This window comes from Sebastes umbrosus, chromosome 5 (assembly GCF_015220745.1).
Source record: "Sebastes umbrosus isolate fSebUmb1 chromosome 5, fSebUmb1.pri, whole genome shotgun sequence".
Taxonomy (NCBI): domain Eukaryota; kingdom Metazoa; phylum Chordata; class Actinopteri; order Perciformes; family Sebastidae; genus Sebastes; species Sebastes umbrosus.
In genome coordinates this window covers 20,015,914-20,088,002 of record NC_051273.1, presented here as the reverse complement: position 1 = coordinate 20,088,002, position 72,089 = coordinate 20,015,914, and the positions used below count along the sequence as shown (strand labels likewise).

Sequence of the window (72,089 nt, the reverse complement as noted above, 5' to 3'; positions counted from 1 at the left end):
ATATCGAGTGGCCGATATTGGAAGTTATGTGGTATACTAACAAGTATAACAAGCAAGAAAGTCCACTAAGGGCGGTTTGTTATTTACTTACGCTAGTTACGTTGTTACGTTTCGTTGTTACACAAACCATGATGTCTTTTCTAACCTTAACCAAGTCGTTTTGTTGCCTCAACCTAACAAATCGTTTCACGATGTTAACCATGTGGCATTGTGCGTTTCTGCAAGCGTGATACGAGGCCAATATAAGACATATTATGGGTTCAAAAACATCAACTTTCAATGTATCTGTGGTTTGCAGAAGCATACAATGCCAACATTTTTTCTGGCCGCTGGGTCGGACCACAATACATACTAAAAACCTGCTTAGAATTAGTATGCAGTTACAGTATAGAACTGGGACACAACAACAGAAGATATCTCTGCTAGCTGGATGGATGGATGGTTAACTAGTGGAAAAATAAATGACTGAGTTCTACTACAGTAAAAGCCAGAAATTCAGATTTTGACAGAATGCAACAAAGAGACCTCCCATCTCTCTCTCTCCCTCTCTCTGTCTTTTGTTAACTTTGTTATCCCCCTTCTGCAGCACCCAGAATGATACTGGTGTGTGCTCACGTACATCTTTATGTGGGTGTAGCTGTGCGTACATGTGTGTGTGTGTGTGTGTGTGTGTGTGTGTGTGTGTGTGTGTGTGTGTGTATGTGTGTGTGTGGTGGCTGTGCTGCCTGCTCAGGGAGGCACGGGGCCCAGACACTTGGAATCATTTAGTGAGAATTTCGAGTGTGGGAGGAGAGGAATGTGCGCCCAGATAAAAGAAAGAAAAGTGAAAGAAAAATATAGCAAAGAGAGGGGGTGGAGAGTGCGAGAGATAGACACAGATATAGACAGAGAGAGGGCAGGCAGGGAGAGTGTGGCAGGTGAGGAAGAGGTGGTGGGAAGATGGAGGGGGGATGCGCCACCTGAGAGAGAAACATTTGGAGAGGAGGAAGACAAGCTCAAGTCGAAGACGGGGGTGAAAAGGAGGGCACGGAGAGGGAAACAAAACGGAGAAAAAGGGAGGCAGAGCGCGAAAAAGACAGAGATCTGGAGCAAATGACAGACAGTGGGAGCAGCAGGGAAAGAATAGAAGAAAAAGGCTCGGGAAAAAAAAAAAGTACAAGCTGCCCACTCCTTACCTACTGTTCTCCATTAAGCTGATTTTTTCAAATGGCTCTTGCAGGTCTCGCTTAGGGGGAACATCTATTCCTATCACAATGCTGCCTACACACACCGCGCAGTGACAGGCAGAGCGGGAGAGAGAGAGAAAAGAGGGGGCCACAAGTATTAAATGAACGAAGATTTTTTTTAAAAAGAATAGTAGAAAAGGAAATGAGTATGTGCGACTGAAGGAACAAGAAAAAAAAAACATGTTATATAGCTTTTATTATTAATAAAAGAAAAGAAAATATCTGCTGGAAGCTCTTACTGCAGAGCTGTCTTCAGTGACTCAGTGGTGAAAACAAATCATAAACACTTTCCCCTTTTGGTTTCTAATCTCTCTCCAAATCGGCGGCGCACCACTTTTCTATCCAGTGTGTTCATTTTGAATATCCATGTATACAAACTGTTGTAACCTCTTTTCTGTATATCTGTCTTTATTTTTTCGCTGTTCACAAATACACCCTCCCACATTCCCTCCTCGGGCTTCCGGTCTCTCTTCCCTTCCCTGGTCGGTGCCAAAGCTAACAGCCTTGTGTGAGCATCCCTAACTGTTGCGTGTGTGTGTGTGAGAGTCTGTGTATCTGTAGGTGTGTGTTTGGGTGTCTGTACACATGTGTGTCTGCAGGACAGCCAGATAACTCCCATTGAATATGAATGACTTCCCAACTTTTCCAATGGATCTAAATCACCTCCGATCAGAGTTTAGATGAAATTATAGAAACTCTAAAGCCGAAGTTATACCTTCCACATCCGTGAGTACGCGAGGGTCCGCTGGGGTTTGCTTGATGTTTATTTGCCAACTAGGGCTGACCCGAATGCTTCAAAGCTTTGACCATTGTCATGGTAATCGACCTCCAAATCAGTATTCGAATGCTTTGCTTTTTTGATTTTTTTTATATTTATATATATAAGTATATAAGTACGGCGAAGCTTCAAATACCTTTGAATATTTCTCACCAAAGCTGAAGCCCAAAAAACTATTGCCAACCCTCACTTTTCACTCACAACACTACGGCATGGTTTGAGCTGCACTCGCCACACAGCACAGCATCACAGCAAAGCTGGAGTGGCGCAAGCCATTGGAAACAAAGGGTTTCAAAGCACAGTGGTGCTGTTCTTGCATTGAAAGGAGGGAAAGAAATACTCAAGCAGGGGTAAAACTTATTCAAAATTCATTCTTTGAATGAAAGAATGAAAACTGATGAATATTAGCCTAGTTTATACCAGAGACTCACACAAGTTCACACCAGAGGGGCGAATCATTCAGTTTTCTTTCCAGAGAATTAAAAGTAAAATTAAAAGTAGGCCTATTTAACAAAACATGCTGTTGCAGTGAACTTATTATTTTGTTATTTTCATTCGATAAAAGTCACCAGAATGCAGGAAACAAAGTCTGTGAAACCCCCCGCTTTGGTTTTGAAATCCTCCCTATTTCGGAGGTCTCAAGGTTGGCAAGTATGGCGATATAAACAGTACCGATCGGACAGTATAAACAGAACTACTATGTATCCGTGGTGTCCAAAGCTGTCCGTGTACGCGTCCGTTCGGGAGTATAAATGAGGCTTAATCCCCCAACTAAAACTAAAATCAGACTTTCTAATATAATTTCTTTTACGATAACAGAAAAAAATCCTGGTCGTGAAAGAAGCATCTCATAAGCTCTACTTTGATGCAGGTTCAAAAGGCAAAGGATTTGATGAAAAGTGTCTATCCATGCAAATCTGCCATTGGCCTCCTGACCCAGCTGATGAGCTACGTAGTTTAATTGGAAGTAGTATACACTGAAAACAACAAAAAATCAGCAACCATTGTTCACTATTGACAAGGACCAATCCCTTGCTAGGCCCCTGCCAGCAGGTCAAGATGATTGCCATCCAAAATCAATCTCAGGGACTAACGTGTGCATCTGTACGGCCATTCCTCTATCTTCAAGGGAATAATATGCGCAGGCTACGAATTAAAAAATGTAATGACGAATCAGAGTTGCATTGATGGACGTGAGGCACTATTGACCAGCCGAGGTCACAGGATGAACTGGGCCGAGCTGACCTTCATGGCTCCTGGCAACAAGGCGGGCACATTCAATCTCACTTGACCCACTCAGCTTTGACCTCTGACCCCTGACAATGCTGCCCTGGTGTGAACTCTCACCTCCGGGGATCAATAGCTCTTGACCATCGCCTCAGGCCTCTGGCCAGAGCGCTGAGGGCGATGGAGGGACTGCACAGCACGGTGGAAGTGGGGCGCAAGCTGGTAAAAGCAGCTGACCTCAGAGGGCAGGGCCACTGACCAATGATGATGTAGGAGATTTATACTGAAATTGGATCCGATGAGGGGAGAGGCACATTGGGACGTATATAGGTATGTAAATTCTAGGGCTGTCAATCGATTCAAATATTGAATCCCTTATTAAGCATATGATTGTCCATAGTTAATCGCGATTAATCACAAATTAGTTTTTTATCTGTTCAAAATGTACCTTAAAGGGAGATTTGTCAAGTATTTAATACTCTTATCAACATGGGAGTGGACAAATATGCTGCTTTATGCAAATGTATGTATATATTTATTATTGGAAATTAATTAACAACACAAAACAATGACAAATATTGTCCAGAAACCCTCACAGGTACTGTGTTTAGCATAACAAAAATGCTCAAATCATAACATGGCAAATTGAAGCCCAACAGAAAACAACAGCTGTCAGTGTGTCAGTGTGCTGACTTGACTATGACTTGCCCCAAACTGTATGTGATGATCATAAAGTGCGCATGTCTGTAAAGGGGAGACTCGTGGGTACCCATAGAACCCATTTTCATTCACATATCTTGAGGTCAGAAGTCAAGGGACCTCTTTGAAAATGGCCATGCCAGTTTTTCCTCACCAAAATGTAGAATAAGTTTGGACTGTTATTTAGCATCCTCCGCAACAAGCTAGTATGACATGGTTGGTACCAATGGATTCCTTTGTTTTTTTTAGTTTCATATGATGACAGTATCTTCACTCTAGCTTTAAAACTGAGCTACAACCTCCGAAAGATCGATATCACAACTTGCGTTAATGCGTTAAAGAAATGAATGGCGTTAAAACAAATTTGCGTTAATGGGTTATTATCGTTATAACTTTGACAGCCCCAGTAAATTCAGAATACATCAAAGCACAGCAATTTAATCCTTTTCTAAAATGTAACGTTGAAATTTAGACTTCAAAACCCCCTCCCAACTAAAAACTCAAGAGAAAGAGAGAAATCTTTTCAAGCTCCCCCAATCTATTTATGTCATACATGGATGCCTCTCTCCACACTTCAAACTAGGTCTCCACATTTTGATCCTTAGTTATTGTGGGTTTGTTGTGTAGTTTAACAAGTCAGATCACTAATCCTCTTATGCTAGAATGGTGTAGCATCTGAAAGTTGAGCTGCCCTGCGTTTTAATCAGCAAGGTAAAGTTCTTTGATCTCCAGTTGGAAAAGCTTCCTCAGTTTCTGCTTTGGAGATGATAGTGTGCACGGCGGCGGCGGCGGCTTTGTGGTCTAAAACCCTTCTAGCGTTTGCTTTGCTGTTGCCACAGACGTTGGTATTAGGCTACTTACAAAAACAGCCATTTCAATCCTTATTCCCGTGTGACAATTTCCAGCCTCATTCTAACGTTGGGCTTGAACCTTCCACACACATAGGATCACACTGGCAAACCGCACACACTAATAAATACATAGTGGGTCTCAGTGGGTGTCAAAGAGTTATGCTGAGGGTGTTATAACAGCAGTGAGTCATCAGCAACAGAACACAACAGAACACTGAATGCAGTCTCTGAATACATTGTGCCCGTAAAAGTGCTAGACAAGATGAAAAAAAAAATGCAGATGAACTCATCAAATGTGCTGCAGGTGACACGCTGCACACTTAAAGTGAGATTACGTGTAAAGGCTCAGTAAAAACAAGTTTGAACCCAAAAGCACGACTCTGAGACGAGGCCTGTAAAAATAAAAAGTTCAAGCTTACTCAACGTTGAAAACAGGCAGTGGAGATGAGGCAAACTCATCTAATAAGGTATCAGGGGGTTATAACAGGTACAACTTAGGCAGGAGGAGAAAATGTCTGGGACGCCAAGGCAGAAGCACAATAGATAATCTGGGCAGCGAATGAATGGAAGTGGACCAGTATATAATATGCTACAGGGCTGATGGGGAAGTGTACAGAATCCACTACACATAGCCTACAGAGTAGGGCGGGTCATGCCTTCGCCATAGCATGATTCGTAATTTAGCGTCACGGATGGTGTTTCATTTTCCGTTTGTTATATGCATGCAGTCTCTTTTCAAAATAACCTTCCAACATATGTTTACTTAGTTTTTAGTAGGGCTGTCAATCGATTAAAATATTTAATCTCAATTAATCGCGTGATTGTACATAGTTAATAGCAATTAATCACAAATTAATCACATTTTTTATCCGTTCAAAATGTACCTTAAAGGGAGATTTGTCAAGTATTTGATACTCTTATCAACATGGGAGTGGAATAATATGCTTGCTTTATGCAAATGTATGTATATATTTATTATTGAAAATCAATTAACACCACAAAACAATGACAAATACTGTCCAGAAACCCTCACAGGTACTGCATTTAGCATAAAAAATATGCTCAAATCATAACATGGCAAACTCAAGCCCAACAGGCAACAACAGCTGTCAGTGTGTCAGTGTGCTGACTTGACTATGACTTGCAACTTCCTCCCTAAGCAGACTTTCTAGCTCTTTATACTGTGTCACTTGCTCCGAGCGTCTGATAATGATGCGGATGGGTTTACATTGGAGTTAGTGGACAGCCCAGTGAGCCGGGGATTAATAAAGGTTCATCTTATCTTATCTTAAAGGGTGCCTCGTGAGTCGGTATCAGACGCCAAGGGGCACTGACTGGTATTTGACGAGTTGGGAGTGAGAACGGGTTAGATAAACATGGTAGTAATTAGTAAAAGGCTAACGTTATGTGTAGCCAATCTCCAACAATATATGGTTTATTCTAAAGCAATCAGAAAACAAGGTTAATTTTATCTGTTTCTTTAGTATCTCCCAGAAATGTATGTTGTATTGTGCAAGACTTGAAGTGTTTTTGTATTAGCATGTGGTTTTGCAATCTTTTATTTTACTGCTATCTATGTGTGAAAGTGGTAGATATTTTCTTTGTTTGCTTGTGCTTTGTCTACTTGCATGTGTTTTTCTCAAGTTGTGAGCGTGCATTGAGCTCTCATGGCAGCTGTACTCTTCTCTACCAGTGCTAATGGGGTACATACACTATTTTTTTATTCATCATCATCCCGTAAGTGTCACTTGTGGCTACGGTGGCTGCTGTCCAGGAAACAAACATTAGATGATGTTTTTCTTTCAGCTCGTCAACAGATTCTAATAGTTTCCAGAGCATTTTTAAAAAGCCATCTAAACACGGTCGCAATTCATCATTAGTCGTGGAAAAGTAAAGTTAACTTCACAAAAGCCTCTTCAAACTCGTGTCCCACAAAGCCTCAGACACTTCACCACCACCAGCTAACATTCATTGTGAGAGACAGGTGCTCCAGTCTGGCTCTAAGCTTATTCATCCCAGAATGTTCCTGGTACAAGAATATAACCCTCTCTGTTTGTGTGTGTGTGTGTGTGTGTGTATATGTGGGTGTGTGTGTGTGTTAGTGTTTGTGCAAGTGAGCGTGTGTGTCTGTTTGTTCTCTCATTTCCCATTTCTCATATCTCATGTCTGTGGTTTCACAGACAGCAGGGCCCATCTCACGAGAGCTGAGGCATGACTCAGACCTACGCAGACTTGTGGCTGGCGGCTGTGACTCAGAAAGGAAGGGAGAGGGAGGGGGGGCTGAGGAGAGGGAAAGGGAGTTAAGGAGAGGAGGAGTGGTGGTGGTGGTGGGGGGGGGAGTAAAAAGAGAGTAGTGGAGGGTGTCATAGATGGGATGTCTTCTCCCGGCTCACCCAGGGTAGCATAGATGAGCAGCTGGCCATGAATACATGCGTGGCAGCATCACTCAACACACACACAGACGCTGATACACACATGCAGACACACAGGAGCAGCTGAAAATAGCAAAACAGAGGCCTTCCACAACATCTGCCAATTATCTGGCAGAAAGCAGGCCTGGGCCCAGGATCAGAGTAGTCCCAGCTGTGGGCCTGGACTGGAGGATGGCACTGATAGAAATAGAGAGTGAGAGGAGAGCGAGAGAGAGAGAGAGAGGGAGAGAGAGCTCGGTGAGGAATATTGTCAATAACAGACAAAGGGCTTTACAACAAGCAAACTGGCTCCCATTGCGACAGCCGCATAGATCAGTCTGTCATAAACACATAGATTTATTTTATCCATATGTGCCGCGGAGAAACAACCGGGGCCCCAGCCGTCCAACGGCATTGGCAGGAATCACAATATCCTTGACAGTCAAGTCGGTTTGCCCACCTTCCCCTCCGTCTCCATCCCTCTCGCTCTCCCTTTGGTCTCCTCTGCGCTCAGAAAAAGAAAGACAAACTCATTTCCATACAAATGGAGTGAGAGCCTGCAGCCCAGGGACCCAGTGGAATTGCAAATATTTCATCTTTGCCTGGGAGCCTTGCGCTATTACTTCTTGGCCATTATCCCCCTCTCTTTCTTTCTTTCTTTCTTTCTTTCTCTTCTCTGCTCTCATAGCTACTCACCTCCGCTATCCACCCATGCTTACGTTGACCCTCCGTACCTCCATCTATCATTTGGTCTTCCAAATCACACATCTAACATAAAAACATCCTCCCACAACATTACAGACATCCACTACTCTCTGTACAGTCAAAAATAACTTTACTACAAAAGCAAGATTCAGAGATGGAGTCTCTCATTGAAGTCACACACACAGTGACTTGGACTTGGCAAAAAATGACCTGTGAGCATCTCTGGGTTTGAGAGGGATGTGTTAAATTACAGTAGATTATACGATACGATATGCTGAGGATTGCAATAAGATATATTGTGATAAATTATATTTTTTCAACTGCAAATTATGCAGTTTGTCAACATCTGTTAAATCCAATAAGATACAGTTTAATTCTGTTCAATTCAAAGTTGAGGTCAGAGGTCAAGGGACCCCTTTGAAAATGGCCAAGCCTTTTTTTTCCTCGCCAAAATTTGGATTGTTATTTAGCATTTTTCCCGACAAAGTAACATGACATGGTTGGTACCAATCAATTCGAAGCGTTTTTTAGTTTCATATGATACCAGTACCTTCACTCTAGCTTTAAAAATGACCACGCTACAACCTCTGAAAGACAGAATAGTATATAAGGAGTGGACGTAGTCACCGTGACGTCACCCGTTGGTTTGTGGACTGCCGTTTTGAAGCCTCGAGTTCAGCATTTTGGCCGTCGCCATCTTGGTTATTTGCAACCAGAAGTGACACGAGAGGGTGGAGCTAAGTACAACCGAATCCTGAATAAGACATTTTTATGCAACCAACATGTTACGATTAACTTTCATGAACTGAAAACAAACTGTGAAAGGGCTAAAGTTCAGAGACAAAAACACAGACAACTCCCAGACCGGACAACGCCGTGGTAGCGACCTGTCAATCACAAGGTAGGCACGCCCTAAAGCATACCCTGCTTTGTGGTCTATTTAGATAGAAAGTAACTTTATTGATCCCGAGGGAAATTCAAGACAATTTGACTCTAAATGGGACCATCATTTACTAAATGAACATAATGCTGTATTGACGAAGACTTGAAACTAGAGGTTGGCACTTTTCAGAACCAGAGGATGCCGCCTGTACAATACATGCTTCGAATTCCTTAGAGATAGCTCTGCCGTGCTCTAAGCAGACTGGATGGCATGCAGCAGATGATAAGACATTCATTACAACCAAAAGAGACTTGTGACTTGACTTGGACTTGCAAAAAATGACTTGGGAGCATCTCTGGCAAGACTGAATTGAAGCTTCCAGTCCAGTGTCTGCATTGAACTTAGTAGTTTGTGAGCAACTTTTGGGGTGAACACTGTCATGACTTTCAAGCGTCGCAGCTCAGCTAGAAAGCAACTACTGCCCTTCTCTTTCAACTTCTTCCTTTCTTTTCCTGCAACATCCCTTCATCCTCGCCTACTTTGTAGCATCTGCCCAGTGCCCACATTCTTGGACACACATGGTGTCCGGCAGCTGCCAGGTCAGCATAGGTGCTGGAGCACAGATTGCCTGGCGCTGGCCTCCTACCCGGGCGAGCTGCCAGTTGTGGACACAGAGACAGCAGGGAGGCGCTGCAGAGGGTAGAGGATTTGACAGACTTCATGCAGCACAGGCTGCGTTCTGTGATTCTTCTATTACTAATCAAAGGTAAGGAAAAGCCTGCGGAGATGAATCGCCAGATATTAATCTATACATGGATGGTAATTGCCGAATGAGTATCGGATTGCCGGATTGGAATTAACATTAAAATTTAAATCTGACATTTCAGCTACCGTGGAGATATTGATGGGGGCGCTGAACCGGCAAATCTCTAAAGCTATTCCTTTTCTATCCGGGCTTGCCAAATTTCCATCCAGCAGCACACAAAACTTCTCCTCGCCGTCTAGTATTTTGTGCTTGCTCTACATTTTATTCTCAAGAGGAAGGCCCTGCATTGCCAGGAGAAAGGGAGTCCTGTACATGGCTGGTTTTACTTGTATACAAAGAGGAGCAGAGGGAGGACAGGCTAGGCCCCAGATGGACAGTGTGTAATGTTGTTAGCTATAGTTAGCCAATTTAGTCACACTGCCAGCAGCTCTCATTACATGATCTAATTCTCTCTCTCTATCTCTCTCTCCCCCCCTCCTATTTCTCCAGCACACACACTCCCACACAAGCCGGAGAGGATGGAGGGAGTGCCAGGAGGTGAAAGACAGACAGACGTGTGTGTGTGTGTGTGTGGATGCGGGCGGAGGTGGTGGAGCTGCAGCAGAGCCAGTATGTGTTCTCGGGATGGGACGATACACCTCTCTCCCGATTCGATGCTATCACGATACTCGATTTAATATGAATTGCGATTTTTAAGTATTGCAATACGATATTGCGATTTATTGCGATTTTTATTAACTTTTTTTAACACTAGACCATGGGGGAAAAGTTGAATCCTACTCTTCTAAGGACTTTTACTTTGGAAAATATCTAAATTAATACCGTAAGAATGTTTGATTTTCAGCATGTATGTAGTCAGAGATGTCCTGAAGTCAAATATATCAGTCATTGTCAGGCATTATTTATTACATTTTTTCCAGCAACCCACAAATCAAAGAATAAAGACATTTCTCTCACAAATTAGTGTTATTTTCTTTTTAATTTATAAGGGACATGTAATGTTTTATACTTCTGGTTAATATAATCCAATCAATCTTATTTCCATATATGTATTTTGTATAAACAGTTCCCTTCGTTAACACCTTATTTTGAAAACAAGACGCAGTCACACGTGTATACTTCCTCTAACTTCGCCAAGTCCGTCACCAGCTCTCCCGTCAGCTCTTTTTGAATGCATTTAACATAAATGTCAGTATATGGGTGCTCTACAGTTGTAGCGTCGGCTGATTTGACCACGGAGATGAGAGTGACGGCTGGTTTGACAGCACGTTACCACAAAACGATAATGTTTCCTGTCCATGACAGAGTTAGCATGAAGCTTTTCCTGGTGATATGTGAAACCCAAAGTGTTTCCCTACTTAACTGTACGTGTAGTGTTTATCACGTTGGATTTAACATGTGAGGGTGCAGGTCGTATCCACACAGACCCTCCGCCGTTTTCTGTTTTGTCATTTCGGCTCGCGGCAGCCGCTTGCCGTTTGTCTTGGTTGACGGATACGGGACGGATATGACGTCATGTCACTCAGACTACAACGATAAAAGCGGTAACTACCTTTTACCTCCGCATAGACTCAAGTGACGCAAATATATCGATTCTGGTATTAAAAAATCTATTTCAAAATCGTAAAAAAAACAGAGATATAGGAATCGATTTTTTTTGCCACCCCTAATGTGTTCAGGAGGCTATATGCAGGACCTCCTCACTCAGGAACCTCTAGTTTTCCGCCAAGAGAAAGGCATCAAAATTGAATGAAGGTATTAATAATTCAGCGTCAGATTTCTCCAAGAAAACAGGTTTTCTGAAACGATAAAGCAAAAATCAATGCCTGCCTCTCCTCTCTCCTGTCTCCCCCATCTCTTCATGCATGCGTGGAGGAGAAAGGAAGAGGGGGTGGAGAGGATCAGCGTATGTGGCTGTATGCCTCTTTGTTTGCGCTCCATGTGTGGGAGCTTCTGTTGGTGTGCTTCTAGCAGGGTGGACATCAGCTTCGTGCCCGGCAGCCTGTGCTGTTACTCAGTGAATCCCCCTGGAGGCAGGAGCGCCGCTTCAGCCTCGCCACCTCCAGACTGGGTCAGAGGAGAGGAGACGCCACGCGGAGGGAGGTGCAAATCTCAGCGGGGGTTCGGGGGGGAAAAAAAAAAACAGGCCCACGTGCACGAGCGCATGTAAGCATACACCCCATCTGAGCACACACACTTAACAAAAGCCCTCGCTGTGAGACAAACAGGCTGCTCATGCTTTTGGACATTGATGTGTTGGGTCAAGCAGCATACAGCATGAGCTAATTATCACCTCTGTATGAGGCTGTCTGCAGAGGAGCAGGTACACACCCAGTGCATGTGTGTGTCAGAATGTCAGACGCACCACTGTGTCTCTGCTTGGTGTTGTCTTTTTATTTATATATATATATATATATATCTCCAGAACACCAATCTTTCTTACTACGTCGCCTCTCCCTTCACCCACAGAGACCCAAATGTAAAAATACTCAAATCTGTCGTCTCTCTCTTCGTCTTCGCTCAGTGGTCGCATGGATGGCTTGTCCGATTTTCCTCCACAGTAATTTGAAGTTGGAGGGGAGTTAGAAGGCAAGACTGTGTGGGGGCGGGGGAGTTTACTAATGTTTTTAGAAACACTTGACTCGCAAGGTTAGTTGTTTGGGACATTTTTGGCCCTGACGTGATGAGGAGGAGGAAATGTAAATCAGTGACACAGATTGGAGGAGGATGGTTTGTTAAAAAGCTTCCTAAATAAAAAAAAATAAATAAATCTTTTTTCTTTGAGAAATGAAGAGATTGGACACAAATGCATGAAGACTTGTAAAATATAATGCATTCATCTGTTTTAATGGGCATGCAATGACTACAGAGAGGTGTTGATTCAGCTCCATTTAGTGGCTTTACCTAAACTAGTGCCTGGCTCCCACTTGTAAGAAGTAGTGTGTTTAGCAGGCTGTTTAAAGGTGCTCTATATGATATCCAGAGCATTAATATAGCCGCAAACGGCTATTGTCTATGTACAGATATAGATGAGTAATGTCTACCTATTCACCTCATTCTTTTGAGTCTTCTAAATATGTACATGCATATAAAACAATAAATATTTCCTTATGTAAAGTACTGCTATATAAAGGTGATTCTGGACATTTACACATATTGTATTAGATATTATTTCTTATTACAAACAGCCTACACACCTGCTCCCTACTCCGTTTTCTTTATGTTTGTTTTTTAGTTGGGAAGTGGGAGGAGCTATTTCAGGCGTAAAAAGTAAAAGTCCCATTCATTTCCATTCTACAAGCAATGCTAGGTGACTCACAGTTTGAGCACTTCTACATCTTAGACGGACACGGAACTCCTCCTGGTTGAATCATCAGTACACAACATCAACAACTGTGTTAGAAAATATCTGGTTCTTTGATAAAAGGCACAAGCTTGTGTACATAAAAACTTGACAACGAAAAAAGTTTACGCCCAACGCCCCGTGCATTTGCAATAAACATCCAATCACAGAACTTAAAGCGAGACACTACAGTACAGATGAAAAAAAGTCCTAAAAATGTCCTGCACTGGTAAATTTTGAGGTGTTTATTTTACTGCACTTTGTCCATTTGCATCTGTAGATTTATTTTATATTCAACAAAAGTTAGCTTTATATAATGCATACAATTTCAGAAAACTTGTCATACAAAAAAATCATTGTCTTAATGTAAGTAACCGCTGTAAGTAATCAACTGGTGAAGTTTCATGGTGATATCTATTAGTTAAAAATTGTACTCTATTTACCTGTATTGTACTCTCCTTAATATTCGGTGACGTGTGCCGCTAACTGTAGGCGGAAGCTGAAGATTAAGGTGTTTTGGCGCTGTGTTTTGTTCACAAATTCAACGTCGGACAATTTTAAATTCGCTACCGCTCTGATTCGCGCCCCTGACTGGTTTCTTCTCCATAGCAACGCTGGCTGAAGCTCATGGGTACTGTTTAATAGAGCCGTCCGCCATGCCAAGCTGACGGCAAAATCAGATTTCTCAAAAAACAGAGGGCCAAAGGAAAAAAAGAAACAAAGGTGAAATAATTCAAACTGGTGGTCATAACATGAACCTATATGATTGTTACAGAGTTTCGTGTTTCTCTGTTAAGTAACATTGAGACGCAATAACGTTATGATTCCCTGTTAGCATTGGGTTTAAATCCAAAATATTGCCAAATAGGTGCTTTTGCTTTACGATTTGAAACCAAATCCTCCGTCATCGTCTTGTCTGTCAACCATGGCAAGCCTAATGGGAATACAGAATGTGGGGAAAAGACCTCCAGAACCATTTGGCTCCCCTCACTTCACAACTCCACAGTTCTTCAGATGCCATGAAGAAGAAAGACGTTTGACGCTACAAAACAGCTACAGCGATGGTTGTTGTTTCTTTATTTACATGCTCAATATGGTGGTGAGTGTTCCTATTTGGTGGAACACATCCTCCATGGGGAGATCAGAAGCAGCACGGACTAACTTCCTGTGATTGTTGAGGACAAACGACGAGGCCTTGTGTGTTTGTGTGTGGGTGGCACATCTGGCACTGGAAGCTAATAATCTGTGTGTGCGTGCGCGTGTGTGTTTCTGCCTTTTTCCGTGTGCCCTTAGGGACACGTATCTACTTCTGTGCATCTAAGTGTGTGTTTGTGTCTATGTGCTCTCTGATGTATGTGTGAATGTTCCTACGCATGCACAACCCTGAAAGTTTGTGCATGTATTTGTGTGTGTATACATTCGTTCCAAGTGTGTGTCTGCCGTGTTGTGAGAGATGGAGGAGGTTCTGCTCCTCTGACACAGCCACTGTGTCATGCAGACATATCCAGAGTAGAAGAAATCATTACACGATGTTCTCCGTAATAAATTAGTGGGTTGAGGTAACCCAAGGCAAGGTAATACAAGGTTAATAATGCACTGTTATTCCCCACTGGCACAAATAAACAATCTCCTCTGTTTGTTTGCCTTTGCTACACTCCCACGAGAAGCCAGAAACAGCAGGACAGAGGCGTGGAAAGAGGGAAATGGAGGAAAAAAAAAAGAGAGATAGCAGGGATGAGAGTGAGAGAGATAGATGACAAATAGATGATGCTCCATTCCCACTCTGACACCCACCTACCCCCTCCTGCCGTGTCCTTCGTTTCACTGCTGAGAAAAATTAAAACGGGTCGACCCACGTTTTTTCCTTTTTCTCTCGTCCCTTTTTTTTCTTCCTCCACATCGGGTCATCTCTCTGTCTCTGTTTATCTTCCTTTCTCTCTGTTCCTCCCACTCTCCTGGTCACTGCACGGGTCAGGATGGGAGTCACGACAGGCTCTGGGATGAACCCCCCACTATCCGTCATTCATCACATCCCACAAATGACAGCTGCCTCAGCCCACTCACACTTTCACCTCTGCATTTCTCATGGAAGACAATGTGTTGCATGTAGCGGTGATACATCAGTGCGCCTATTCGTTAAAGACCGATCGCTATGGTCACCATTGTGTTTGTGCATAAACAGTATTCTACCCTATACAGGATGGCCAGTGATACTACGCAGCAAGTGATTCATCGTCGAAACAGTATGTAAATTAAAATGCATTTCAACTATTAGGTGTGAGGAGCTGATTAAGTGAAATAAATAAATTACAGTAAGATGTATTTATGTTTACACCTTTCATTTATCGTATGTGTTTGCATTAAAAGTGCTAAATTTGAAATTCAGAGCATTAATGGAGCAGCTATTTGCTATGTGAAGATATAGTGGAAAAGATAGAGCGCAGAGAAGAGATGGATAACAAACTTGTCACGTTTCATTGCAAGAGATGGTGCTCCTTCTCTGTGACAGTTCGCCCTGCAGTGACATTCAGGCCCCCACAACCGTCATCCGATGATCTCATTGGTGACACACGCGCAAACACACACACTCACCTGCTCAGTCATGACCTCAATGCTCTTCCTGAATAGACGGTTCTTAGAAGTACGCTCACCTTAAGCAGAAATCTGGTATGCAAGAGGAGCCCACACAAATGCAAAAAAAAAAAAAAACACATGTACACACATGCAAAGCCTGCAGCTGAAAGGTGAACCAGACTGATCATTGCATATGCGAACCCCTGTCACCTGCACAGTGAAACAGGACAGATAATGCAGGAGTAGGAGGTAGAGAGGCCAGAGATGCAGAGTGGAGTGAGCAGCAGAGTCAGATAGGAAGTGAAAGTAGCTAAAAACAGAGCGCACATGCGAGGCGAGCCTGTCAGAGGAACTACTAAAACCCACCACAGGGTCTTACTAACTAGGTCAACCAGGACCTTTGGGTGTCTGGGTGAGCGCTGCACTTTTCAGAGAGGCCAACTTCTCTCCATTAAGGTAGAATAGAGGAGTGTGGGATCTATCATGTCCACCTTAATCTCCACCAGGGGAATGCTCATTATGCCCCATCTACCAACCATGATCATTTTTTTTAACGTTTCCATTTCCCTAGGTAAACACTTATTTTCACCTCAGGCCGGTCTTTGTGCTGCGTGTGCATCACTAAAAATGAGGTCGACGTTTCCCTATTGATTCCTTTCAAAGGAGAGCTTCTCTGTAAAATGCATGAGATTGTTTCTCCTAAGATGTGTTTTGAAGATGAAGTAACCTTTATCAGTGAAAATGTACAGGACCAAGATGGCGCCGCGCTAGTGGCAGCCTGTTGGAGTTGTTCCAGTCAACGTCTCGTGTTTATGTGTTTTTTCTCGTCTTTATTGCGCTTCTTTTTCTCTGAAACACTGTAATACGCATACATGGATAGAGGGCAGCTAAGTACATTTCTGCTGCTACTCCTTGCACTTTCAACTTTTGTTGTGTCGGGTAACCATGTCAACGGGAGCGAGGGTATTGTTTACCTCCTCAACCAGCTGATTGCGCTTTCCAAGCCCACACTACTGCCCGGAGCAAGACCCCGAATCCTGGACGAGTTGAAGAGGAGACGCCTTGGATACGGGGATTTTTTTTTAACTTACCTCGTGTCATTTGTGTGAGTGATGCACGTTTTTGTGATGTATGTAAATTGCTGCTGTAACACCTCAATTTCCCTTCGGGGATCCATCCATCCATCCATCTATTAAAGGTGCAGTGTGTAAGATCTGACAGCATCTAGTAGTGAGGTTGCAGATTGCAATCAACTGCAACTTTCCCGTGTGCCAAGCGTATCGGACAACTACGGTGGTTGGCGCGAAAACGTGAAAACGCAAATGGTCCTATCCAGAGCCAGTGTTTGTTTTGTCCATTCTGGGCTACTGTAGAAAAATGAACTAAATGGTGGGGGCGGTGGGCAAGTAGTGTAATCTGTGTATGCCTGAACACCGTGTAACACCGTGTAACACCGTGTAACACCGTGTAACATCGACTACCGCTGCAAGCCTAGCTCGCACGTATTGTAGGGAGACGCCACCGCAGGGATGCCGACTTATTTACTTCCGGTACTTCCCCGGATTCATGTATAGTTTCTAGAGGGGCCAGCTGTATGCAAATTGACACTGTGGCTTGAAAGTAGACGCTATAACAGCATCAATGTTATCAGTGTTCTGAAATAGACGTGTTTGAACATGTTTGTAGTTACCTGTTGTACCTGTGAGAATGTAATCTCTGTCACAGCTGGGGAGGAAATAAAATGTGTGTTGTCTGTGTGTTTGTGTGTTCATTATTAGTTATAGTTTTCACAAGTTTGTGTACACATCTGTTGTGCTTTGGCTCACGGTTGTGACAGACAGAAGTGCTTAAAGTTCCTGGCTCAAAGACACTATAATCAAACCAACACCCAAAGCCCACACAGAGCAGAGGGGCCAGCAGCCCACACACACGCACACATGATTACACGCTTTTTCTTCACACAGAAACTCATATAAACACTTTCTCTCTTGCTCACACAGGCACACCTACGATAGCTCCAAGCACTTACCTGCAGCTTTTAATTGTACTTCCTGTGTTCTTATTCCACAAAACTTCAGACACCCACAGCCTCTTTGCTGCCTACCTTGTTGATAATCCTTTTTTTGCTCTTCTAAGACACCATGCAGCCGCTTTTCCCATGACTACGCCTGTGAGTCAACTCATTACATCCCCTTTTGTATTGCTTTTTATTATCTCAACACAGTGTGCTTAATCTCCAGCCTGTTTACATACACACAGTATGGTCAGTTTCATATGGGCGGTCAGGCGAGGATGTGAATGAGTTCCAAGCGGTATGATTAGTACAGGATGACTCATTTGCCATGGTTTCCCGTCACACACACACACACACACACACACACTCACACATAGGTGTACTGTACGCGCACACAACACGCACATCATTAAATGCATAAAAGGAATATATGTATTCATTCTACGCGCCCACACACGTTTCAGTACTCATAGAGTTCTTGCCAGATGTCAAATGCTTTTTGTGCATTTAATATGTAGGCTGTGGCTGTTGATGTTCTTATTCAACGTGACTACACTCTGCAGTTGACATTCAGTCCATTCAAAGGCTAGCAGCGGCGGTTGCCGAAGCTTTGTCACAAGAGTGTCTCCTTTCACAGAGCCTGCCCATATTTTACGCTTTTCTGTCATTTCGGGTGGTTCGGAGCCAGCGCAGTAATTCCATATGTGTCAGCAAAGAAGGAATTCAGTGTGGGTGATTGTAAAACATAATTGCTTGAGCATAAAAACCTCAACTTTTCCTGAATGTGAATAGTGTGTTACTGGATGAGCTGAAACGTGACGTGCCCCTCCCTCGTCCCCCTCACGTCAATTAGACCCAGTCAGGATGGAGAGGCATCTGTTTTGATCGTTTCGGTCTCTGTTCAGAAGCCAAGCTACGGTGTCGGACACACCCAGACACTTCTTTTCTTGGAGGCGCACATGTAATGCAGTGGAAACCGCACGGTTACAGCGATTAACCGCTTTTATGGATCAAAAAGTTTCAGACAGAATCATTCCTATACAAATGCTGTTTAAATAATTTGCTCATAGCAATCAAGTAGTCCGCTTGTTCATTTTGTGTCTTTTCATACATTACGACATGTGGAAAAACTAGAAAAAAAGCCTCGCGGTTGTGTGTCTCCGCCGCCCAGTCAAGTTGCAGTTTACATCCATGTCTGTCCAAAATGTCATCACTTCATCATTTTATCCTGTTAGACATTTGTGTGAAATTTTCATAATTAGCATATGAATTCTTGAGTTATGGCCAAAAATGGGTTTTGTGAGGTCACAGAGACATTGACCATTTTTTTTTTTTTTGTATTTTGAGCATTAAGTCGAAATGTCAAGAACAATGTCGATCTTTCAGTATTAGTGCCAGGTATACAATTTTTATTTTTTGCATTTTGAGAATAAAGTCAAAATGTTGGGAGTAAAGTCGAAATACCATTTTGAGACAACAACACAAAACCGAGTAGAAAAGATGTACAGTAGCAGCGAAACTTGGTGTTCCTCGGGCGACCTCGTATAGTCTACCCAAACAACGAGAAACCGTCATGGCTGCTAATGATGGAAAACTAATGCACACGGGGAAAGCACCTGTGGTTGAAGCTGCCCTTGAAACAGCTGGAGCCATGTTTGAAATGGCTGTGCAGTAGTTTTTGAAAGTTGAAAAAGTCAATAAATTCCAGTAAAATGCAAAGCTGTCAGTTTCATAACTTTACGTAAATGTCAGTAGATGGTAATCTGCATGAAAAGTAAAGAAAAACGAATTCCGCTTACAGTGATCAATTTGACCCGGACAGACGTGATCACTATAAGAGGTTTCCACTTACATAACATACACACTGCATTAACAACAGAACCCCAGTTTCCTTGAGATATATAAATGTTAATCCTGTACATTTTCAACTGTTAACAAAACCATGTAGCATTTGTATATGACAAACCTGTGAATGCATGTACTGTAGGCCAGTGAGGGCCACTTAAAATACTCTACCCTGCACTCTGTCACTCACAGCTCCTCCGGTTACGACCCGGCCCCTCGCGGGGGCCTCTGGGGCCCGCTGGCTAAATTAGTTTCAGCAGCACCAGGAACCCAAGTTGGAGGCCTCTAACCTCTCTTAGGATTACAGGACTGTAACCCTCCTCTCTGTCAAGGCCTCCCAGGGCCTTTGAAGTTGCTCATGGCTTTTCCTTCCTCACGCCACCCGATTCCCAGTGAATGATCTACCCCCACCTCTGCCCTTCACCGACCCTCCCTCATACTCTCACCCTCTTTTTCTGCTATCTCACTCCTCCTCCTCCTCCTCCTCTCTTTCCATCTCTCTGCCTCCAGGGTGAAGCCCCCCCCCCTCCTGTTTTACTCCCTCCCTCGACTTCCTCCCACTCCTCTGGCCTCTCTCCCTCTTACTTTGGTCCTCTTTTCTTTATCTCTCCCCCCCCTAAAGGCACCTCTCCATCTTTTCATCCTCCTCTTTCTTCTTCTCCTTTAGCATTTTCCACGTCCTCCTCTTTTCTCCTCAAAATCTGTTTCCTCTCCCACTCTTTTTCTCAACTTCTCACATCGTCTTGTATTTCCTCCTTTCTAACTCTTCTTCTTCGCCTAATCTTCTCTGTATCCACTCTCTTGTTCCATTTTCCTCCCCCCCTTTCCTTCCTTTCTTCACCCCTCCCTTCCTCTTTTGGACTTTGTCCCCAGGGTGTTTTGCGTGCCTCAAACATTCCTTTGCGCTGACTGTCTGTGTTTACATTGACATCCTCTATTCTGTGTGTGCACCGCAAACCCAACAGCACAGAAGCACACACAGTCCATAAACCATCCTCTCTCTCTCCAAAGACAATTAATGAAAGTAAGAGTGAATATCAAAATTAAATAGAAAGTTTAGAAATAGAAAGCAACAGGGCTGGGACGATACACCTATCTCCCGATTCGATACTATCACGATTCTTGGGCCCCGATTCGATATGTAATGCGATTTTTAAGTACTGTAATTCGATATTACGATTTATCACGATTTTTATTAACTTTTTTAAAACTAGACCATGGGAAAAAGTTGAATCATACACTTCTAGGGACTTTTAATTTGGAAAATATCTAAATTAATGTTTGATTTCCAGCATGTATGTAGTCTGAGATGTTTTGTATATACAGTTCCCATTGTTAACACCTTATTTTGAAAACCAAACGTAGTCGCACATGTTTACTTCATCTAAGTTCCGCCAAGTCCGTCAGCTCCGTTCTCTTTATACATCCATTGTCAGCTCCATCGGGGCCATTTGTATGCATTTAACATAAATGTCAGTATATGGGTGCTCTACAGTTGTAGCGTCAGCTGATTTGACCACGGAGACGCAAGTGACGGCTGGCTTGACCGCACGTTCCATGATAGAGTTAGCATGCAGCTTTAGCAATGACGTTATAGCTCTGCTTTTCCTGCAATGTGTGAAACCCAAAGTGTTTCCATACTTTACTGCATGTGTTTCGGCTCGGTTTGTTTTGGTTGACGGATACGGAACGGATATGACGTCACGCTACTCAGACTACAACAATAAAAGAGGTAACTTCCTTCTACCCCCACATAGACTCTAATGAAGCAAATATATGGACTCTGGCATTAAAAAGTCAATTTCAAAAATCGTAAAAAAAAAAAAAAAAATGGCGATACATAGGTGAATGTTTTTTCCCCCCACCCCTAGAAAGCAATGCTTCATTATAACTACCACAAAATGTGCCATGGTTTATGCCTTTACGTCGGAGCACCCCTTGACTCTTTTACTCCACTAATTACACTTGCACATGGTAGTGCGCTCTCTAAAGGCGGACATTTTTCATCAACATGCTAGGGACGGCAGGGGAGTTGGAAGTTCAAATGGAACTCAAACACATTAGAGTACATTATGCCAGCAGAGGTTACGGAGTAAAGTCAAGAGCTGCCAAACTGTAATAGCGCCCTTAATCATATACCACCTGATCCTGCAAAGTGAAAGCAGGGGAGGCACACGCTCATTGATAAATAAATGCAGCCGAGTGGATCTTTTTATAGCTCCCTGCAGCCAGAGGACAATACGTAGCCATGTGAGCTATGTTTATTTTATTAAACAGAGTACGAACAAGGTAGCGTGGGCGGAAGGGGGGGGAGAACAAGACAAAGGACAGCGACAGGGCTGAGGGAGAAGTAAAGAGAGAGGCAGCATTAACAGTTGATCTATCATAAGGTCATCTTTTTCCACCACGTACATGTCACCTGTGCGCTGCCTTACCAAAGGACAGTCAGCACATTCAAATGTCACGGTCTGCTGCTTGTATTGTGCAATGCCACGCTCACACAACCACACACACGTGCTTGTGTGTCTTGTGAAAACAGAAGCGCATGTACCTTTTCCGAGCCCTACCCAGTCCGTTCCAGGTGCTGCTGTGTTGTGCAAGGCGCTCCAACCCCGTCCTTGTCCTCCTCCTCTCCTTCCATATTAGGATGTTATTTCTCCTCCATGACATACTGTACTGTGTGTGCCATTTCCTGTCCTGTGCTATTCTTGTATTCACCTGTCAATCTGGCTTATGAGTCTTATTATTCGCTGTAATAATGCTCTATTGTGGACTAGCCTTAGATATTCAATAGGGTGACAGGGTAATAGTTGGCTTTATCACTAATCTGCTATTGTTTTTAATGCTCATATAGCCAACATTCATGATTTAGTATAGCTTGACTAAACCCTAATGTTTATGGGTTAAACACAAGCGTGACCAATCCAGGGCTCCTCCTCTGTCTACCCTGTTTCATCTTGTTGCTCCTTCCCTCGCCGATTGATCCTGCGCTCTATCTGTGTGTGTGTGCGCGCGTGTGTGTGTGTGTGTATGTGTGTGTGTGTGCTGACACGTCCGTCATGCCAGGTCACAGCTAATTGCCAGGCGAATTATACGGTGTTGCAAATGGATAAAAAACATTTGTGGAGTGAATCATTTCGACTTTACTGGCACACACGCCTTCACTTCCAGTAAGGATCTCTAGCAGCACGCCCGCCTCTTCCCCAGAAGCTTCCACGAAAACCACCATCCATGCCAACGGCTCTGGAACTGCCCAACAAGGAGTTAACACCTCAGATGGGGAGACATGGAGGAGGGTGTGGGGGGAGGGAGGAAGATGGTGTGAAGGAGAAAAAAGGAGTGGCTGGCGGCAGGCACTAAAGGTGGTGAGCTCAGGGCTGTGGAATCAGGAACTGCTCTTTGCTCTTTACTCTGCTACGCCCCTGCACTGCCGCCACCGCAACACCCACACCTCCGCCCATGCTCTTCTACCCGTACGACCTCTGCTCCGCTCTGGCCTGGCTGGAATGCTGACTTTCACCCACACCCACCCCCTCAGCATTTCTCACCCCTCCTTCTCTTGCAAAATAGTTAGAAATAAAAGGGGAAGCAGCATCCCCTGCTACAAGCTGCGGCTTTGTGTGACCAGCCGTCTGGCTGTGAATGTGAATCACGCTTTCGTATTCAAAGTCACAGAAAAAAACTTCTGAATCAGAGAAATGTACCTTCTGTGCTGTCTTGGTGAGCAGAAGTGCCACTGTTTGACTAAAAATATCTCTCAAAGCAGCAGAAGGAAAGTCTGATTCCACACGAGGCTCTATTAAAACCCACAGATTCGGCGGTGCAGACCTCAGTGTGATTCCAGCGAGGATCATTCCTGCCTCTCCAGAGCTGCAGTTTCTACTGATTGTGACCAGGAAAAATATTCACACACAGTCCCAGTTGAAGCAGATTCCAGTAAAAGCAATTTCTGTAAATTTGCGTCCAGGGAAAATGGTTGCAGAGTGGGCGAGCTGATCTAACCAAATATTGCTTTTTTCCTCAAATGAACAAAAGATGCTATGGCTCTTACATTAACACAGTGTGCTTTAAATAGGGCTGTCAATCGATTCAAATAGTTAATCGCGATTAATTGCAAATTAATCACACCTTTTTTTCAAAATGTACCTTAAAGGGAGATTTGTCAAGTTTTTAATACTCTTATCAACATGTGAGTGGGCAAATATGCTTACTTTATGCAAATGTATATGTTTTATGGCTGTCAAAGTTAATGCGATAACGCGTTAACGCAAATTCATTTTAACGCCACTAATTTCCTTAACTTGATAACGCAACTTGCAATTTTTAGGTTGTAGCGGGCTCAGTTTTAAAGTTAGAGTGAAGATACTGGTATCATATGAAACTAGAAACCAACTATGTCATGTTAGCTTGTTGTGAAGGAGGCTAAATAGTGCTCCAAACTTGCGCTAAATTTTGGCCATTTTCAAAGGGGTCCCTTGACCTCTGACCTCAAGATATGTGAATGAAAATGGGTTCTGTGGGAGTTTGCCATGTTATGATTTGAGCATATTTTTTATGCTAAATGCAGTACCTGAGGGTTTCTGGACAATATTTGTCATTGTTTTGTGTTGTTAATTGATTTTCAATAATAAATATATACTGTACATACATTTATTATATCAAAAATGTGCGATTAATTTGCAATTAATCGCGATCAATTATGGCCAATAATGCGATTAATCGCAATTAAATATTTGAATCAACTGACAGCTCTAATATATTTATTATTGGAAATCAATTAAAAATACAAAACAATGACAAATATTGTCCAGAAACCCTCACAGGTACTGCGTTTAGCATAAAAAATATGCTCAAATTGTAACATGGCAAACTCACGCACAACAGGTAACAACAGCTGGGTAACCATAGAACCCATTTTCATTCACATATCTTAAGGTCAGAGGTCAGGGGACCCCTTTGAAAATGGCCATGCCAGTTTTTCCTCGCTATTTAGCCTTCTTCACGACAAGCTACTATGACATGGTTAAGTTTTTTATAGTTTCATATGATGTCAGTATCTTCACTCTAGCTTAAACAATGAGGGTTATAATGGCGTTAACTTTGACAGCCCTAGTTTTGACATATCTGAGTCATACAGGAAGTATCCGATATATAGTTCAGGAAAGAATGATAATGCATCCTTCATGTGTCGGCTCCTTTTAGCACCTCGTGCATGAGCCAGGTCAGGTTGAACGTCCCCTCTGAGTCGAGACACTACAGGCATGGTTGGCATGAAGTACTCATCGACGTGTTTGTCACTATCTATCTTTGGTGGTAATGGACCATAGATGCTGTCTGTCTCCTGTTCCACGATATGACTCACCAAACCATACTGTATGAATAAAAGCCTTGTGTTTCTTGATAGCGGAACATTTCCAGTTGGCTTTTTAAAGTGTTAAGTAGCCAATGTTTCTGATAAAGATAAGGATGTTTATCTGATGGAGTAGCTTATTAAGCAAATAAAGCTTTTTCCTTTGATAGGAGTTCAAGGCTGTTTGACGTAGCTAGGTCAAACATCAGGGAATGGATGGGGGTTTAGAGGGAGAAGGAGAGAAAGAAAGAAATAGGGCGGTAGCTGGCACATCTGTCATCCATTTGGGGTGGGAAAGGGAGGGCTGGCTTTCTGCTTACCTGTGCACCGTCAGCCCAGGAGGGGCGGTGAGGACATTTGTCAAGGAGTAAATAGTGAGGAAACAAACCGCCATCTGTCTGGGCCCATTGATTTTCACATGAAAAGCAAATACATCCTTTTCTGTTTGCGCTGCCTCCCAGCCCCGTCTGCCTGTTGGGCTGGCAGAGAGTTGAAGTTTACCTTTCGACATCATGTTCCTTTGATAACCCTTATATATGACGGAACCTCTAGCCTGATTACTCCCTTTTTTCGTGGGGTGAAAAGAGGAGCAAACATGAAGTGCTTGAGCCCCGGTGTTAGTCTCTGTGGATACAGAGAGTCAGCGGCAGGTTGGCGAGGTAAGCAGATAGCATGTCTGCTCTTTATAACAATGAACAATACAGAGAGGTAGTGACCTGAACAGAGGGCAAGGACAATGAAGGTCGATGACCCAGCCTCTTGCTTCCTGTGCTTCTGTGGCGCCTTAAAATATGCAACATTTTCCTTCTCTATCCTCCAGCCTAAACCTCGAAGCGAAGATATCCATAGAGAGCTGAAGTCCTGCATCTTCCGGTCATTTTTTTTTTTTTTTGCAAGTAAAGAAAGTCGCAGTTTCTCGTAAAACTGTTGAAGTATAAGACTGTGAAAATATGTAACTAGAAAGACTACACACACAAAAGTGTGGTAGTGACGTCTCTCTCTCTGAAGCTACGATGCCTGTGTGTTTCGCACTGGGATGTATACTCACACCAGCAACGGGTCTCGCTCGTTCTTTCGCTTCCCGGCTGATAAAAAGACCAGGAATCGCTGGATAAAGCACATCGGGTAAGATAACGTTTCATTTGTTCGTGGAACATAGCTAAGTTAGCTAGCTAGCTAGTGTTGGTGACGTTTATTGTGCGAGACGAGAGATGTAGTTCACCGAGCGGTTTCACACAAAACGAAATGATACTACGACAAACTGAGACTTTCTTGACTTGCAAAATGATCTTTTGAATTGACAAACGTATGTGTGATTCATGCTGCAATTCAAACAGGATCAAAAAAATGATTCGTCTAGGGCTGACCCGAATGCTTCGAAGCTTTGCTTCGACCGTTGTCATGGTATTTGACCTCCAAATCACGATATACGAATGCTTCGTTTTTGAATTTTTTATATAGATGTATGTAATAATAATGTATAAATCCCAAAATAGCCCATGAAATAAGGAATAATCCCACAACATTATTCATTATTCATATTCAACATGAATTATTATTAGTTATTCTCAGACGGATATCACAGTTGTTTGTAGAGGTTTGTCTGTGCAGTAGTGCGGCAGCGGCACTGAAACGGAAGAGATGGAAATAGACAGCAAAACATGTCAGCCTTCTGCACCGCAAAGCTTCCAATACCTTTGAATATTTCTCGCTGAAGCTTCGAAGCCCAAAAAATGGTATTCGGGACAGCCCTACTTTCGCCGTTGACTACCGTACATATTTTTTTCCGAAATAAGTTCCCATGGTGGTCCACCGGAAGGGGCGGGACTTCGCCTCTCTATTCACACCTGCGATATGTCACAAAGGTGTGTTTGGAGGTAGAAGAAAAGCAAGAAAGAGAGGTTTAATGTCTTGTGTCACCACCACCTGCCTCCTCTTATGAAATCCCTTCATGTTCCACCCACTGAGTTTCCGATCCTCCATTCTGCCCTTGAACAGACACTAATTCAGCCACCGAATCTAATCCCTAATGTAAAGACCTGATAAATTCCTTTCACTGCCGCCATGTAAATGTTTATCATTAAATGGGGGGGTTATTCACCGAATTATCACTGAGGGGCGTAATGACTTTTTATGAGGTCTGACGAAGGTTTGTGGGTAGATAACCTAACAAAGAGCGCCTAGGTGCTCTCTGTGTGTATTATCCTCCCTATTTGGCTTTGATCGTTCTGGCATTTTGCTGCAGACACTTTAGATATACAGCTGATGCGACCAAAATGTCATCCCTCTTTTTGTACAACCGCTGGAGAGAGGGCCTTTTCATTTAGGGGGAGAATTTGAAACAGCTCTAACCTTTCATCAACAATGCTGCCACTTTACGCTGTGGAATTCCTAATTCAATGAGAGGCGTAGCAAAGGCACCTGCTTTCATCAGCGCTAAGGTCCTCTGAGAAAGTCTGCAGAGAAAGACAGAGAAGGGATGGAGAGAGGCAACTTGTTGACAACAAGACTCCGGTGGCAAAAACAAAATGAAACAAGCACCTAAGGGCTTTTTATGTCACGTGGCGCAAATCGTTTTTTTTTTTTTTTTTTACAGCTGGGACAATAAGAAATGTCACAGATAAACAAACTGTTCAAAATATGTCGATCAAATCGTAGTAATGACAAAAACACAGACGCATCACGGCGTGTCATTAGATAATTATACATGTTTTCATGTGCATGTGTGTCAGTCTTTGTTTTGTTCTCACGCCTTTTCCTGTCCATGTCAGTTCTCACCTGTTCAGCAGAAGACAGAGGGGAAAACCCTCAGACATGCATTACCCCTCAAAACGGCCTCCTCTGCAGCGCGGACCCACATGATGTGTCATCGCTGTTACATTCCTGTCCCTGTTCTCACATTATCTAACTACCACACAAACAGTCTAATGAAAAGAGTATTACCACGAGGGCCATTTACTGAGATTTGTTGTGCTTTCCTCATCTTTTTTTCTTCGTTCGTCGCTCCCCTCCCCTTTAAATCCCCCCATCTTTGCCTCTTGCAGCCCCCTCTTCCCCTCCCTCTCTCTGCATTCCTTGGTGAGTGGGTGGAAAGTTCAATGGGGATGTGGGATCCCAGAAGGGCAGGGGGTTTGCCTCTTACCAGAGCACAGCAGGCCGAGGCCTTCTTATCGGCCAATCCAATCTGTCAGCAGTGGCGGGGCGACTGCTCGGTGGTGGTGGTGGTGGTGGTGTGGAGTCCCTCGAGGGGGGTGAAAGGTCCAAAATATGTCCCAAATAGACATATTTAAAGACTGAAATATCTCAGAATGTAAGAGGAAACTTTGTGTACTGTAATCACGTAAAAGCATTTTGTTCCTTGTTACATGTTAAAGCTGAGGACTCCCTCAACTGTTGTGGTTCACCTTCATAACCTATTCCCTGCTGCTCCCCACTTCAAGACAGGGAGACACTAACAACACTTAATGAGAGAAGGACCTCTGCTGGATGTGTCTTGATACTGCAATCCTCCTTGTTATCTCTAAGGGGGGGATTAGTGTCAGCTTTGTTGAATACACTCTCAGTTTGAAAAGTAAAACTAGGTTAACGTGTTATTATTAGGGCTGTCAATTGATTAAAACATTTAATCGTGATTAATTATTTCTTATCTGTTCAAAATTAACCTTAAAAGGGAGATTTGTCAAGTATTTAATACTCTTATCAACATGCTTGCGTTTTGCAAATGTATGTATATATTTATTATTGGAAATCATTAAACTACACTAAATAATGACAAATATTGTCCAGAAACCCTCACAGGTACTGCATCTAGCATAAAATATATTCTCAAATCATAACATGGCAAACTGTAGCCCAACAGGCAACAACAGCTGTCAGTGTGTCAGTGTGCTGACTTGACTATGACTTGCCCCAAACTGCATGTGATTATCATAAAGTGGGCATGTCTGTAAAGGGGAGACTCGTGGGTACCAATAGAACCCATTTTCATTCACATATTTTGGGGTCAGAGGTCAAGAGACCCCTTTGGAAATGGCCATGACAGTTTTTCCTTGTCGAAATTTTGCATACGTTTGGAGCGTTATTTAGCCTCCCTGCAACAAGCTAGTATGACATGGTTGGTACCAATGGTACCAGTATCTTCACTCTAGCTTTAAAACTGAGCCCGCTACAACCTAAAAATCGCTTGTTGCGTTCATGCGTTACAGAAATTAGTGGCGTTAAAACTAATTTGCGTTAACGTGTTATTCATGCGTTAACCTTGACAGCCCTAGTTAACACTAATATTAGATATTTATCATAGTGATAGGATGATGATATTAAGAAATATATGTCATCAGCTGTCGCTTTTGTTCATTGTGACACTTGATAACCTTACCTTGCACACTTGACAAGTAGAAAATGAATGGGTAGGGCAGCGAGGGCGAGTCATTTCCAGCAAACTTGCCAAACCTTCCTATAGTGACAAGCCTGTCGCTATTTTGTTAAGAGGCATTCCTCGCCCTTTTGTCTACCGTGTTTACCTTTGGTTCTGCGTTATCTCTGTCGCGCTGCAAGCAAACAAACTGGTTTTAGAAAGCAGCTCTGGTCCGTGGGCCGCGAGTGTAGGAGACACACAGGAAGTAGTGGGCGACCAGCAAACTGTATTTCCCCTTCCTGTCTATGTCCTCCCTCCCTCCCTGCCTGCCTGCCCTTTGGCTATTAATGTAACTCTGAGCTACCCACCACACACCCACATGGCCACTGGGAGCTGGTGTGCAATAGAATTCACAGTACATGCGCACACATACATGCACGAACATCATAAACCAAGTGATATCAGTGTAAATAATTAGTAGCTAAACGAGCAGGCGGAATATTAGTCTGCATAAAGGACACTATGTGCCCTCATGGCTGGCTTTCATATCAGCTCTTCTTGCCTCCTCCTCCTCCTACCTCACTGCTACATAGGCAACAGACGGCAGGGTGCAATTACATAGGTGTCCATCACTCAATCACGACGTCTATCACAGCCGAGGAGGAGGTGACATACAGCGTGCATGCACAGTGGGGAAAATGCCACCAGCGTGATAACAAGGTGTCCCGTTCTTTAAGTAGCTGCACCTGCACGCAAACAGGCACGTGTAAAACACACACACACACACACACACAGTCGCAGCCACACTTATTACAGATGCACCACGGCAGTTCATTGTGAAGGAAATTATTGCTACTTTCTCCTTCAAGTAGGCCTGATGTATTTTCAGAAAGTGGGCTTAAAAGTGGGCTGACAAATTTAGCACTTCAGCTGTGCACTTCCAATCTCTTCCTCTCTTTGTTCAATTACACACGTGGCACAGCCTACACACACATGCACACACACACACACACACACTCACACACACACACACACAGACGCCCATGATCCATGTTCCCATTGCAGCCCTTATCTCCTCCCCTCGGTCATCCAGCTCATCAGCGAGAACAGAGAGAACACACACTGGCATGAATCACGGTGAATCATAGCACCCAAAGAGAGGTGTTGCATTTAACCAGGACACAGACTATTTATAATGGCCTGGGCGTGCCCATTCCCATTATAGGCCATGGAGGATGCTGACAATGGACGGGCAGATGAGGGGGTAGTGACTCCTTTTAAATGTCACCAGCAATGTATCTTCTTATCTACGGGCTGTTGCGGTGGCAGTGTGTCTGAATCCAATATTTAGAGCAGGGTGAATGAACTGGAATGGAGGGGGAGAGAAAATATCTTGTATAAGACGCAGTGATTTGCAGATGAGGGGGAGCAGACACTTCATCACCACAAGAATATGGATTTTTTTTGGGGGATTTAGTCAGTCATGTAGTAAAGGGCTCTGATGTTAAGACTAATTTGATCAAGATCAACCATGCTGATTTAAACACTGACTACAGATAAGCACATTTCATCATCGGCGATAAGAAAAAGAAAAAAACTTCTCATTTGTTCTCCATGACTAAGACGAGACGATGACGAGACGATGACGAGACGGCACTGACGTCATTAAACACTAACGGTGACGATATCAAACATGCAATATAGATGATGAAAAAAGATGAGACTTAAATGTAGTTTAAAAATATAAAAACTTTACCAGAATCTCTCTCTATTTTTGTCACCTTCCACCTTTTCTTCTCCTCTCTTTGTCACTCTCTCTCTGTGTCTCAAACGCACAAAGCGCTGCGGTGGCGGCGCTCAGTCCGTCTCTGTCCTTCTTGTCTCACACCTCAGTGCTGACAATTGTGTTACTATAATGCATAAAGTTGGCAGTTTGCGGGTCGGGTCAGGTACAGGTGGTTGAATAACGCATATTTTTACATGTTCGGTGGGTGGATTGGCTCTCATAACGGACCGGTGGGTGCGACTGAACTGCGCATCATTAATGAGCGCAGTCAGTCAGGAGGACTCAAACTAACCGCAAAGCTGCATTTTTGATATTCAACATGTGTTTTTCATCAGATAATGATAAGATAAAATTGTATGTGAATAAGTTTAACTAAAATTACAAAAATGTTTAGTATAATCTCATGACTTAACTGGACAAAAAAATAGCAGACCAAATTAAAAGAGAAAACATTTTGACTTTTCAGTGACTAAAACGTTTTGAGTTGTCTTCGACTAAAACTATACAAACTATGAAGGGTTAAAATGACTAAAATGTGACTAAAACTAACGAGATTTTCATTTTAAGACTAAGACTAAATCTATAATAGCTGCCAAAATGAACACTGCTTCTAACAACATGACAACAAAGTGTCTCTCCCATGCAGACCTCTGCCTGATACGCTTGTTAAAGTCTAATTAGTGTAACAAGTAGCTGGAAGATAAATAAGCATAATTATCATATCAAATACGTTAGCTGTTTGGGGGATGATAGACTAATTTGACAAACACTTTGTTCTTCTGTTTTCTTTTGGCTTATTTTCTCTCCCCGCATGCCAATCATGCTCAATGCATCACATCAGGACAGAGTTGGGAAGTGCAGGCTCATCAATCCTTGGCGAGCGAACATCCAAATTACACTGTGGCTGATCCTGAAAGCAACAACGCACTGAACCCAACCCCCCCAAAATTGCCAACTAGCACGGTGGAAAGCACATTTCAGGTGAAACGGCTTCGAGAAGCAATCAGCGCCTGAACAATTACATCTAGTGAATTGATTGCATATTGATTGAGGGTAGACACCTGACCAGAATCTGCAGACACCCACATTACTAATCAACATAGAGGCCGACACAACCCAACAACAAAATCATGAGAACAAGGTGGTCAAGGATACAAAACACAGTTGTCTTCCTTCTGTTCCAGAGGAGAAGAAAAGAGGGATGATTTCATTATCAGCCAACATGTAGGCTCATGCACGGCTTTACCCAACCAACCGTTGTCATGGCAGCAACTTGTCATGTCATCTGCGTCTCACCTTGAATGAATGGAGACCTGGTGGGACTTGCGCCCTCCCCCCGGGAGCGTGCACGGGGGGCGTAGTGGAAGTGCGTCAGCCCTGCGAGCAGCTGGGGAGGGGACACACCCACGACAAGCTGCGTTTCTGTTTGTGTGCATGTGTGTGTTAATGCGTATGTGTCTGCTTTCCTAGGAGATGGCAAGCGAAGCTGGCTTCCTCAGGACCACGTTGTCACCGCGGGGACGACAACAACAGCAACAACAACAACAGCAGCAGCATCAGGAGCAGTCGACCAGCTGCTGTTCCATCTGAAAAACTGCACTTCACTTGGCAGCCTGCCGAGGAGGGCCATTGCTGTTTGTCCTCCCATTAAAAGGAGCCATTTCAGTGTTTGCTTAATTGTAGTCATAAACCTTGACCTAGAGGGTATCACCACTGAGTTTCAGTCATTAAATGGGTCTAAATCATAGAATGTATATAAGAAGTGGACATAGGCACCGTGACATCACCCATTGGTTTGTGGACTGACGTTTTGAAGCCTCGAGTTCAGCATTTTGGCCGTCACCATCTTGTTTTTTTGCAACCAGAATGGACACGAGGGGGTGGAGCTAACGGTGATGAAACTTGTGAGCCTGTGTTTACAACATGGGAAGTCGTGTACACAATATGCTTGGCTTTCAAGTGGTTAAGTCGTGAGAAAACCGCTGCTAAGCAACGGCAATATTAACGTTACTGTCGGCGTCTAGAAGTCACGGAGGCTAACAATTTAACAAGCTAGCAAGCCGGTAACATAATGTAGTAAATGCAAAGGCATAATGACAGAGGTAAAAGATGAGGCCGTTGGGAATATCGACATTTTCCTCAGACATATTATAACATTTTGAAGAAAAACAATATTCAACTAAATTTACAATATATTAACTTATTATGCACCTAAAAATGTACTTCCATGGTCTCTCCGCCAGTTCTGACAACGTCAACAATCACGTCACAACCTGTGAACTCGAAGCTTTCCACTGACGAGGTCATGAATACCACAAGAGGGGGGGGCGTTTATATGGACTCTTCTCGTGAACGCGGTAAACAAGACTCCATCTGAAGGCACCATAAGTACAACTGAACGCTCAATAAGAATTTTATAAGTCCAGAAATGTTACTTTTAACTTCCATGAAGTGAAAACACACTGTGAAAGGGTTAAAGCTGTAAGACGAAAACACGGACAACTACCAGACCGTGGTAGCGACCTATCAATCACAAGGTAGCCACGCCCTAAAGCATACCCTGCTTTATGGTCTAAATGGGACCATAATTTACTAAATGAACATCATGCTGTATTGGAGAAGACTTGAAACTAGTGATTGAGACCATAAACTCATGTTTATAATGTTTACTGAGGTAATAAATCAAGTGAGAAGTAGGCTCATTTTCTCATAGACTTCTATACAATCAGACTTATTTTGCAACCAGAGGAGTCGCCCCCTGCTGGCTGTTAGAAAGAATGCAAGTTTAAGGCACTTCTGCATTGGCTTCACTTTTCAGACCGGAGGTTGCTCACTGGTCTAAATTAGTAGCTGGTAGGGGTGTAAATCACAAGTTTAATCCCGGTAAGATATCAACATCTGAGAGATATGCATTGGGAGATGTTCATCGTGAACAAATGGCTGCTGTATAATTCTTATCTGTGATGCGACAGAAATGTATATTTCCATTGAAAATTGAAAAAGAAACTATGAAAAATGCCTAAAGAGTCTCATTATCTGTCTTGCATTTTCTGTGGAAGTGTTACTTGGTGCAATGACATCAATCATGTTTCTGGCCTGACAGCAACAACAACAAACAGATAACCCAGTCTTTGCTTGAGCTGGAAATGTTCCATTAATTTACTTGGAAAAGTTCCACTGATTCCCTCATCTGCACATCGACATACAGAAAAGCATTTTTTTTTTGTTTCATGGTCACACAAGATGGCGTCACTGATCAGACGGTCCTTTGAAAATATCAAATTAGATTTCTTACTTTGAGTTGTATTCCATATACTACATGTACAGGCTGAATTGAAGTGGTTTGTACATTTTTATAATTGCTTGTTTCTCTGCATCAGCCTCTCTCTATAAGAGTTAGATGTCTTTTTTCTGCAATGCCTCTTGAAGTCGTTCATGTCTCAAGTGTTTATTGAATAGATGCAAGAAAGCTTTGTGTGTGTGTGTGTGTGCATGTGTGTCTACAAGTTTGAGTGTGCTGAGGGGGTGATGAGGGGAGAGGAGGAAAGGCACGGCAGGTTTCCATGACAACAACTTTTTATTTGCGCTTCCTCAATGGCGTTGGTGGAGGAGACAGATAGATGATAGAAGATAGATAGATAGAGGATAGATGGATAGACAGATACTTAGATAGACAGACAGAGAGAGTCTGGCAGAGTTATTAGGAAGAGACAGGTTGTGGGCTGGGGTGCATAGGCAGGCGGGGGTGGAAGAAGGCAGCCGAGTTGTATGCCTGCTTGCTTGCTTTGTCTAGAACAGAATGTCCTCTTTGTATACACCCCTCCCTCGATGGATGACAAGTAAGCAACTTGCTAGCAGCCATCCAGAAATACCTTATGAATACACTGAGATGTGTGTCTGTACCTTCTGATAAGAAGCAAGCGTGCCTCTCAAAAGCAAACGGAACAATGCGAAACTCGTGTGCGTGCCTAAACATTTACCGTGGGTGGGTGTTTGCGTGCTGATGCCTTGTGTGTTTCTGTATGTTTTGCATGCATCGGAGCTAAATAATCTGCCACTTTGTCCATGACTGACTCTCGAATAGGAGACCATCCTGGTAAGATGAAATAGAGATAAAAAGATGACACACCCACGTGGCGTCTAATCAAGTGATTTGCCAGATTGAGTGAACGTTAAAAGGACGTAAATGAAACTTCTAGCTGCCGCCATTTAGTTTGATGCCGTGACCACATGAATCTGACGCCCACCTGAGGTGACGGAGTCAGGTGGCCCAAAAAAAAATACAGTCGGCGTGCATCTGCAACATAAACAAATCAACCATACGCACAGAGGTTTGCACACACACGGTGTACACAGATGCACACAATCGATGAAAAGTGTGCAAATATACAATATGAATGCATGTTTAAGAACTAAATGTGTTGCTATTTTGGCCAGTATAGAGAGTAAATATAGGTTAAATCAATTGAAATACTTAATCATGATTAATTTCATGATTGTACATAGTTAATCGCAATTAAATCATGAATTAATCACATTTTTTATCTGTTCAAAATGTACCTTAAAGGGAGATTTGTCAAGTATTTAATACTCTTATCAACATGGGAGTGGGAAAATATGCTTGGTTTATGCAAATGTATGTATATATTTATTATTGGAAATCAATTAACAACACAAAACAATGACAAATATTGTCCAGAAACCCTCACAGGTACTCATTTAGCATAAAAAAATATGCTCAAATCATAACATGGCAAACTGAAGCCCAACAGGCAACAACAGCTGCCAGTGTGTCAGTGTGCTGACTTGACTATGACTTGACCCCAAACTGCATGTGATTATCATAAAGTGGGCATGTCTGTAAAGGGGAGACTCGTGGGTACCCATAGAACCCATTTTCATTCACATATCTTGAGATCAAAGGTCAAGGGACCCCTTTGAAAATGAAGTTTGAAAAAGTTTTTCCTCGCCAAAATTTAGCGTAACGTTGTAGCATTTTTTTGCCTCTTTCGCGACAATCTAGTATGACATGGCTGGTATCGATGGATTCCTTAGGTTTTTCTAGTTTCATATAATACCAGTATCTTCAATCTAGCTTTAAATCTGAGCCCGCTACAACCTAAAAATTGCAAATTGCGTTAATGCGTTAAAGAAATTAGTGGCGTTAAAACGAATTTGCGTAAACACATTATTATCACATTAACTTTGACAGCCCTGGTGCAAATATACAATATGAATGCATGCTTAAGAACTAAATGTGTTGCTATTTCGGCCAGGCCTCTTTCAGTAAAGAGAGTAAATATAAGTTTAATAAAAATACAGATGTAAGAGATAGCACACGATAACTTAACAGAGAACATCAAATAATTATTTGAGTCTACTGAAACTCCGGTTTGCACTTATTTTGTTTGATGCTGAGCCACATGAATCAAGAACATAGATACAGTCACTATTCATGTGCAGAACAAACAGATTAACCAAAGATACCCACTGTAATCTGCATACAAACACACACACACACAGATGAACAATGTATACAGGGGTATTCATTCTTTATCACTCTGTTGCTCACAGTGCTATTTTATTCTCTCAATAACAATTTGGGCAACGCACACACACATGCGTGCACACACACACTCACACACACACACACACTGATAGACTGTCTATCTGTGTGGGGAATGACTCACCTCCTCCACCTGGAGTAGAGCCAAGCCTTTCTCGCCTCCTCCCCCTTCATCTGTGTGAGCCCTTCACTTCACTCACTCTAGCTCCACTATGGAAGCATTTCAATCATTCAAATTAGCTGTAATCACAGCCAAAGGCATAGAGTGGGAATGGCGGCACGTCACTCTGCATACTCGAGAACACTTAATACATTGATTTTGTATTGAGCATGCTGTGTTTCAAAAAAAAGAAAAAAGAAAAAAGAGAGAGGGAGCTGGGGAGGAAATAAATAAGCTATCCAGGCCAAGCCTTGCTTCCGAGACAAAAGGATAGAAGCAGGGATGAGAGGCCGGCTTTTTATAATGAGCAGACTCCTTTCGGTCTTCAGACCTGACATGTGAGAGGCAGTGCATCAGCGGCACCAGCTGCAGTCCTCACATAATGACACAAATTATTGGCTCGTTAATGGGCAGCTTAGCCTTGAGTGTTCGGCCCGCAATGCCATTCTGGAGAACGGGGGAACACAGGATCAATCTCTGCCTCCTTGGACGCGCTATAAAACACGAGATGCATCCAAAGGACGTCTTATGCACATCGCAGTGTCTCTCTCTCTCTCTCTTTCTCCCTCTCTTTCTAATCCATACCGGCCCCTGGAGACTCATATTAGGAGACTCCTACACACACGCCCCTCCCACACCTTCGCTCTCCCCCACACACCACCCTCAGAACCACTATCTGTCCACCTCCACAGTCGGCCTGTGGACAAACCCAGAATAACAATGTGATCTCGCCTCTTAAAGGCACACGGGCAGCTTTCCGCATCATTATCTTTCAGTTCAGGACTGTGTTACTACATTTATGTGAGCCTCATATAATACTGATGGGTAGAATGAATAAAAACCAGCTCTGGAAAAAACCTCTGGCATATATCTGCTGGTATTTAAATGTGCATTGATTTGTGTTGTGCAGTAATAAGAATCATAACTACATGATCATCTGAGATAAAAAAAAAAACAAAGCAGGCGTCTCACAGTCACATTCGACCACTGAAGCATCAAAGCCTCTGCAAAGCTGCGGCTCCGGAATAGCAATCAACATCAAACAGAGAGTCAAGTGCAGGACACACACAGCACTTGTAGGCTGCAGTCAATGAAGCACTCAGAGGAGAGGAGGTACCGGTCCAGACTCCAACATGCATGAGGAAGCCTGCAATAGGTTTGCTTAGAGTGCCCCCTTCTGTCGTATCAATTAAAATTACATAAATGACACTGCAAAAAAAAAACATTCATAGTTTGGGACACTTAAAAAAAAACATTGCCTCTCATAACATCCTTATTCTGTAACTAATCGGCTGATTGCTGCGTTGAGTGACTGTTTTCTGCTCTTACATCTTCACCCTCTGAGACACACAATAGCCCTGTTTTTGCCTATTTTAGGGGGGTACAGGGGGTCTTTAGGGGGAGAGAGCAGGTCATCAGTAGATGTCACATAGAAGTGGTGTACATCATCTGAAAGCTGGGAACCTGAAGATTAATTTGAGACGCAGCTCAGCGCTGTGTGTGACCATAGAAAAAGCCATGCTGTGATTTGGTATCAAAACCTTTTGACATTTCGAGATTTCTGCAATAATTGCATTTCTTGGCAATTGGATGGCGAGTAGTTCTGTTCTGGAAACTGCTCAGAAACCCACTTATTGTCAGTATACCTAGGAAAGCCATCCATTGTCTGAATGCCCTAGGTCTGTAGTTTGTGGCTGTAAAGTTTCATGAGGCTGTGATTATCCTAGAGGTCACCACAGGTCATTTATGCAGTGAGGTCAAATTTTAAAAAATGGTCTCGTTACTATTACTGTTACTGTTACTTATTTATACTGCATGAAAAAAACTGCATGTGATTATCATGAAGAGGGCATATCTGTAAAGGGGAGACTCGTGGGTACCGACATGACCCATTTTCAGTCATATATCTTGAGGTCAGAGGTCAAGGGACCCCTTTGAAGCTAGCGAGTCTCAGGGGGTTAAATCAACAGCTGTGCAACAAGAATAACAATTACTTTTTCGCACTAGCTCTACATTCTCTTTAAATATCTCGACAGGCGCATTTTGCAAGTTCTCACCTGACTAAAGTTGTCAGTGAAACCTGATTGGCCCGAATCTACCACAATGGAAAACTGTGGTGTTGCACAGGAAGCCATGAGGTGCACTTGTGTGTAGGAGGTGCTGAAAAGGGGGTAGTTCAGAAGTTAGAGTGCTTACTACAGCAGTATCTACTTCTATTTTTAACCTGACTGTGGCCTTAACTTTCTAATCTCAATTGCCTACACAAAGCGCATTTAGTTTCGAGACGGTCCAGGATCACAAGTCTGAAAACAGCTTTTATATCTGATTGTATTTCTGCTCACTGGCCTGCAGTTGTTAATGTAGTTAACAATGAATCTTTACCTTGTTCTTTTTAGTGGCTTTAACCTCCTGACGGTCTGCCTTTCAGACTTGATTATAACTTTTTTTTCATTCTAACTCATCATAATTATTGACACATTTTCCATGCTGAAAGTCATTGTTATATAAATATGTGCTGCACATGGCCTATAGTATCACTAAACAGGTGATGTGTCAGGTGTCCTGCAACCCTAAATTTAACCAAACAATGCAGCAAATTGAATGCAACAGCAAAGGGTCCTGTGAGAGATTTCTGTCAAGGCTCAGTGCCGCCACCTAGTGTGCCAATGTAGAATAACATCAGCTCGTTCAAGACTCTTTCTTAAATATTCAATCAGCCTTTTCTCCCTGGCCTTGAATATACAGATCTTTGGCCATTTTAGCAGCGTTCTCATGCTGCCACCAAATCTCAAGTAGATGCATCTACTATTGTTCAAAACAACTGGAAAGATGTTAACTCTCTGTTAGGGAACAACAAAATATTGTGGACAATCGTGCTTCTTGCAGACATTTAAAGAACAGATACATTTCATGGTGCATAACCAGCCACCTAAATATATTATGCCCAGTGGTGGAAGAAGTATTAAGACCTTCGACTTAAGTAAAAGTAGTAATACCTCCATATGAAATGTACTCCATTAAAAGCCCTGTATTTATAATATTACTTAGGTAAAAGTAAGTTATCCCCCCTCACAAACACAAACATACACACACGCATGCACATTCGCTTATGCAGATCACACAAATTTCTGGTATTTTTTGATATATTTATTGTTATTGTTGTTATTATAATATGAATGCATGTTAATATATTATTTATTTTTGTTATGTTTTGTTATTTTGTTATGTTGTGTAGTCGGGCGGCGGCCCGGGTTCGAATCCGGCCTGTGGCCCTTTCCGCATCCACTCTCTCTCTCCCCCCTTTCAAGACTCTATCCACTGTCCTCAATAAAAATGGAAAAATGCCCCCAAAAAATAACTTTAAAAAAAAAAAAAAATGCCCCCATTCAGAGTGTTATGTTTATCATAACGAGTAGGACATCTTATTGGAATATTATTACTGATACATCAACATGTAAGCACTATTTTAATTATGTCAAGGTGGAGCTAATTTCAACAGCTCTACATTATGTTCGGTTGGGTAGTTTAATCCACAATACATCTTATTATATAAACCGATAATGTAGTTTACATAAAAAACTCTAAATCTGAAAAGTAAGTAGTAACTATAGCTGTGAAGTAAATGTAGTGTGGAGTAAAAAGTACAATACTTCCCTCTGAAATGTAGTGCAAAGTAGCATAACATTACTTAAGTAAAGTTGAAGTACCTCCAAGTTGTACTTAAGTACAGTCAGAGGCGCCACCAGGGATTTTGGGACCCACCACAACAGGCCACACCAACCCAAACCTCCAGAACCCAATCAACCCATTCAAAGCTTTAAATAACTCTACATTTGCATGCAGGGTCCGAAATTAACAATACTTGAGTAAATGTACTTGTTACTTCCCACCACTGCTGGCTATTATTCCTTGTTTCTCCTACATTTCAGGAGTCAGGGATGATCTGGAGATCCACTACAGAGCCAGCAGAGCAGCTATGGTGAGTATCACGATGATGTAACTAAAGTAGGTTGTTATGTGGTGTCTCCACTGTTAATGTGCAGCTATGCTGAAATATGAAAAGTCCTCATCATGCCTTGGTACGACCGTTTCTGAAAACTCTAAAAGCACTTACCATCATTTATTAGTGTGATAAATGTTCAACACCCCCTTAAATACGTCCATCTACCCATTACAGGATAAAGCAGGATTAGGATTTTGCGGTGTTCATGTTAATTTAGTGGTGCAAGATTTCAAATTACCCATAGTACAGTCAGAAGCGTGCTTATATTGTGCTTCAACATAACGCTCCATTACTCCAATATGGAGACAGATTCGATAGAGCGGCGTTATGAAACATTCTGCTTTAAGCTTCACTGACTTTTTATACTCAAGTATCCGTCTCTGTACCGATCCAAATATATCCAAGTGGTACCACCACCAAGTATATCATAACTGCGGACCGTCACACGGTTATTGAAGCATAGTCTTCTTTTTATGCAACCAATCATTTTTATTTCTGGTAATTCAATAAGGCCTATCAAACATTTAGATATAATTGTTCTGTTCTTGTGCACTTGTGTCAAAGCTAAGGCTTACATGATGAGGATGACTCCTTTGAGACTCCAAGGTTACGTCAAAGCCACGGGTACATTTTCAGTACATCCAGCAGGACAGTCTGCACTCGATGAGGTCAAAAAGCACACCATGTGTACATTGTGCCTGTACATGCTGCCTGTATGTGTGTTTCTAATAATGCAGTCACAAATATGGTCATGTCAGAATGGAAACTGCCTGATGGTGGTGCTAAAGGCCAGCTGATACAGTCAACAAATTCAAAAGGTTTCTTCCACTTGTGTGCATCAATATGGCACAATGCAACTTCAACTATCACAGATACACAATAAATGGGCAAACAGAGAGTTGAATGTAACTAAAATACCAAAGTGCCTTACTGTTACGATCCAGAACATATAAATTGGGCCTGTTTCAGGAATGTAAGTACATACATAAGATGGTAATCATATGACGATGTGTGTAGATGAATCTCATTCTGCAGGTGTAGATATGTAAAACACCTATAAGATAAGAAAGACTTGATTGTCCCAAAGGAAATTTGTCTTTGACACATACAATATCTGCTGCTGTTAAGAAAACACAAAATATAATAGTGAATACATACATACACAGACTGCCAACAACCAACAAATTCATTACCTATCAGTGTGGTATATACTGTATGTTATATGTCTACATTAGTAGACATATAACATATCCAGTAGAAAACAGCTTATTCACTCCTACAAAATGTGCAAAAGCGCACCCAAACACAATGACCTTCTGATGACGGCGCACCACGATTAAGAAATAGGAGATAGAAATCTTGGTGTCGGCGCACCAGTCGAAAACAGCTTATTCATTCCAACAAAAAACGTGCAAAAGCGCAACCACATACAATGAGCATCTCGCCACGGCGCACCAGGATAAACAAAAATGAGAGAGAAATCTTGGTGTCAGGGCTAGGCAATATGACATATATATCGACAAAACGATACAAAAATGTTGAAATGTTTTTGGCCATATCGCCCATCCCTAACCCACACACAATCAACGTCTGGCGACGGCGCACCAGGATCAAGAAAAAGGACAGAGAAATCTTGGTGTCAGCGCACCAGTAGCTTAACATCAGACAACAATCAGTTTATAAGTATTGAAACGCACAATATACAGAGAAATATACACAGCCGGTATTCAGAAATTATTCATTTGAAACAAGCCATTAGGATTTCTGTCCACTTGTGATGTCACAAATATACAATATTTAGACCATTACACGGTTTTAAACGAAAATATTCTAAATGTGTCCCAGTTTATTAACCCTAACCCTAACCCTAACCCTAACCAGTCAAGGCCTATGGAAAGGAGGCTGGGTCACGTGCGGACATCGGTCTTGGTGTATGGGGTATGACAAATGCGCAGTGTAACTGAAGCTGCGGTCGTGTGTTGCGATTGGCTCAATTTCGGCGAGTGCAGACCAGATTTTACTGCGCATGTGTTTTACCCCAAAAGATATGATGCGTGACACAGCCTCCTTTCTATAGGCCTTGGTTGCAGTGTATGTTAAGGACATCAGCTGATAGGAAGTAAACATGAACCCAAACTGTTGCCAGGCAACGCAATTCTGTTGCAAATCCGTTGAAATGCACTAAAACGGAGCGTTTCAGACCGAGGGTAAATACAGGTATATTCAAGCAGACAGTATGAGGAAAATAAAGTTTTTTTTTAACATTACAGCATGTAAACATGTTCTAGCAGAAACACAAAATACAAGTATGAACCTGAAAATGAGCATGATATGGGACCTTTAAAGGTCCCATATTGTAAAAAGTGAGATTTTCATGTCTTTTATATTATAAAGCAGGTTTAAGTGCTTTATAAATACTGGTAAACTATCAAAACGCTCAATATACAGAGAAATACACACAGTCCGTATTCAGAAATTGTGCGTTTTGAAACAAACCGTTAGGATTTCTGTCCATTTGTGATGTCACAAATATACATTATTTGGACCATTATATGGTTTTAAACGTAAACATTCTAAATGTGTCCCAGTTTCTTCCTGGTTGCAGTGTATGTTAATGACATCAGCTGACAGGAAGTAAACATGAACCCAAACTGTTGCCAGGCAACGCAATTCTGTTACAATTCCTGTTGCAATTCCGTTGAAATGAGCTAAAACGGAGCATTTCAGACAGAGGGTAAATGCAGGTATATTCAAGCAGACAGTATGAGGAAAATACAGTTTTTTTGAAATATTAAAGCATGTAAACATGTTCTAACAGAAACACAAAATACAAGTATGAACTTGAAAATTAGCATAATATTGGACCTTTAATCTAATCAGTTCATAGATGTTTGCATATCTGCTCTACAATGTATTATCATCACATTTAGTTGACATCTCGGTGAATTCCTTGCAGTCAACTAAGCCAAGCTGGTCAAACCTGGCTTTCATTTGTACAGTGATGTTGTCAAAAATGCCTGACTAACTTGTCATCTTTTTCTGCTAACACATGCGACAGTTCAACATAATTTCCATGATCTGCAGAGCTCTCATTGTTTCCCCTAAAGGCTACTGAAGCTCTTGCTTGGCAAGGTAACAGGTGGCACTGATGAGGCTTTTTAATAGTTCCCTGTTTCTCTTTACCTTTGCAGGTTTATCTTCATGGTATTCCCCCTTTAGTCCACATGCTGTCACTGCTGGAGGAGAAGAGTAGCCACTGAAAACAAAATATCTTGCTAGTCTGGTGGCTAGTAACAGTGTTGGTTTACCATTAACGACCACAGCTCTTTTTTCTTCATAAAACAGCATTGATCTTTGGTCGTGTGGTCAAGATGGTATCACACCAATTAAGAAAACTTGCAACTACTCTCGCGAGATTTGCAGCCCGACGAACAATCCTAACATTTACAATCTCGCGAGAGTTGACATATGAGACCTAGAGGCACAGAGCAACTTCCTGCATTCAGGAACAGTATTTTTTTTTTATACTATTTTGAATAGTTTTACTGGAATATGTGTAATCCTGAGACCAATTATGAATGATGAAAATTAAACATTTTTATTTATCTATACAATTCATGAAATTATTAATTATAAAATGATCCTTCCTGCAGCTGCAGACTTCATACACACCAAAAAACTGACAAGAACTGCACTTTACTGTACACCAACTGTCTATCAGTACTACTCAGGTGTAATTCATACTGTGCAATATCATTTTCCACTTTTGCAATTTGTTTAATAGTGTTTATTGTCAATACTGTATATGCTGCTCCTTTTTTATACTTCATTCTATTTAAATGGTTCATATTTTGTTGCACTTTGTTTAGCTCTTTTTTTACTATGTTAGCTGATGCTTCTTGTTTTTTGCACTATGCCCTTTGCTGCTATACACTGCAAATTTCCCCACTGCGGGACTAATAAAGGAATATCTTATCTTATCAACAAATACAACTATTATATAATCTAAACATTTCATTTTAGCTTTGGTGATGCACTGCCTACCCTGACTGCACATCACTGATTCACTCTGACCGTCGTTAGACACACCAGTAGTCATCATAATAGGGTAAATAATATGTGCAGTAAGAGTAGAGTTTAGTTTAGTTTAGTTTAGTTTAGTATAGTTTAGTAAGATCCCCATTAGCTACAGCATTGCAGCAGCTATTCTTCCTGGGGTCCACAAACACACTTACAATAGAGTAAAGCAGCCTCATCGACATAGAATGAACCTATATTTACTGAAGAGATGGTGTCTGTTATAACAGGTCTAAACTTAAAGGGACTGTTTGTAAGAATCAGAAATTGGTTGTAACAGCGACACCTGTGGCCGTTAAGTCAACGAAAGTCAGCGTCCTGTTGCTCGCACTCGCCCATGTGCACACGCTACCTGAATGTGAGCGAGCATCCGTCAAAACGGCGAGGTGAAACCCGTCAGCTAAAACCACAATATCACTCTATATTTCACCTGCGAGGAAGGTCTCTCCATCAATCAATGCTGATCCTAGTGCTGGCTTTTCCTGCTTCAGCCTCCCGAAGGGAGACAGGGGAGACACCGGCACCCGGTCGGAGACGATAACGTAACTCGTTGCGGAGCCTCGTCACTTCACAAGACACTGGAAACCTCTGTTGGTCTGGAGGAGCTGCAGTATTTATTTCTGCACAAAAGTCCACTGTACATTCACTAGATATTCTCAGAGCTAAACTAACTGTTCTGCAGCGTGTAGTGTGCGTGCATGCATGTGTAGAAGTGGAGCGAGTGAAGGCAGGCAGGCTGAAGAGCAGAGGAGCAGAGTACAGAACAGAGACTCCGGCCCTGGAGACCAAAGCTACGGTCTCCCCTGCATCCTCCGACCGCGACCAACACTGTTTTGCAAGACGGGCTTCACTAGATATAACTTTGCGGTTTTGGTGCATCCGTGTAGTTTGTGTTGGAGTCTGAGTCTGAACAGCGTGCAACAGGCGAGTGCGAATGGGAAACCGACCCTGATTGATTTATACGTGTAAGAAGTTACAAACAGTCCCTTTAACAGTGAACATAATATATCCGATTCACAAGTATAATAGGAAGACAGCCTACAGAAGTGTTAGGTAGAAGGGTTCCTCTGTGAAAGCTCCCATGCTACTATGTAGTTTTAGTAATCTATTTTATTTCCCTAATCTCTCCTCCATATGAGACAGCATCAGCATGGCAACAGCCACCAGTCCCGTCTGATTTGCACCACTCTGTGTTGAATTATTTCTTTCTTTTGAGTGTTATTTTAATGTACGGACGGTGAACATCACTAATGACCAACAGCAGGCTTATTCTGTCAGTACGACATGATTTGTTATTTTAGATTTGTCTTGTTTAATCATGCTTTAGCTAAATGTGGAGTGGTAATAAAGCAAGATGGCCTGATTTAATGCCCAAACAAGCTCAAAATTGGAAACAAGATGTGATTGTATGACTGGAAAGTGACAGCAGATGTCCACAAAGAGGCAGTGTTGTCTTTTTGTTGATTTAATTCACACTCAAACAGAGAAGCGTACAGAGTTGGTGACAGAGCAATAGTTTAAAAAGATGGTACAATACAAACTTTTCTTATTTGACCAATTCAGAAAGAAGATGCACAAAGCAGAAATGTACTTAATGTATATAATGTCGTACATAAGAGCAAGATGACATACAGTAGTTAATATCAGTAGTTTTTACATCTATTAAACAGCACTGAGTCTACACTTATTTTCAGATTTTAAGCTGTACTTAATTTGTGTGCCATGATACTAGCTCATACTAGCCTAGCCTTAAGGACTTATGCTGAGTTTAAATTTTCTTATAATAATTTAAAGTTTATTCACAAAAAATGTAGTTGTCGAGTTTGTAGCCGCAGAAAAAAATAAAAACAGCTGTGCCATAAAAAGCCAAAACATGTCACTTAAATCAGGGTTTCTCAAACCTTTGGGGTCCAGGGACCCCTTACAGAGGAGAACATTTTCCAAGGAACCCTTCTTAATCGTAACAGCGATTAAGCATATACTTACTACCATTTGTACTCTTAGATGCCATAGGAGCTGATAAACAGAAACACTTTCCAATTTGAATCATGTTAAGATAAGATGAGATAATTCATAATAAGTCCCACAGTGGGACAATTTGTAATGTTATTATATTTTAATACCATTTATTTCAAGCTTTCAGAAAATAAACAGTAGCAAGACATAGTCCTAATAAATCCAGATATTTAAATTTACTGCTTCAACTTAAAAATAATGAACTTATTGCTGCGTGTCACAATCATATCAGAGTTTCAATTGGCCCAAAGCTAATGTAGGTGGGAGTAATGGACAAAATATGCTTGTTTTATTGACGCAAATGGTCCCCATCTGTAGATATGGACTTTATAATGATACAGTACAATTTTATATTATATTTTATATATATCATTATAGCAAATTATTTCCCAGACCCCCTGACAGAGTGCCACGGACCGTCCCTGGACCCCACTTTGAGAATCTGTGACTTAAATGAATCAAATCACATTCATATATTTTCAGTCTCAACTTGTCAAACAAAAAGCTCCTTTGTATCATTTGAAAACATCAAAGTGAAGCATATTTTCAATAAATCTGTGCAAAGCAAGCAAGTCCAGACTTTGGTCTGACAGTCTCATTGCTATAGAATAAGTTGTGAAAGCTTATCAGCATCTCAATTATCAGCTCTCTAATGTTATACAAACAATCAATTCAAATGCTGTGTGTTGATCAATCAATTGTCAGGCTTCATGTACCAGGGCTTTCTCTAAGGCTTCATAATCGAATCGATCCAGCTTCTGTAGTCAGGAATCTTAGTATAAATATATTTCTTCGGGGCATCTGGGTCTGGATTGAGTGCGCACACCAATCCGTACGCCTTTCCATCTCCACAGACCAGTGGACCACCAGAGTCTCCCTGGAAGTACACACACAGTATGCAGTGATTGCTTCAACAACCGTCTATTAATTGTTTGTCCAAGTTATGGTACAAATATACATACCTTACGCGGTCCAGTCTCTCCCTCAGAGCAGTACACGTTGTCCTGAGCACACTGCTCACTGTCAACTAATGTTACGTTGACTTCCATGAGTACATTAGTCATATATATTGAGTTCTGGACTGATCTTCCCCAGCCGGAGACTGTACAGTTTGTCGGCAGAAAGTCATCACCTTGGTCTGCGAGAGCAATGGGTTTCACATCTTTGCTGAAGTTTGCCTTGGAGCTCAACTTGAGGAATAGAGAGAGAAAAAATAAATATTAAAAAAAATATACAAATATCAATCTGTGAAGTATTTTAATGCTCATCTTGGTTAATATATTAAACAGAGCATTTGCTAATAACATAATAAGAAACAAATTGGAAATCTCTGCAGTTAAGTTCAAGGATTTTAAATATAATATTTTTTTCTTTTACCTTGAGAAGCATTATGTCATTTTTAACTCCAATGAAGTCTTCATGTGGATATTTTTTTTCCACAGATATAGTCTGTATATCAGCTCTGTTATGGACATCGTGAACTCCCAGTAAGGCCTTGTAACTGGAATGACTTAAGTGCAGAAAAGTTATCTTTTTTTCTCCATCAGAGAGCATTGTATTCTTGAAATAAAAAATATTAAAAGACCTGAATATATGTCACAATTCATGAAGCATATTTGTCAGATAAAAGATAAAGTGTGTTAAACTGACTTGGCTCCGCAGTGGGCTGCAGTCATCACAAAATCCTCGTTCAGAAGGAAGCCACCGCAGTGTTTCAATTTACCATCTGTGCGCACCTCCAAAAGCACCATGTAAGGACGGCTATGTGGCACAGCCTCCTGACCTCCAATGATTTCCCCTGTATGAACTGAAAAAAAGTGCACGTGTGACCAGAACTAAAACTGACCAAAGAAACCAACAGCTTTAACAGGTTTAAACAGCATACTATAACAGAGTTATATCAGTGTATAATGAAATAAAAACTAAACTTACCTTGACCATGAAGAGTCAGCACAAGTATCAGTATTAGCAGCTCACAGTGGAGAAACATGGTGAGATCAGAGTCCAGCTGAGCTGCTGTAAAGTAGTGGCTCACATCACTGACAGTTCAGTCTTTAAATACTTCCTGTATCAGGTAGGGAAGGAAGTGTTTGTGTAATTTGCATATGCAAATGATGTGGCTTTAAACCTCATCGTCTCTATCACCTCCAGAGCAGGACAAGTGTTAGATTTTCATAGTACAAGCCTAAATTATTTAGACAATGTGAAGTCAAGTAGATACTGTATGGTGCATGAGGTTTACATACACCATATGTTGTATCAGTAGTGGAAAGTAACCAAGTGCATTTACTCAAGTACTGTACTTTAACTTCTGAGACCCACAATAGACCTGTTTTTGTGTTTTTTAGGGGGTTACAGGGGTCTTTAGGTGGAGATAGCAGATCAACAGTAGATGTTACATCAAAGTGGTGTATATTATCTGAAAGCTGGGAACCTGAATTTCATCAGAACTAAACATGAATTAATTAATTATTTAAAATAAATTGTAAAAGTGTATAAGGGCGATATACTCATATGTTATGATAGAAGTATGCACCATGCTCCATTATGTCTCAAGTTGTTGCAGCAATTTTGGGTTGATACCATTTGTTACACAGATTTGGTGCTAAATTTAACCTTTTTTTCCACGAGAGTGGATAAAAATGATCAATAATCCCTCCAAAATACCACATTAAGACACCAAGACCTTGAAGAACATCATAGAAAAAGTCATGCTTTGATTTGGTTTCAAACTTTTGACATTTGGAGATTTCTGCAAGAATTGCATTTTTCTGCGATTAGATTGTTAGCACTTCTGTTTGGGAAACTGCTCAGAAACCAGAAACCCCCTTATTGTCAATCTAGCTAGGAGAGCCATCCATCCTCTGAATGCTCTAGGTCTCTAGTTTGTGGATGTAAAGTTTCATGAAGCTGATTATCCTAGATAATCCTCATTTTATACAGTGAGGTCAAATTTTTAAAAAAAAATGATCTCACTACAATGAAATGGCTACTATGGGGACTAACATCACACATCAATACAATTGTTCATTGGATCCACAAGAGTCTCAGCTTTACAGTGATACGCAATTCAAGAGTGTTTAGGGACCCCATTATGCAGAAATATTCAAATACACCATTTTAGAATAGGCAGAAATTACCCATTTATACTGCATGCAAAAAACTGCATGTGATTATCATAAAGTGGGCATGTCTGTAAAGGGGAGACTCATGGGTACCCACAGAACCCATTTTCATTCACATATCTTGAGGTCAGAGGTCAAGGGACATCTGTGAAAATGGCAGATTAAAGAAGCAAAACTATTCATCTGCAGCCACATCATGCATAGCTAGCCAGGACACAAAACTGGTTATTTTGTGAGAGTACTGAACACAAACCTAAGGGATTTCCCCACCACGAGGTTGATGCTAGCAAGCAGTGGTGTAATGTAACAAAGTAATAATAAATTGTAACACTACTTTTTGGGAATATAGTTTTTATATTTCTGTCAACTTTCACTCTACTACATTGTGTAAATAAAATGTGTACTTTTACGCATCTGTTTTTAGTTGGCACACGTGTTAAGAGGAATAACTTAATCTAAACAAAATCTTACTTGCCTGCTTTTTTATTAACAGCATTTACTTTTACTTTCAATACTTAAATATATTTAATATCAGAAAATTACTTTTGATATTTAAGTACAGAAAATATCAGATACTTTAAGATTTTCACTCAATATTCTAATCGGTGACTTTACTATAGTACTGTCTGTACTTTTACTAAAGTGTGGTTTCCACACTTCATCCACCACCATTAGCAGGTAAAACATGATAAAGCTTGGCAGGTGTTTTATATGTTTAGGACCCAATCATATCCCAAGGTTCTGTAAGGGAAAGACAGGGTCATGTTAACTTGTTGAGGGAGACAAATGTTCCTAGTTGTGAGAAGAGAGAGACACAGCCCACTATTTAAGATCCAGAAACAGTTGGAGTTATCCCCACACAGACTTGACAATGAAAGCACTGTGCTGCTTCAAACTTCTTAACACAGTTTGCAGGCTCTCTCTCAATGACTAACAGGACCCAACCTGAACCTAATGAGCATTTTGATAAAGTTTAGACTGCTTGGAACTCTACATGGCTGACACCAAGAACGAATTTCAGCAGAAGTCATTATCATAAAGCTACTAAGATGCTGTGAGATTGTTTGTGGTTCACGGAGGAAAATAACAGGAAGCCATGTGAGCTGAGAATGATTAAGCTGATGGTTGGTCCTTCCTATAAACTACCATGAGAACACAACTAAAACACCATATTAATCAGAACATCAACAAGTGGTAAAACTTCACTGTATGTGGATGACCTTGTTCCCATGTGGCGAGGTCAATAAAGGAAGAAAAAACTGGGGAACTGAACCCCAAGAAACACCGTCTCAAAAACCTTTAATGTTGATTTGATAACTGAAAAGGCACACAGACGTGTTACTGACACAAGACAGAGACATGTTTTCAGAATGGACCAAATATTTCATCACATAGGCAGGGACTGGAGCTGCTGGGGAGGAAATTATATATTAATAGCCAAATGAAAATTACTGAAACCAATAAAGGGAGTAAAAACAATGCATTATTACAATTTTAGCTAAGAAGGCCCTAATACTTAATCTAAAACTGTAAGACAATCCTTAAGCATCTAAACCTAGCCAGTCCAACATAAACTAAGCAAAACTGGGGAGACTGAGCTGAGGCCACTGGTGGAGAGGAAGACTACATTGAGGAGGGTCGTGTCTAGAAGGTAACCCACAAGTTGCGAGATTAAGGTTAGGCCCCGACCTCCGACGGTTAAGGCTAGGCACCGACGGTTAAGGCTAGGCACCGACCTCCGACGGTTAACATTAGACTAGGTCGTCGGGCAGCGAGTCACAAGAGTTTAAACAAGATTTCGCAACTTGTGGGTTACCATCTAGATATGATCACTGAGTGCTTCTGCTTACTCACCTCAGGTGCAACAACAATCCTCACAGCAAAAGTTGTGCAATCTACATTCATATCCCCCTATAAGCTTTTACTTGCATCATGCATAAGGTGTAGGGACCTCACCACGGGGGCCTGGCCTCCCAACAATATGGCACTTTGCTTTACTGAAAGAAAGGGAACAAATACACAAAGAAGTAAACAAAATAACAATCCAGGCAGTTTGACAATGCAGGTAGAGGAATAATAACTCAAGCAAACAATAAGGAGCAAAACAGCAGCAGGTGACCCCACAAAGGGACTAACACCATGCAGGGCTCACCATGCTGCATGCTAAAAGTATTCATTTTTGAGGTTCTCCTCACCACCTCTGGTACGGGGCATTAACACATGGGATCACTCAGAAGAAGGTAGGCAGGACAGCAATGGGGTTCCAACACACAATGGACTCAGCCAACACACAAGAGATCAAAGCTAGAAGTATGCAGTGTAGATAGGCTAACTTGTGCATGTTAACTGATCATTTTAACTACATACCTGTAACACCCAACACTACCAGCCAGGACAGAGGACAAGGGTCAAGAGATGGAGCATAAGCCAACAGGTGCCTTATATAAACTGGCCCTAATAAGGGAATTGGTTGGGGGAGGAGTCAGGCATTGGGCTGCGTTCACCAACACTACACATGATACTGCATTCACTTGCACAAGGAGAGCATTCCCCACCACACTATGGTGCATGAGGTTTACAGGGGGCCTTTAGGGGGTGATAGCAGGTCAGCAGTAGATGTCACATAGAAGTGGTTCACATCATCTGAAAGCTGGGAACCTGAAGATTAATTTCATCAGAAATAAAGATGAATTAATTAATTATTCTAAATAAATTGTAAAGGTGTATAAGGGTGATATAATCATATTATATATTATGATAGAAGTATGTGATGTCCATTCCCATGCTCTATTATGTCTCATAAGTTGTTGCAGCAATTTTTGGGTTGTTACACAGATTTGATGCTATATTTAACAATTTTTTTACCACTCGAGGATTAATAAAAATGATCAATAATCCCTCCAAAATACCACATTAAGACACCAAGACCTTGAGGAACACCATAGAAAAAGCCATGCTGTGATTTGGTATCAAAAACTTTTGACATTTGGAGATTTCTGCAAGAATTGCATTTTTCGGTGATGGGATGGTGAGCACTTCTGTTGTGTAAACTGCTCAGAAACCTCCTTATTGTCAATCTAGCTAGGAAAGCCATCCATCCTCTGAATGCTCTAGGTCTCTAGTTTGTGGATGTAAAGTTTCATGAGGCTGTGATTATCCTAGAGGTCACCACAAGTCATTTTATATATATTATTTATATATATTTACAGTGATACCCAATTTATGTAATTCCAAGACTGTTTAGGGACCCCAGTATGCAGAAATATTCAAATACAAGTATTTAGAATACATGAAAATAACATATTTATACTGCATGCAAATAAAACTACATGGTTTTTGCCCCAAACTGCATGTGATTATCATAAAGTGGGCATGTCTGTAAAGGAGAGACTTTTGGGTACCCATAGAACCCATTTTCATTCACATATCTTGAGGTCAGTGGTCAAGGAACATGGCCATGACAGTTTTTCCTCACCAAAATGTATCCCAACTTTGGAGCGTTATTTAGCCTCCTTCCCAACAAGCTAGTATGACATGGTTGGTAACAACTGATTCCTTAGGTTTTTCTAGTTTCATATGAAATCTATATCTTATCTCGCCGGTCTCAGAGGGTTAGGTACTGTTGTGATCCATTTTTACTTTACTTGAATATTTCCATTTTATGTTACTACTTCTACTCCACTACATTTTGGTAGCAAATATTGTACTTTTCCTCGACTATTTTGACATCTTTAGTTACTACTGTAGTTACTGTAAGATTAAGATTTAATACAAAATATAAATCAACTAATAAATGATGATATATTATTATAGGTTAAGCTACCCAGCAGTATCTACAGTACTTACAGACCCACCTTTACCACCTGCAACTTTGAAGTGATGAACACATGAATGCATTATTAATTATAATACAGTGATATATATATTATTTGAAATAATTGCAGCTTTTATAACTTAAGTGTATTTCTGTTTTTCTTTGTACTTTTACTTAACATTGACATTTGAATGCAGGACTTTTACTTGTCACAGTATTTTTTACACTGTACTGCTACTTTTACTTACATAAAGTAAGTAAGTATTATAAAGTATATAAGTAGTACTTCTTCCACCATAGTATTATATTGATGTCTCTGTGGTAACGCACAGCCTTGAAGATCTTTATTGGCATTTTGTGCTGAATGCTGTGGCTCCCTCAGAGGCCACACAGCCCCAAAGGAAACATTGATGTTGTGAAATGATCGCTGAGCTAATTTCTATATCAACCACATTAATCAAGAATTGTGAAACCGGCTGCAGCTAGTCAGATTTCATGAGCTAGATAGCTACTGTGTAACGGTCTATACGTGCCGATTCTGTCAGATCTCAGCATAATAACCCCTCTTACCAAAGCTGATGATTAAGAAATTGATTGACAACATTTTTTTTGGAGCAAGTACAAAACTGCCATTCACAATGATGCTCTCACTTTAACAAACAGCAATTCTGCAATTAATTTACTGCACATCAGATTTGGAAGAACTGACCTCATCATTAATGCACATTATGTTAAGGCTCAACCTCATCCCTGCAATAAAATCAGACTATCAAGCCTCTGAGACGGTTATATGATGAATGTGTAATTCAGATCAGCAGCCTGGAGTCACTACATGTAGTACAGACACTTAAGGAAATCTACTGTAACAAAGTAATAATACTTTGTTACAGTACTTTTTGGGAGTATATGTACTATAGTTTTTATATTTCTTTCAACTTTCCCTCTACTACATTTCCTCAATAAAATGTGTACTTTTACTCCGATACTTTGAAGTATCTTCATTTTTAGGTGGTGCACGTGTTAAGAGGAATTACTTAATCTAAAAGAAAATCTTATTTGCCTGCTTTTTTATTAACAGCATTTACTTTTACTTTCAATACTTAAGTATATTTAATATCAGAAAATTACTTTTGATACTTGAGTACAGAAATGATGATGACGAACATCACTAATGACCAACAGCAGGCTTATTCTGTCAGTACGACATGATTTGTTATTTTAGATTTGTCTTGTTTAATCATGCTTTAGCTAAATGTGGAGTGGTAATAAAGCAAGATGGCCTGATTTAATGCCCAAACAAGCTCAACATTGGAAACACAATGTGATTGTATGACTGGAAAGTGACAGCAGATGTCCACAAAGAGGCAGTGTTGTCTTTTTGTTGATTTAATTCACACTCAAACAGAGAAGCGTACAGAGTTGGTGACGGAGCAACAGTTTAAAAAGATGGTACAAAACAAACTGTTCTTATTTGATCAATTCAGAAAGAAGATGCACAAAGCAGTAATGTACTTAATGTATATAATGTCGTACATAAGAGCAGGATGACATACAGTAGTTAATATCAGTAGTTTTTTACATCTATTAAACAGCACTGAGTCTACACTTATTTTCAGATTTTAAACTGTACTTAATTTGTGTGCCATGATACTAGCTCATACTAGCCTAGCCTTAAAGACTAGTGCTTGGTTTAAATTTGCTTACAATGATCTAAAGTTTATTCACAAAAAATGCAGTTATCAAGTTTGTAGCCCTCGGCAGCAAAAGAAAAACAGCTGTGCCATAAAAAGCCAAAACATGTCACTTAAATCAGGGTTTCTCAAACCTTTGGGGTCCAGGGACCCCTTACAGAGGAGAACATTTTCCAAGGAACCCTTCTTAATCGTAACACAGATTAAGCATATACCTACTACCATTTGTACTCTTAGATGCCATAGGAGCTGATAAACAGAAACACTTTCCAATTTGAATCATGTTAAGATAAGATGAGATAATTCATAATAAGTCCCACAGTGGGACAATTTGTAATGTTATTATATGGTAATACCATTTATTTCAAGCTTTCAGAAAATAAACAGTAGCAAGACATAATCCTAATAAATCCTGATATTTAAATTTACTGCTTCAACTTAAAAATAATGAACTTATTGCTGCGTGTCACAATCATATCAGAGTTTCTATTGGCCCAAAGCTAATGTAGGTGGGAGTAATGGATAAAATATGCTTGTTTTGGTCGTGGGGTCCCCATCTGTAGATATGCACTTTTTAAAGATAGAACACAATTTTATCATTTATAGCAAATTATTTTGCGGACACCCTGACAGAGTGTTACAGACCCTTAGGGGACACCGTACCCCACTGACTTAAATGAATCAAATCACATTCATATATTTTCAGTCTCAACTTGTCAAACAAAAAGCTCCTTTGTATCATTTGAAAACATCAAAGTGAAGCATATTTTCAATAAATCTGTGCAAAGCAAGCAAGTCCAGACTTTGGTCTGACAGTCTCATTGCTATAGAATAAGTTGTGAAAGCTTATCAGTATCTCAATTATCAGCTCTCTAATGTCATACAAACAATCAATTCAAATGCTGTGTGTTGATCAATCAATTTTAAGGCTTCATGTACCAGGGCTTTCTCTGAGGCTTCATAATCGAATCGATCCAGCTTCTGTAGTCAGGAATCTTAGTATAACTATATCTTTTCGGGGCATCTGGCATCTCTTGATGGAGTATGGACACCACCCCGTACGCCTTTCCATCTCCACAGACCAGTGGACCACCAGAGTCTCCCTGGAAGTACACACACAGTATGCAGTGATTGCTTCAACAACAGTCTATTAATTGTTTGTCCAAGTTATGGTACAAATATACATACCCTATACGGTCCAGTCTCTCCCTCAGAGCAGTACACGTTGTCCTGAGGACACTTCTCACTGTCAACTAATGTTACGTCGACTTCCATGAGTACGTCAGACATATATATTGAGTTCTGGTCTAATCTTCCCCAGCCGGAGACTGCACAGTTTGTCGGCAGAGAGCCATCACCTTGGTCTGCGAGAGCAATGGGTTTCACATCTTTGCTGAAGATTGCCTTGGAGCTCAACTTGAGGAATAGAGAGAGAAAAAAATATATTAAAAAAATACAAATATCAATCTGTGAAGTATTTTAATGCTTATTTTGGTTAATATATTAAACAGAGCATTTGCTAATAACATAATAAGAAACAAATTGGAAATCTCTGTAGTTAAGTTCAAGGATTTGAAGGATTTTAAATTCCTTTTCGTCTTTCCGTCTCAAAGACGCTTGAATTTAAATTCCTTTTCGTCTTTGAGTTCTTTAAAAGCGCTATATAAGTTGAATTTATTATTATCATTATTATTATTATTATTATTAAATAAAATTATTTTTTCTTTTACCTTGAGAAGCATTATGTCACCTTTATAATCATCTTCATTGTAGTCTTCATGTGGATATTTTTTTTCCACAGGTATAGTCTGTATATCAGCTCTGTTATGGACATTGTGAACTCCCAGTAAGGCCTTGTAACTGAAATGACAAAAGTGCAGAAAAGTTATCTTTTTTTCCCCATCAGAGAGCATTGTGTTCTAGAAATAAAAAATATTAAAAGACTTGAATTTATGTCACAATTCATGAAGCATATTTGTCAGATAAAAGATAAAGTGTGTTAAACTGACTCGGCTCTGCAGTGGGCTGCAGTCATCACAAAATCCTCGCTCAGAAGGAAGCCACCGCAGTGTGTCAATTTACCATCCTGCGTGCGCCCCTCCAAAAGCACCATGTAAGGCCGGCTATGTGGCACAGTCTCCTGACCTCCAATGATTTCCCCTGTTTGAACTGAAAAAAAGTGCATGTGTGACCAGAGCTAAAACTGACCAAAGAAACCAACAGCTTTAACAGGTTTAAACAGCATACTATAACAGAGTTATATCAGCATATAATTAAATAAAAACTAAACGTACCTTGACCATGAAGAGTCAGCACAAGTATCAGTATTAGCAGCTCACAGTGGAGAAACATGGTGAGATCAGAGTCCAGCTGAGCTGCTGTAAAGTAGTGGCTCACATCACTGACAGTTCAGTCTTTAAATACTTCCTGTATCAGGGAGAGAAGGAAGTGTTTGTGTAATTTGCATATGCAAATGATGTGGCTTTAAACCTCATCGTCTCTATCACCTCCAGAGCAGGACAAGTGTTAGATTTTCATAGTACAAGCCTAAATTATTTAGACAATGTGAAGTCAAGTAGATACTGTATGGTGCATAAGGTTTACATACACCATATGTTGTATCAGTAGTGGAAAGTAACCAAGTGCATTTACTCAAGTACTGTACTTTAACCTCTGAGACCCACAATAGACCTGTTTTTGTGTTTTTTAGGGGGTTACAGGGGGTCTTTAGGTGGAGATAGCAGGTCAACAGTAGATGTCACATCAAAGTGGTGTATATTATCTGAAAGCTGGGAACCTGAATTTCATCAGAACTAAACATGAATTAATTAATTATTTAAAATAAATTGTAAAAGTGTATAAGGGTGATATACTCATATTATGATAGAAGTATGTGATGGCCATCACCATGCTCTATTATGTCTCAAGTTGTTGCAGCAATTTTGGGTTGATACCATTTGTTACACAGATTTGGTGCTAAATTTGACAATTTTTTTCCACTTGAGTGGATAAAAATGATCAATAATCCCTCCAAAATACCACATTAAGACACCAAGACCTTGAAGAACATCATAGAAAAAGTCATGCTTTGATTTGGTTTCAAACTTTTGACATTTGGAGATTTCTGCAAGAATTGCATTTTTCTGCGATTAGATTGTTAGCACTTCTGTTTGGGAAACTGCTCAGAAACCAGAAACCCCCTTATTGTCAATCTAGCTAGGGAGCCATCCATCCTCTGAATGCTCTAGGTCTCTAGTTTGTGGGTGTAAAGTTTCATGAAGCTGTGATTATCCTAGATAATCCTCATTTTATACAGTGAGGTCAAATTAAAAAAATAAATGGTCTCACTACAATGAAATGGCTACTATGGGGACTAACATCACACATCAATACAATTGTTCATTGGATCCACAAGAGTCTCAGCTTTACAGTGATACGCAATTCAAGAGTGTTTAGGGACCTCATTATGCAGAAATATTCAAATACACCATTTTAGAATAGGCAGAAATTACCCATTTATACTGCATGCAAAAAACTGCATGTGATTATCATAAAGTGGGCATGTCTGTAAAGGGGAGACTCATGGGTACCCACAGAACCCATTTTCATTCACATATCTTGAGGTCAGAGGTCAAGGGACATCTGTGAAAATGGCAGATTAAAGAAGCAAAACTATTCATCTGCAGCCACATCATGCACAGCTAGCCAGGACACAAAACTGGTTATTTTGTGAGAGTACTGAACACAAACCTAAGGGATTTCCCCACCACGAGGTTGATGCTAGCAAGCAGTGGTGTAATGTAACAAAGTAATAATACCTTGTAACACTACTTTTTGGGAATATAGTTTTTATATTTCTGTCAACTTTCACTCTACTACATTTCCTCAACAAAATGTGTACTTTTACTCCGATACTTTGAAGTATCTTCATTTTTAGTTGGTACACGTGTTAAGAGGAATAACTTAATATAAAAAAAATCTTACTTGCCTGCTTTTTTATTAACAGCATTTACTTTTACTTTCAATACTTAAGTATATTTAATATCAGAAAATTACTTTTGATATTTAAGTACAGAAAATATCAGATAATTTAAGATTTTCACTCAATATTCTAATCGGTGACTTTACTATAGTACTGTCTGTACTTTTACTAAAGTGTGGCTTCCACACTTCATCCACCACCGCTAGCAAGTAAAAAAATGATAAAGCTTGGCAGGTGTTTTATATGTTTAGAACCCCAATCATATCCCAAGGTTCTGTAAGGGGAAGACAGTGTCATGTTAACTTGTTGAGGGAGACAAATGTTCCTAGTTGTGAGAAGAGAGAGACAGCCCACTATTTAAGATCCAGAAACAGTTGGAGTTATCCCCACACAGACTTGACAATGAAAGCACTGTACTGCTTCAAACTTCTTAACACAGTTTACAGGCTCTCTCTCAATGACTAACAGGACCCAACCTGAACCTAATGAGCATTTTGATAAAGTTTAGACTGCTTGGAACTCTACATGGCTGACACCAAGAACGAATTTCTGCAGAAGTCATTATCATAAAGCTACTAAGATGCTGTGAGATTGTTTGTGGTTCACGGAGGAAAATAACAGGAAGCCATGTGAGCTGAGAATGATTAAGCTGATGGTTGGTCCTTCCTACAAACTACCATGAGAACACAACTAAAACACTGTATTAATCAGATCATCAACAAGTGGTAAAACTTCACTATGTGGATGAACTTGTTCCCATGTGGCGAGGTCAATAAAGGAAGAAAAAACTGGGGAACTGAACCCCAAGAAACACTGTCTCAAAAACCCTTAATGTTGATTTGATAACTGAAAAGGCACACAGACGTGTTACTGACACAAGACAGACATGTTTTCAGAATGGACCAAATATTTCATCACATAGGCAGGGACTGGAGCTGCTGGGGAGGAAATTATATATTAATAGCCAAATGAAAATTACTGAAACCAATAAAGGGAGTAAAAACAGTGCATTATTACAATTTTAGCTAAGAAGGCCCTAATACTTAATCTAAAACTGTAAGACAATCCTTAAGCATCTAAACCTAGCCAGTCCAACATAAACTAAGCAAAACTGGGGAGACTGAGCTGAGGCCACTGGTGGAGAGGAAGACTACACTGAGGAGGGTCGTGTCTAGAAGGTAACCCACAAGTTGCGAGATTAAGGTTAGGCCCCGACCTCCGACGGTTAAGGCTAGGCACCGACGGTTAAGGCTAGGCACCGACCTCCGACGGTTAACGTTAGACTAGGTCGTCGGGCAGCGAGTCACAAGAGTTTAAACAAGATTTCGCAACTTGCGGGTTACCATCTAGATATGATCACTGAGTGCTTCTGCTTACTCACCTCAGGTGCAACAACAATCCTCACAGCAAAAGTTGTGCAATCTACATTCATATCCCCCTATAAGCTTTTACTTGCATCATGCATAAGGTGTAGGGACCTCACCACGGGGGCCTGGCCTCCCAACAATATGGCACTTTGCTTTACTGAAAGAAAGGGAACAAATACATAAAGAAGTAAACAAAATAACAATCCAGGCAGTTTGACAATGCAGGTAGAGGAATAATAACTCAAGCAAACAACAAGGAGCAAAACAGCAGCAGGTGACCCCACAAAGGGACTAACATCATGCAGGGCTCACCATGCTGCATGCTAAAAGTATTCATTTTTGAGGTTCTCCTCACCACCTCTGGTACGGGGCATTAACATATGGGATCACTCAGAAGAAGGTAGGCAGGACAGCAATGGGGTTCCAACACACAATGGACTCAGCCAACACACAAGAGATCAAAGCTAGAAGTATGCAGTGTAGATAGGCTAACTTGTGCATGTTAACTTATCATTTTAACTACATACCTGTAACACCCAACACTACCAGCCAGGACAGAGGACAAGGGTCAAGAGATGGAGCATAAGCCAACAGGTGCCTTATATAAACTGGCCCTAATAAGGGAATTGGTTGGGGGAGGAGTCAGGCATTGGGCTGCGTTCACCAACACTACACATGATACTGCATTCACTTGCACAAGGAGAGCATTCCCCACCACACTATGGTGCATGAGGTTTACAGGGGATCTTTAGGGGGAGATAGCTGGTCATCAGTAGATGTCAAATAGAAGTGGTGTACATCATCTGAAAGCTGGGAACCTGAAGATTAATTTCATCAGAAATAAACTATTAAACTAATAAACTAATAAAATTAATGAATTATTCAAAATAAGTTGTAAAAGTATATAAGGGTGATATACTCATTTTATATATTATGATAGAAGTATGTGATGTCCATTCCCATGCTCTATTATGTCTCATAAGTTGTTGCAGCAATTTTTGGGTTGTTACACAGATTTGATGCTATATTTAACCATTTTTTACCACTCGAGGATTAATAAAAATGATCAATAATCCCTCCAAAATACCACATTAAGACATCAAGACCTTGAGGAACACCATAGAAAAAGCCATGCTGTGATTTGGTATCAAAAACTTTTGACATTTGGAGATTTCTGCAAGAATTGCATTTTTCGGTGATGGGATGGTGAGCACTTCTGTTGTGTAAACTGCTCAGAAACCTCCTTATTGTCAATCTAGCTAGGAAAGCCATCCATCCTCTGAATGCTCTAGGTCTCTAGTTTGTGGCTGTAAAGTTTCAAGAGGCTGTGATTATCCTAGAGGTCACCACAAGTCATTTTATATATATTATTTATATATATTTACAGTGATACCCAATTTATGTAATTCCAAGACTGTTTAGGGACCCCAGTATGCAGAAATATTCAAATACAAGTATTTAGAATACATGAAAATAACACATTTATACTGCATGCAAATAAAACTACATGGTTTTTGCCCCAAACTGCATGTGATTATCATAAAGTGGGCATGTCTGTAAAGGAGAGACTTTTGGGTACCCATAGAACCCATTTTCATTCACATATCTTGAGGTCAGTGGTCAAGGAACACCTGTGAAAATGGCCATGACAGTTTTTCCTCACCAAAATGTATCTCAACTTTGGAGTGTTATTTAGCCTCCTTCCCAACAAGCTAGTATGACATGGTTGGTAACAACTGATTCCTTAGGTTTTTCTAGTTTCATATGAAATCTATATCTTATTTCACCGGTCTCAGAGGGTTAGGTACTGTTGTGAGCTATTTTTACTTTACTTGAATATTTCCATTTTATGTTACTACTTCTACTCCACTACATTTTGGTAGCAAATATTGTACTTTTCCTCGACTATTTTGACATCTTTAGTTACTACTGTAGTTACTGTAAGGTTAAGATTTAATACAAAATATAAATCAACTAATAAATTATGATATATTATTATAGGTTAAGGTACCCAGCAGTATCTACAGTACTTACAGACCCACCTATACCACCTGCAACTTTGAAGTGATGAACACATGAATGCATTATTAATTATAATACAGTGATATATATATTGTGAAATACTTGCACCTTTTATAACTTAAGTGTATTTCTATTTTTTTCATTGTAATTTTACTTAACATTGACATTTGAATGCCGGACTTTTACTTGTCACAGTATGTTTTACACTATACTGCTACTTTTACTTACATAAAATATCTGAGTACTTCTTCCACCATAGTATTATATTGATGTCTCTGTGGTAACGCACAGCCAGAAAGATCTTTATTGGCATTTTGTGCTGAATGCTGTGGCTCCCTCAGAGGCCACACAGCCCCAAAGGAAACATAGGTGTTGTGAAATGATCGCTGAGCTAATTTCTATATCAACCACATTAATCAAGAATTGTGAAACCGGCTGCAGCTAGTCAGATTTCATGAGCTAGATAGCTACTGTGTAACGGTCTATACGTGCCGATTCTGTCAGATCTCAGCATAATAACCCCTCTTACCAAAGCTGATGATTAAGAAATTGATTGACACCATTTTTTTGGGAGCATGTACAAAGCTTCCATTCACAATGATGCTCTCACTTTAACAAACAGCAATTCTGCAATTCATTTACTGCACAACAGAACTGAAGGAACTGACCTCATCATTAATGCACATTATGTTAAGGCTCAACCTCATCCCTGCAATAAAGTCAGATTATCAAGCCTCTGAGACGGTTAAATGATGAATGTGTAATTCAGATCAGCAGCCTGGAGTCACTACATGTAGTACAGACACTTAAGGAAATCTACTATCCCAATACTGGATGAAAAGTGCTTGATATTTTCAAGTTCTTTCAAGGTGGTTCAGAGCTTTCCCAAATGACAAGGTCCTACACAGAAAAAAGTCAAGTCAAGTCATATAAGTCATATTCCACCAGTGAATTCAGATTAAAGAAGCCAAACTAGTCATCTGCAGCCACATCATGCATAGCTAGCCAGGACACAAAACTGGTTATTTTGTGAGAGTACTGAACACAAACCTAAGGGATTTCTCTACCACGAGGTTGATGCTAGCAAGCAGTGGTGTAATGTAACAAAGTAATAATACTTTGTTACAGTACTTTTTGGGAGTATCTGTACTATAGTTTTTATATTTCTGTCAACTTTCACTCTACTACATTTCCTCAATAAAATGTGTACTTTTACTCCGATACTTTGAAGTATCTTCATTTTTAGGTGGTGCACGTGTTAAGAGGAATTACTTAATCTAAAATAAAATCGTACTTGCGTGCTTTTTTATTAGCAGCATTTACTTTTACTTTCAATACTTAAGTATATTTAATATCAGAAATGACGATGACGAACATCACTAATGACCAACAGCAGGCTTATTCTGTCAGTACGACATGATTTGTTATTTTAGATTTGTCTTGTTTAATCATGCTTTAGCTAAATGTGGAGTGGTAATAAAGTAAATTGGCCTGATTTAATGCCCAAACAAGCTCAACATTGGAAACACAATGTGATTGTATGACTGGAAAGTGACAGCAGATGTCCACAAAGAGGCAGTGTTGTCTTTTTGTTGATTTAATTCACACTCAAACAGAGAAGCGTACAGAGTTGGTGACGGAGCAACAGTTTAAAAAGATGGTACAAAACAAACTGTTCTTATTTGACCAATTCAGAAAGAAGATGCACAAAGCAGTAATGTACTTAATGTATATAATGTCGTACATAAGAGCAGGATGACATACAGTAGTTAATATCAGTAGTTTTTACATCTATTAAACAGCACTGAGTCCACACTTATTTTCAGATTTTAAGCTGTACTTAATTTGTGTGCCATGATACTAGCTCATACTAGCCTGGCTTTAAAGACTAGTGCTTGGTTTAAATTTGCTTATAATAATCTAAAGTTTATTCACAAAAAATGCAGTTATCAAGTTTGTAGCCCTCGGCAGCAAAAAAAACCCAGCTGTGCCATAAAAAGCCAAAACATGTCACTTAAATCAGGGTTTCTCAAACCTTTGGGGTCAGGGACCCCTTACAGAGGAGAACATTTTCCAAGGAACCCTTCTTAATCGTAACACAGATTAAGCATATACCTACTACCATTTGTACTCTTAGATGCCATAGGAGCTGATAAACAGAAACACTTTCCAATTTGAATCATGTTAAGATAAGATGAGATAATTCATTATTTGTCCCACAGTGGGACAATTTGTAATGTTATTAAATGGTAATACCATTTATTTCAAGCTTTCAGAAAATAAACAGTAGCAAGACATAGTCCTAGTAAATCCAGATATTTAAATTTACTGCTTCAACTTAAAAATAATGAACTTATTGCTGCGTGTCACAATCATATCAGCGTTTCTATTGGCCCAAAGCTAATGTAAGTGGGAGTAATGGACAAAATATGCTTGTTTTGGTCGTGGGGTCCCCATCTATAGATATGCACTTTTTAAAGATAGAGCACAATTTTATCATTTATAGCAAATTATTTCGCGGACCCCCTGACAGTGTTACAGACCCTTGGGGGACACCGGGGACACCGTACCCCATTAATCAAATCGATCCAGCTTCTGTAGTCAGGAATCTTAGTATATTGATATCTTTTCGAGGCATCTGGATCTTGATGGAGTATGGACACCACCCCGTACGCCTTTCCATCTCCACAGACCAGTGGACCACCAGAGTCTCCCTGGAAGTACACACACAGTATGCAGTGATTGCTTCAACAACAGTCTATTAATTGTTTGTCCAAGTTATGGTACAAATATACATACCTTACCCGGCCCAGCCTCTACATCAGTGCAGTACACCTTGTGCTGAGCACACTCCTTACTGTCAACTAATGTTACGTTGACTTCCATGAGTACATTAGTCATATATTTTGAGTTCTGGACTGATCTTCCCCAGCCAGAGATTGCACAGTTTGTCGGCAGAGAGCCATCACCTTGGTCTGCGAGAGCAATGGGTTTCACATCTTTGCTGAATTTTGCTTTGGAGCTCAACTTGAGGAATAGAGAGAGAAAAAAATATATTTAAAAAATTATTAATATCAATCTGTGAAGTATTTTAATGCTTATTTTGGTTAATATATTAAACAGAGCATTTGCTAATAACATAATAAGAAACAAATTGGAAATCTCTGCAGTTAAGTTCAAGGATTTTAAGGATTTTAAATTCCTTTTCGTCTTTCCTTCTCAAAGACGCTTGAATTTAAAATCAAGCGTCTTTGAGTTCTTTAAAAGCGCTATATAAGTTGAATTTATTATTATCATTATTATTATTATTATTATTAAATATAATTATTTTTTCTTTTACCTTGAGAAGCATTATGTCACCTTTATAATCATCTTCATTGTAGTTTTTATGTGGATATTTTTTTTCCACAGATATAGTCTGTATTTCAGCTCTGTTATGGACATTGTGAACTCCCAGGAAGGCCGTGTACCTGAAATGACAAAAGTGCAGAAAAGTTATCTTTTTTTTCTATCAGAGAGCATTGTATTCTTGAAATAAAAATATTAAAAGACTTGAATTTATGTCACAATTCATAAAGCATATTTGTCAGATAAAAGATAAAGTGTGTTAAACTGACTTGGCTTTGCAGTGGGCTGCAGTCATCACAAAATCCTCATTCAGAAGGAAGCCACCGCATTGGCTTATATTACCATCCTCCTTGAGCCCCTCCAAAAGCACCATGTAAGGCCGGCTATGTGGCTCGGCCTCCCGACTTCTAATGATTTCCCCTGTTTGAACTGCATGTGTGACCAGAACTAAAACTGACCAAAGAAACCAACAGCTTTAAGGCAAGGCAAGGCAAGGCAGCTTTATTTGTATAGCACATTTCAACAACAGGGCAATTCAAAGTGCTTTACAGAAACATTCAAGAACATTGTGACAAAATGCAAAAGAACATTAAGAAATAATTAAAACAGTTATAAAAACATAAAAACATTAAAACATTAAAGATTAGAAAATAAAAACAAGCTAAAAATAAAAGCTAGGATAGAAGCTAAAATTGCATAAAACTCAAAAGAGTAAAAGTTATAGTGCAGTGTCAGAATAAAAGGCACCCGCAAACAGGAAAGTTTTAAGCTTTGTTTTAAAAGAAGTGAGAGTTGGAGCGGTCCTGCAGGTTTCCGGGAGCTTGTTCCAGATATTTGGTGCATAAAAACTGAATGCTGCTTCTGCATGTTTAGTTCTGACTCTGGGGACACTAAGCAGACCTGATCCAGATGACCTGAGAGGTCTGGATGGTTCATAACACAGCAGAAGATCAGAAATGTATTTTGGCCCTAAACCATTTAGTGCTTTGTAAACCAGCAGCAGTATTTTGAAATCAATTATCTGAGAGACAGGCAGCCAGTGTAGAGACTTCAGAACTGGACTGATGTGATCCACTTTCTTGGTCTTAGTGAGGACTCTAGCAGCAGGTTCTGAATCAGCTGCAGCTGTCTGATTGATTTTTTAGGAAGACCGATAAAGACGCCGTTACAGTAGTCAAGTCGGCTGAAGATAAATGCATGGACTAGTTTTTCCAAATCCTGCTGAGACATCAGTCCTCTAATTCTTCTTATATTCTTCAGGTGATAGAAGGCTGTCTTTGTAATTGTCTTAATATGGCTGTTAAAGCTCAGGTCTGAGTCCATGACTACACCAAGGTTTCTGGCTTGGTCTGAGCTTTTTAACATCACAGATTGTAGGTGAGCACTAACCTTTAATCTTTCTTTTTTGGCTCCAAAAACTACGACCTCAGTTTTGTCTTTGTTCAGCTGAAGAAAATTCTGGCACATCCAATTATTGACTTGTTCAATGCACTCACTCAGTGCTTGTATTGGACTGTAGTCTCCTGGTGATAGAGTTATGTAAATTTGTGTGTCGTCTGCATCGTTATGGTAATTTATTTTGGTGTTCTCAAAAATCTGACCCAGTGGGAGCATGTAGATGTTAAACAAAAGAGGCCCCAAGATGGAGCCTTGGGGAACTCCGCATGTGATTTTGTTCAGCTCAGATTTGCACTTACCTATAGACACAAAGAAGTCCCTGTCTTTTAGGTAGGATTTAAACCAGCTGAGTGTTATGCCAGAAATACCCACCCAGTTTTCCAGTCAGTCTAGTAATATATTATGGTCAACCGTGTCGAATGCAGCACTGAGATCCAGTAAAACTAAAACCGTAGTTCTACCACTGTCTGTGTTCAATCGGATGTCATTGAAGACCTTAACAAGAGCAGTCTCAGTGCTGTGGTTTCGTCGAAAACCTGACTGGAAGACATCAAAAGAGTTGTTTAATGCCAGAAAGCTATTTAATTTTTGAAAAACTGTTTTTTCAATTATTTTAGACAAGAATGGAAGATTTGATATCGGTCTGTAATTATTTACTACTGATGAGTCCAGATTGTTCTTTTTGAGGAGTGGTTTGATGACAGCAGTTTTCAGGGCCTGTGGGAAGACTCCTGAAACAAGAGATGCATTAACAATCTGTAAAAGCTCTGAGACCATACAATCTGATACTTTTTTGAAAAGGCCTGTTGGCAGAATGTCAAGACAGCATGAGGAGGATTTTAGATGTTGTATGATTTCCTCCAGGTATGTCTGATTTATTGGATAAAACTGTGTCATGGTATTTGCGCCAGGTTTAAGTGGACGCAGGGGAAACAAACATCCTGTACCTGCTATGGAGGACGTGACTGCTTGTCTGATTTTGTGAATTTTTCCTGTAAAAAAGGAAGCAAATTCATTGCAGGCCCTGGAGGATAAAAGTTCAGAGGCTACTGACACAGGAGGGTTTGTTAGCCTGTTGACAGTAGCAAACAGGGCACGTGCATTGTTATTGTTTTTGGTGATGATGTCAGAGAAGAAGGACCGCCTTGCATTTTTCAGTTCTGAATTATAAATGCAAAGTCTCTCTTTATAGATGTCATAATGAACTTGTAGATTTGTTTTCCGCCACTGGCGTTCAGCTTTTCGACACTCTCTTTTTTCATTTCTTACCAACATGGTATTTCTCCATGGAGATTTTTTCTTAACAGAGACAATCTTCACCATGGTGGGTGCAATGGTATCAATAACATTTGTCATTTTAGAATTGAAATTATCTACAAGCTCATTGACAGAGGTCCAGGGGAGGGTGGGTGTGGAAGAGAAAGCCTGAACAAATTGATCACTGGTATTTTCAGTGATATACCTTTTTGTGATTACCTCTGTCTTATCATTTCTGTGCACAGGAAGAGTACTCTCAAAGAATACACATGAATGATCAGACAGAGCAACATCCATCACTACAACCTTGGAAATGTTCAGGCCCTTTGATATGATTAAGTCCAAAGTGTGTCCCCTATTGTGTGTGGGCTCTGTCACATGCTGACTCATTCCATAGTTATCAAGAACCTGACACAGTTCTTTGGCCCCTCTGTCCTGTTGGTTGTCAACATGGATGTTAAAATCACCAACAATGACTACACAGTCAAAGTCAACACAAATTACAGACAGCAGTTCAGTAAAATCATCAAAAAAGTTTGCACAGTATTTAGGTGGCCTGTAGATATTGAGAAACAAAGCTCAAGAAGAGGAGTTCAGCTGAAGAGCGACATATTCAAAAGAAGCAAAATGTCCATAAGATATCTGTTTGCATTGGAGAGAATCATTAAACAGTATGGCAACTCCACCTCCTTTTTTATGCATTCTAGCTTCGCTCATAAAACTAAAGTTGGGAGGAGTTGACTCGATAAGAACAGCTGCACTGTTATTTTGGTCTAACCAAGTTTCAGTTAAAAACATAAAATCAAGCTTGTGCTCAATAATAAAATCATTGATTAAAAAACTTTTTCCTGCCAAAGACCTGACGTTTAACAGGGCTAGCTTTAATGTGCTAGAAGCATTATTATTATTTTTTGGGACATGGTTTGGCTGGCAAGGAATCAATGCTAAATTTGATAAATTAGCACAATCAGTAAAAATCTTCCTGTTTCTTTGCAGATTCACCATTCTTTTTCTACTACTTATTAGAACTGAGATAGAAGAAGCTCTCATCACACAGGGCCCCAGCTTATCCTGGAAACAGTCACGTGTATCATTAGCCTTGAAGCCTGGACCCAGCACATATCAATCTGTGCTTGCAACATTTTGTAAAGGAACATCCTTATCAGGCTGCGGAGACAGAGGCTGATTCCATTGTGGAGGGGATGGAGGTTGTGGGTGTCGTGCTTGTGGAGATAGTGCCAAAGTTGTTCGAGGTCGACCTCGTGGGGGGATCATGGGAGAGAAAATGGGTGTAGGGCGGGGAGTAAGTTTAGTTCCAGCATTGACCAGCTCCTTCGTGTGGTCAGTGAACTCCAAGAGGGGGGAGGAGGGAGAAAGGGTGATAAGCGAGGATGAGGACGCCTCCTCTTGTCTCTGCTGTATCCCAGGGCTGGCTTGTGGTGGGGGGTGAAATGATTCTCCTTGAGGTCCCCTGGCACATTGTGTTGTGTCTTCCTCCAGTGGTGATTCCTCTTGTCTCGCGTCCTTGGCAGAGGGAACAGATGAATGACGCAGGAAGTAGAATAGGTTGGAGTTGAACAATTTTACTCCTGACGTGTTTAGGCAGAGTCCATCTGCCTTGAAGAGATGTCTGCGTTCCCAAAAAAAAGTTAAAATTGTCAATAAAATGCACTGAGTGGGATTTGCATGCTGTTGAAAGCCATGTGTTCAGTCCCAGCAACCTGCTGAATCTCTCGACTCCTCTTCTGATTGGCGGCAGGGGTCCACTGATAAACACCTGAGCATTCACAGAGCTGACCGTGTTTAGCAGACCAGTAAAGTCCCGTTTCAGCACTTCAGACTGTTGCTTCACAACATCATTCGACACAATGTGCAATACCACATTTTTCACATTTGGGTGTGCAGTCACAATATCCAGGATTCTTTCTGCCCAGTTGTTAGCTTTCCCTGTAGCCTTTTACCTTCAGAGTTGCTTTTGGTTCTTACCCTGCTGTGTGAAGAGTTGAGATTATCCAGGACATCAGATCGAGATCCAGGGTCCTGCAACAGTGGAGCAAATCTGTTCTCCAGTTGCAAACTTCTTTGTTGGGGAGGTTTGTTACTCATCCTTCCTTTCACAGTTGTCCACGGTTGGACCTTACTTTGTACAGGGGTTGATGAGGCACTATGCTCGGATGCTAATGCAGGCCAGCCGGTCGCATCATATATCTGAGGGTGCTGGGTTCTGCCTGTAAGTTTTCCTCCCATTTCCCAGGGACATGATTTACGCTTTGGCTTTGCACCAAGAGCGTTCCAGGGAGGACTACTAGTCGATTTATTGCCCTCTTGATTCTTGGTGGTCTTGTTGGTGCTAATTAGCTTTCTATTAGCCTGTTCCAGTTCACTGTTTTGAGTCAGTGGTAGAGTGGTTTCATTCCCACATAGTCCATTCACCTCCGCATTCACTTCGAGCCGGATAATCTTTGTTTCCAGCACTGCTATCTTCTGTAGAAGTTTGTAGTAGTCATCCGTGGAGAAGGGAGGCATCTTGCTGCTGATTAGCTTTAGCCAAGCACCTCGCTCCCGTTCACTATAGTACAGGCTTGTGCTGCTGATAGGCCACGCTCACAAAGTAAAACAGTTTTTAAAATAGTGGTAGCCTTCAGTTTCTTTCATAAATTAAACTCCCAGTGATTTGTAAGTATCCAGGACCCGTTTTCCAAAAATTTAGTAGCGAAAGATAAGCATAGCAATGATAAAAAGAAAGCAAAGCGAAGAGCAACTCAGCGAAGCGTCTATAATAGCATACTATAATAGAGTTATATCAGTATATAATGAAATAAAAACTAAACTTACCTTGACTATGAAGAGTCAGCACAAGTATCAGTATTAGCAGCTCACGGTGGAGAAACATGGTGAGATCAGAGTCCAGCTGAGCTGCTGTAAAGTAGTGGCTCACATCACTGACAGTTCAGTCTTTAAATACTTCCTGTATCAGGGAGAGAAGGAAGTGTTTGTGTAATTTGCATATGCAAATGATGTGGCTTTAAACCTTGTCGTCTCTATCACCTCTGTTGGATTTATTATGTACAAAAGTGCTTACAATGACCTGAAATAACCTGACTGTTGGATTTGTTGTGCATGGAGTGCTTGCGAGGACAGGGAGGAGGCACACGGGACTGCATGTTCTGTTCTTTTCACAAGATCACGGGAGGATGGAGTCAGAAGGAGAAACAAAAAAGAAGATATGCAGCAAAAACATCACGTGCCATAAGCTCATGAATATTACTATTGTGTAAACCATGAATACGCTGGATCAGGGATAGCTCGGGGTTCAGACTTCGCGAACTGACCCATGCATTGTATGTTGTCAGGGACACGTTGATTGGATCCAGATATCTGTAAACTCTTTTATTTTACTTATGCAACATTGATTGTTCGGAATAAATTGAATCATTATGCTTTAACCCAT

General features: G+C 40.9%; 3 protein-coding genes and 1 long non-coding RNA gene across 5 annotated transcripts; 1 reads left to right on the top strand and 3 right to left on the bottom strand.

Annotated features, from left to right (window-relative positions):
• The first annotated feature begins 23,225 nt into the window (after positions 1–23,225).
• On the top strand, positions 23,226–42,727 carry LOC119489134. The gene is made up of 3 exons (XR_005207102.1): positions 23,226–23,236; positions 36,905–36,909; positions 42,423–42,727. It is a non-coding gene; the product is annotated as an uncharacterized LOC119489134 (long non-coding RNA).
• A 3,971-nt stretch (positions 42,728–46,698) lies between these two features.
• LOC119488280 (duodenase-1-like) lies at positions 46,699–51,756 on the bottom strand. 2 transcript variants are annotated; one of them, XM_037769792.1, is made up of 6 exons: positions 51,614–51,756; positions 48,567–48,699; positions 48,285–48,441; positions 48,012–48,144; positions 47,597–47,824; positions 46,699–47,511 (listed from the first exon to the last, which is right to left on the bottom strand). In XM_037769792.1, the coding sequence occupies exons 2-6, from the start codon at positions 48,622–48,624 to the stop codon at positions 47,362–47,364; spliced, it is 726 nt and encodes a 241-aa protein (XP_037625720.1). In that variant the 5' UTR covers positions 48,625–48,699; positions 51,614–51,756; the 3' UTR covers positions 46,699–47,361. The 2 variants fall into 2 exon arrangements, with proteins under 2 accessions (XP_037625720.1, XP_037625721.1); XM_037769793.1 differs by lacking the exon at positions 51,614–51,756 and having other exon boundaries at positions 48,567–48,703.
• Positions 51,757–55,864: 4,108 nt separating this feature from the next.
• Positions 55,865–57,776, bottom strand: LOC119488493 (granzyme B(G,H)-like). The gene is made up of 6 exons (XM_037770217.1): positions 57,559–57,776; positions 57,274–57,433; positions 56,995–57,124; positions 56,453–56,680; positions 56,227–56,367; positions 55,865–55,933 (listed from the first exon to the last, which is right to left on the bottom strand). The coding sequence occupies exons 1-6, from the start codon at positions 57,614–57,616 to the stop codon at positions 55,865–55,867; spliced, it is 786 nt and encodes a 261-aa protein (XP_037626145.1). The 5' UTR covers positions 57,617–57,776.
• Positions 57,777–64,407: 6,631 nt separating this feature from the next.
• On the bottom strand, positions 64,408–71,617 carry LOC119488277 (granzyme E-like). Its single transcript, XM_037769789.1, has 5 exons — positions 71,474–71,617; positions 66,253–66,436; positions 65,976–66,105; positions 65,435–65,662; positions 64,408–65,349 (listed from the first exon to the last, which is right to left on the bottom strand). The coding sequence occupies exons 1-5, from the start codon at positions 71,529–71,531 to the stop codon at positions 65,146–65,148; spliced, it is 804 nt and encodes a 267-aa protein (XP_037625717.1). The 5' UTR covers positions 71,532–71,617; the 3' UTR covers positions 64,408–65,145.
• Between the last annotated feature and the right edge of the window lie 472 nt (positions 71,618–72,089).

Bases quoted from the DNA above. Each gene is read 5' to 3' on its own strand.
- LOC119488280 (XM_037769792.1), bottom strand. From the start codon at position 48,624: ATGTTTCTCCACTGTGAGCTGCTAATACTGATACTTGTGCTGACTCTT. The intron at 48,145-48,284 runs GTCAGTTTAACA...TCTGCACTTAAG, and splicing joins GCAGCCCACTGCGGAGCCAA to TCATTCCAGTTACAAGGCCT. The intron at 47,512-47,596 runs GTATGTATATTT...GTGTACTTCCAG, and splicing joins GAGAGACTGGACCGCGTAAG to GGAGACTCTGGTGGTCCACT.
- LOC119488493 (XM_037770217.1), bottom strand. From the start codon at position 57,616: ATGTTTCTCCACTGTGAGCTGCTAATACTGATACTTGTGCTGACTCTT. The intron at 56,368-56,452 runs GTATGTATATTT...GTGTACTTCCAG, and splicing joins GAGAGACTGGACCGTATAGG to GGAGACTCTGGTGGTCCACT. The intron at 55,934-56,226 runs ATGAAGCCTCAG...TTCATTTAAGTC, and splicing joins GAAGCTGGATCGATTCGATT to AGTGGGGTACGGTGTCCCCT.
- LOC119488277 (XM_037769789.1), bottom strand. From the start codon at position 71,531: ATGTTTCTCCACCGTGAGCTGCTAATACTGATACTTGTGCTGACTCTT. The intron at 65,663-65,975 runs GTAAAAGAAAAA...CTATTCCTCAAG, and splicing joins GTGACATAATGCTTCTCAAG to TTGAGCTCCAAAGCAAAATT. The intron at 65,350-65,434 runs GTATGTATATTT...GTGTACTTCCAG, and splicing joins TAGAGGCTGGGCCGGGTAAG to GGAGACTCTGGTGGTCCACT.